The sequence below is a fragment of the Nilaparvata lugens genome, unplaced genomic scaffold, assembly GCF_014356525.2.
Source record: "Nilaparvata lugens isolate BPH unplaced genomic scaffold, ASM1435652v1 scaffold711_1_2, whole genome shotgun sequence".
Taxonomy (NCBI): domain Eukaryota; kingdom Metazoa; phylum Arthropoda; class Insecta; order Hemiptera; family Delphacidae; genus Nilaparvata; species Nilaparvata lugens.
The window spans coordinates 1-65,000 of record NW_024092868.1 but is presented as its reverse complement, the minus strand read 5'-3'; the positions used below and the strand labels follow the sequence as shown (position 1 = coordinate 65,000).

The window sequence follows — 65,000 nt, the reverse complement described above, 5'->3', positions numbered from 1 at the left end:
AAATCAGGGGCAATACCTGTAGTGGATCCCCCACGCAAATTACCGTTTAAATTATATTCAAAAGTGAAACAAGAATTAAGTAGAATGGAGAATGACAGAGTTATAGAGAAAGTGTCAGAACCATCAGAATGGGTTTCTTCAATGGTAATAACTAAAAAATGTCAGGCAACTTGAGGATTTGTTTAGATCCCAGAAATTTGAATAAAAATTTGATGCGCTCACACTATCAACTACCAACTTTTGAAGTGATCAGATCATGTCTATTTGGAGCCACTATTTTTAGTACTCTTGATGCAAGCTCTGGTTTTTGGATAATCCCTGTTGATAATGAAAGTTATAAACTACTGACATTTAATACTCCCTTTGGTCGTTACAAATTTTTTAGGCTCCCATTTGGTATAACTAGTGCACCTGAAATATTTCACAAAACAATGATTGATTGTTTTGGTGACATTGAAGGTGTCTGTATTTTCATTGATGATATTCTTGTCTATGGTCAGTCTAAAAATTATATTTATTATATTTATAATAAATATTATATTTATTATAATTATGATCTGTAATGACAATGGAATAATAATAAATAAATAAAAAAGAGCATGATCGCCGATTACATGCAGTCTTGCAAAGAACTCATGAGATAAACATAAAATTCAATGTCAAAATGTGTGTTTGGATCTAAAGAAATCAAATACATGGGTCATATCTTCTCTGAATCTTTTGTTCGACCAGATAATTCATGAATCAAAGCTATTGAATGTATGTCAGCCCCTACAGACAAGAAAGCTGTAGAGCGTTTCCTAGGCATCATTAATTATTCAGCCCATTTATACCCAATTTGTCAGGGGAAACAGCTTCTTTAAGAGAACTAGTAAAAAATAATGTTCAGTGGCAATGGAAATCGAATCATCAAACAGCATTTGAAAGGCCTAAAAATCTAAAAATAACTGCCCCAGCACTGGCACATTTTGATCCCAATGCACACATAACACTTTCTGTTGATGCCTCAAGAAATGCTGTTGGTGCAGCACTCCTCCAAAATGGAAAGCCAGTTGCCTATGCTTCTAAAACTTTAACTTCATGTCAACAAGGGTATGCTCAAATTGAGAAAGAGCTATATGCTGCAACTTTTGGATGTGTTCGATTTAGACAGTACATTTATGGTCAAACTATTATGATAGAAATGGACCACTCACCTTTAGTCACCATTTGCAAAAAGTCTTTTGCAGAAGTCCCTCCTAGGTTACAGCGTATGTTGTTGCAACTTCAACCATATGATTATAATGTGGTCTACAAGCCAGGTAAACATATTTTAATAGCTGATGCATTATCATTGCCAGGAACTGACGTGTTTCTTGATGATGATATTGAAATTCATATCAACTTGATCACCAGTAGTTTGACAATTGCCCCAAAGACAATGATGCAGGTGCAGGAAATTTCTTCAACTGATGGAACCATAATTGCTCTTAAAATGTATTGCTTGGATGGATGGTCCCAGGATAGGTCTAAAGTTATTGATTCGTGTAAGCCTTATTTCAGATTCAAGGAGGAACTGAGTGTCGTTGATAACCTTCTTTACAGAAATAGTAATCTAGTAGTTCCTACTACCTTACATAGAGAGATATTGCAGAGAAATATTTTCTTATTAGAAAGAAAATGTATTTATCTACTCCTATCATGACACAAATCATTCCACAGGATACAGAACCATTAGATGGATTCTGGGGTTTTGAGAATAATAATGATGGTGGTGTTCCTCAACCCCCTGAGATTGACAAAACTGTTACAGTGGCAAGAGAGGGTAAAAGAGTATCTAGGCCCCCCGTCGTTTTTCATTTTCTGATTTTCAATAATTTCTCAACCTGATGAAGCATATACAAGTTATTATATTATCTCCCATGTTTCAAATCTCATGTTTAAATAGTTTAGTGTGTAGTGTCTTATCATACTAGTGTATTATTCTATTCTATTTTATTTTAACCATGAAGTTATTTTTGCTTATGCCACTTGCCAACCATTTTTGAATTTTAGTCAATGTATGTCAGTCAGTCAATGTATAATGGTCTAATGACAATGTCAGTCATATACTTATAATTATATTCGTTTAATATCTTTCATATACTGTAAAAAAAGAGCATGTTGTATGTTGGTACTGATTCATTCATTCAGTTGGCAACAAGAGAAGGAAGCGCAGGCCAAGCCAGGGTGAATCGTTAGGAGGTTATGTATGACCTGAACTGTTCTGTCTTCTTGCCTATGTCTACATCTCTATTTGTCTAATTAATAAACAACTTGTTAAATTACTAATCGTCTACTTATTCAACAACACACAACACAAGCCAAGTTGATAATATACCAACATTTAAGACAAAATATATATTACGGCTGAGGCATAAAACTTATACATTGGGCTTGTTGAGTTGAAACTTTCTAAAATTCTCTCTGTAAAAGAAGCTTACCTTCCATTCTTACTAGTTGAATCTACATATCTAAACAGTTCAATATGAAACTTCAGTATATTCTAAAGATGAAAGCCATGCAAACATACAAATTGAGGAAGAGTAAGCATTTGTAAGAAGTAGAAAAATCATGAAAGTGTTTCACATTCTACTCTCGTAATCACAAGTTGAACAAGTAGGATAAAAATTGAATATTCAATTTATTGAAACTAAATGTACAGTCCATTGGAGATGGAAAATTCGTAAAGAATCATGAACCAAGTACAAAGTAGCCTACCGTATTAGATGAATTGAAAGATGATTCATCATATTCTATTAGTATTTGTTAAAACATCAATGCCTCAACTCCACTCATCTTGTCATTCATTACACAAGGGCCTCAATGAGAACTTTATAAATGGATGTAAAGCATGAGCAGAATCATACTGGAATTACAAGAGGCTATTCTTGGAGTGCAATTATTCTTGTGGTGCAAGGTAGAGCTACCAATTCAATGAACTTTGAATAATAATCTACTACAACCATGAACTTTTGGCCATTGAAGTCCAGTAAGTCAGCAGCAACTTTTTGCCATGGCAAATCTGGAATAGTATGTGGTTGCAGTGGCTCAGCTGTGTTAGCTGGACGATACTTGAGATAGATAGAACACTGTTCTACCATGTTTTTTATGTCTGCAGAGATACCTGGCCAAAATAGGACACCTCTTACTAAATTTTTAGTTCTTTCAATTCCCATATGCCCACTATGTATCCTCTGCAATATCTCTCTATGTAAGGTAGTAGGAACTACTAGACTACTATTTCTGTAAAGAAGGTTATCAACGACACTCAGTTCCTCCTTGAATCTGAAATAAGGCTTACACGAATCAATAACTTTAGACCTATCCTGGGGCCATCCATCCAAGCAATACATTTTAAGAGCAATTATGGTTACTAATGCAAATATTGCAAATGGTGACTAAAGGTGAGTGGTCCGTTTCTATCATAATAGTTTGACCATAAATGTACTGTCTAAATCGAACACATCCAAAAGTTGCAGCATATAGCTCTTTCTCAATTTGAGCATACCCTTGTTGACATAAAGTTAAAGTTTTAGAAGCATAGGCAACTGGCTTTCCATTTTGGAGGAGTGCTGCACCAACAGCATTTCTTGAGGCATCAATAGAAAGTGTTATGTGTGCATTGGGATCAAAAATATTGATCATATTAATACATTGGTAGTGAAATATTTTTACAATAATTCTATCAAGATGAATGCTCAGAAAACTCAAATGATTATATTTAAGAACCATAGAATAACTGTAAATGCTTTTAACTTGTTCAACATGGTATGTCATAAAACAGAATGCTTAAGAGAGAATAGAGTAGTAGTATGCAACTGTCAACGCCTTCCAGTTAATGATAGTATTATCTGGGTATAAACTTTGATTTACATATGAGATTCAAAACACAGATTGATATAATGACAAGAATAATGAAGGTGGCGCTTTACAAGTGTTCTAGAATTAGTCATTACTTTCCAGTGAATACCAAAAGAATTATATACTTCTCAATGATACAGAGTATTATTAATTATGGAATAACAGTGTACTCCCTAGCCCCTCAATACGTAAAATTGCCATTGGAGAAGACTATGAGAAGAATTGTTCAAACGTTGTTTAATGGAATTGAAAGAAATCTGCTGGGAATTTTATCATTATATAGAGTATTAAATGAAATTGTTTATGGGCTGCGACAAAGAAATTACAGAACGCAGAGATATAATAATGTTTATGGGAAAAACTTACCTAATAATAGAATACCCGATTTATTGAACTCTCTCCCCATAGAATTAAGAAATTTGGAAAGGAAAGGTGAAGCTAAAAGGAATTAAAGGCATATTTTATGAGAATTAATAGCAAATAGGAAAAATAGCTAGCATAACTTTAGATTATTCTGATTGAAATTATTAAATGACTTACCCGTTGTAAATGTTAATGAGGTTAGAATACTTGATTCAATGTTAATAAGTTGGCTATGGTTCAAAATGCATTTAAAGCTAGAAGTTTACTTCCAGATTATTATAAATAATTTTCATGCTACCAATTATATGAATAACTTCCATATTATTTATAAACACTGAATTGAGCCTGGTATAAGTGGATTTTTTTCTTGGAAAAAAACAAGTTTATTTTACACAAATATATGTGAGTGGATACATATATTCGTGATTAGATGATAATTGAATTTTTTTTCATGGTAGTTAAACATGCTCTCCAGTTTCATTCCCTTTTTCTGTTGAAAACTTTAAAATTTCATTCCAAAATTCAATCTTATCATCCGGAACGTACGTTAGACATTTTTTTATGTCTTTCATTTCTATAAAATTGATGGGTAGCTTGTCCTTGTGTTCCTTCGGAAGTTGTAGAATCAACTGGGTATTTCTTGAACGAAATTTATCAGCAGCCTGACTTAAAGTTCAGTTTTAATGATAGTTACTTGGTTCAGCGGCTAGAATGACATCATGAAAAATCATAACTCCAGAAGAAGAGATGATTAATACTTGAAACGAACGGGAATAGATGATGCATTTCATTCCAAAGAACTTTTGTTTGACACTTCTATCTAAAAATTGTCATTGAAAGTAGTTATCCAGAAAATATACTCTTGAAAAATGAAACGTTTTTGAAAAAAGTGCATTTTTGTCAGTTAAAATCAAGTTTTAGGTGGGAATGTGTAATGACAAGCTTTATAGGAAAGTTTATTGTGATTCGATTCGCGTTTACTAGAGGTCTGTATCATGAATGGTAACCATTCTATGACCGTTTTAACGAACGCTAGATCCACCATTTTGAATCAGCCATTATGCGGCTCAGTTGCAACCCCCAAATGCGCATCAAGTGGTTCGGATAAAACAGATCATCTGTCCAATATTTAAACATTATCTATGCTAGCGCCGCTAGCACTACCTACAGGAGAATTTTTCTATTTACAGCAGAAACATAACATGTCCAGGACATGTTCCCTGTCTGCAGTAAGTGATCAATATCACATGTTGCTATTAAGGCTTTATTGACTGTGTAGAAGTACCATTCCTACAGTAAACCATACATCTATCCATGTAAACTTCAAGGTCAACAAACAACAAGGTCTTAGCGGTGAGGATTTTAAAAGGGAAGTGTCTTGCCTTCTTCTAAGCCTTTGGCTGGAACCTTTTTCTGAGAATCTCTGTGTAATTAATTTGCATGAAAATTTGCCATTGGTAGAATGATTATGACATAGGCATGATGTCAGTGGCAAGCAGTAAAATATAATTGATTATATTTGATTACAGTAATAACTTAATTTGTATAATTTTTTAAATTGCTTAATTCTCTAGATACAGTTCCCCTATACAGTGTACATGCACTAGCACATATGATAAGGCAAGTTTGCTGGCTGATAATAGATTAACATATGATGCTTTCAAACGATCATCCCTTTTGGTGCTATTTCTATGACATATGATTGGCTTAGACTTGCCAAAGAGATTCATTCACCATGACTCAGTTGAATCAATAATTTATAATTTAATATTTCTACACAATTCTTATTATATTCGAAACTGTTATAATTAATTGTTACTGCTCTTATCAGTGATACAATATTCCTGCTATGACCTAGTTCATTATAATGTAATTTCGTGAATAATAAATAATTTTAACAATAATACATACATTTTATTTTTCTATTTGAAATTTCTTTATTCTTCCTTAATTTGTATGTTTGCATGGCTTTCATCTTTAGAATCTACTGAATTTTCATATTGGACTGTCTAAATAATGTAGATTCAACTATTAAGAACGGAAGATAAGCTACTTTACAGAGAGAATCATCGAAAGTTTCAACTCAACAAGCCCAATGTATAAATTTTTTTATGTCTCAGCCGTCATATATATTTGGCTCAACTGTAGGTATATTATCAACCTGGCTTGGAGAATATTAACTGTTGAAAACAACAAACACTGCACGCTATGATTTTTCAGGAAATTGCCACTGTTAACACTATTGTAATCGATGGAATTAAATAGAGAATGCATTTATTCAAATGCTAATTAATATATAATTATATATTATTATATTTTCGTTCAATAATAACTATTGTAATCTATGATTTATCTCAGTTTTTGACATTCATAACTTATGATAAATTTTAGCATAGAACTATGATCATACACACATATTTTAAATATGTATTATATTATGTAATAGTATGAATATTTTATCGGTTGCAAACAATATCTTTGTCTGTCATAGAATGCATGATTTAGCACATATATAACAACAAAATGATTTTAGAGAATTTAAATATGAAAAATTAGTTTCATCGCATGTCAAAACAATAGACAAAATTGATTGTTTCGAGCGCCATAGTGTAAATAAGATGCAACTTAAAAAGCAGTACCGGTAGGCCTACTATTTTACTGTTTACTATGGTGAATAGAGACAGCCACGCCGTACTGCGTCGAATGTTTCCCCTTCCACAGCATCAAATCAAATCGCAAATAAATAACAATATACATCAATGGATTCGCAATGAATGTGGCTACAATAATTATTTGTCACATTTCCTTGAAGATTATTTGCTTTGAAGTTAATCAGAGGAAACAAAAATCAAATCACAAACCCCCTAAATTTTTACATATACAGGGTGATTCATAATTATGGTAAAATAATTTAATACGTGATAGTAGAGGTAAAAATAAGAAAAAAAGTTCATATAAACATATATCCATAAACGCTTCATTAGCGAGCTATACAGGGTGAAAGATTTTGCCAGGAATTCAGTTCCTCTGGTGAAATACACCGATACTGAATTGTTTGGCGACTAGTTTTTGAAAAACTTATGCTGGATTCATATGGAAAAATATCTGAAAAATTGAATAAAACTAGTCTGGAACCTGTAGTGTGAGTAGTTTTTGAGAAAAAAGTTGAAATATGCCAAAAAATCTTAGTAGAAAAACACAGACTTCTACGTTTGATGCCCAATAACTTTCTTTAATGACCAGTACACAAATAATTTTTCGCAATAAAAATTGTAGAGAATTTAATTCTGAAAAGAATTATGTAAGCTGTGTGAACAAAATTTGAATAAAAGTTGAATAAAATGTATTCTTATGTAGTACATTACACCACAAAAATTTGCTGTTTTATGAGGTGAGAACTGATAACTCATAAGTTGTAGCTGATTGCAAATAAAATATTCGTTTTTTATGAAACATTTTTTTTTATATGAAAGTAGCATATCTAAATGACATTAAACTTATACCAAAAGACTAATAGATTATGCCATTAAGCCTGGGAGGAAGCTCGAACAGAGGAAAATGAATATAACTAATATTGTAGTCCATAATGTAACAAATCGAATGACACATAATAGAACTGTTTCCGATCAATGGGTACAGAGATAATTGATTTTCCGTGATTACCTGCATTTTTCAACTTTGAGGGGGGCTAGGGGAGAAAGCTCCAAGGGGATTTCTTGGAACTTTTGGGAATGACACTCTGGGAGGGTTCTATCGATTGTAAGAGATTCAGCTTTTATTTAATTTTCGGATCGAAACTGCTTTTTTGGACCTTCATTGACTGGGCTAAAAGGTTATTACAGAAACAAATCTCCTCCAAAACTGGCACTAATCCAACAACAAAAAATTCCCAAATCCCACAAACTCCAAAGCTCTGTACCACCTACTTCCCTGGAATTGAAAACCTCAAACCTGTCCTTAAAGATCAGTTCCATGTCGTCTCCTCCAATCCCTCTACCAAACACCTTTTCCAGCAACCACCCACCCTCATTTATAAGCAACCTCCCAACCTCAAGAAAATTCTCAGTTAAAACAAATCACTCACCTCTGATGAAATCCCAACTCCACCTGGTACCCTACCTTGCAAACGCCCCCGCTGTAAAACCTGTCCTATCACTGATTCTTCCATCTCCTTTACCAGTCCTATCACCAACTACACCCACATATCATAATAAATTTCACAGCTATGAAATATATATATATATATATATAAAATGTTCAATAAAAATGAAAAATAAATTTCATTCAAGTTCAATTCTACAATTCCTTTCTCCAATTCTAGTCTAATTCTTTTTTGATTTCTAATTTTAAATCTCCTATTTTTTATCAATTCATATGCTACACCTTTCCTTATTCATAACTCACTCAAATCTTAAATATCCCGTTTGTAACCGTCCCCTAAATACCCCATAATGTCCCCTGAATCTGTACCCTTTTTCTCTCCATCCGTCTGCACCGTGTAATCTGTGGTCTCTGCTGCTACAATTGAGTCTCCATGCGTACTCTGTGGTCACACGATGGATTCAAAACTGCAGTCTTCTCGGTTGAGAAAGGAGACTCAGTCTCCGAAAATTTCCCCCCATTTCTAATGTAAGTTTCTAAGTGTTTTCAATCTATGAGAGGTTATATCTAAAGTAAAGACCATTGGGAAATTTCTCACCGTGAGGTTGGCTAATGTGTGTCAGCTGAATCAAGTCTCCTAATATACACACTGCATTGTTGTCTGCCATTTGTCGTGTTGTTCTATCTTTATTTACGTTTCAGTTATAGCATTTAGAAATGAATGAGACAATTTATGTTGCCGCCGATTGTGAAATTCGTGGAGTGATATGTTTTTTAAACCATCAAAACGTTAAACCAGTCGAAATTCATAGGCATTTGGTTACTGTGTTTGGTGAAAATGTAATGAATGGAAGAAACGTTGGAAAATGGTGTGAAAGGTTTAGAAATAAGAGAGTTAACGTGCATGATGAAGAACGTTCCGGGAGGCCCTCAATAATCAATGAGGACTTGTTGAAAAAGGTCGATGGAGAAATCAAAAACAATCGTTGCGTGACAATATCTGAATTGACCCGTATTTTCCCTGGTGTTTCAAGAGCTGTTATTGGTCACATTGTGCATGACCATTTAGGCTTTTCTCTCCATCCGTCTGCACCGGGTAATCTGTGGTCTCTGCTGCTAAAATTGAGTCTCTGTGCATACTCTGTGGTCACATGACCCTTGTATTCAAAACTGCAGTCTTCTCGGTTGAGAAAGGAGACTCAGTCTCCAATTCCCCTCATTTCTAATGTAGTTTCTAAGTGTTTTCAATCTATTTATATCGTGTCTCCTGTTTTAATTTGTATATATGAATAAATATATAAATATATATATATATATATATATATAATATATATATATATAATATATATATATATATATATATATATATATATCTGTATGTGACCGGATCTCGAAAACGGCTTTAACGAATCTAACAAAATTCGGAACAAGTAGGTTTATGATATGAAGATTCGATTGTACTAGGTCTCAAACCTGGGATAACTCTCTAAAGGACTTTTAAAAGATTAATACGTCCTAGGAAAAACAGCTGAAAATTTTGTCATCTGTTGATACTGTAATGGAAGAGAGTGAACGAGTGCATGTGTGGGATCATCCAGCTGATCTCATGAGAAGAAAAATTCATTCAGAGAAGCTGGCCCCACCCAAAACTGCACAAATTAAATTGTATATCTAAACATTTAGCGCTCAATTTGTGCTGTTTTGTGCTATAAGAAGTTTATTTTGTGCTGTTGATTTAAAGAAGATATTGGACTTTGAAAGTGGGTAGGGCTGGCTTCACGCTAACACCACCCAGAACGGCAAAAACGAATTGACATATCTAGGGTTTTAGTGCTTAATTTGTGCTGTTTTGTGCTGCAAATATTGTAATTTGTGCTATGAATTTAAAGAAGATATTTAACTTTGAAAGTGGGCGGGCTGGCCCCACCCAAAACAGCAAAAACGAATTGACATATCTAGGGTTTTAGTGTTCAATTTGTGCTGTTCTGTGATGCAAAAAGTTTATTTTGTGCTATCAATTTAAAGAAGATATTGGACTTTGAAAGTGGGTAGGGCTGGCTTCACGCTTGCACCACCCAAAATGGCACAAATCAATACACAAAACAGCACAAATAAATCAACATATCTAGGGTTTACTAGGGTTTAAGTGCTCAATTTGTGCTGTTTTGTGATGTAAAGAGTTTATTTTGTGCTATCAATTTAAAGAAGATATTGGACTTTGAAAGTGGGTAGGGCTGGCTTCCCGCTTGCACCACCCAAAATGACACAAATCAATACACAAAACAACACAAATAAATCAACATATCTAGCGTTTTAGTGCTTAATTTGTGCTGTTTTGTGCTGCAAATATTGTAATTTGTGCTATGAATTTAAAGAAGATATTTAACTTTGAAAGTGGGCGGGCTGGCCCCACCCAAAACAGCAAAAACGAATTGACATATCTAGGGTTTTAGTGTTCAATTTGTGCTGTTCTGTGATGCAAAAAGTTTATTTTGTGCTATCAATTTAAAGAAGATATTGGACTTTGAAAGTGGGTAGGGCTGGCTTCACGCTTGCACCACCCAAAATGGCACAAATCAATACACAAAACAGCACAAATAAATCAACATATCTAGGGTTTACTAGGGTTTAAGTGCTCAATTTGTGCTGTTTTGTGATGTAAAGAGTTTATTTTGTGCTATCAATTTAAAGAAGATATTGGACTTTGAAAGTGGGTAGGGCTGGCTTCCCGCTTGCACCACCCAAAATGACACAAATCAATACACAAAACAACACAAATAAATCAACATATCTAGGGTTTTAGTGCTCATTTTGTGCTGTTTTTGTGCTGTAACAAGTTCATTTTGTGCTACAATTCAAAGAAGATATTGGACTTTGAAAGTGGGTAGGGCTGGCTTCACGCTTGCACCACCCGAATAGGCACAAATCAATGCACAAAACAGTACAAATAAATCAAGATATCTAGAGTTATAGTGCTGAATTTGTGCTGTAAAAAGTTTATTTTGTCAGAAGATATTGGACTTCGAAAGTGGGTAGTGCTGGCCTCTAGCTTGTACCACCCATTGGAGGAATGGTCCCCGGGAATTTTCCAATAATCCAATTGTCTTAAAGAGCATTCAATAGCCTTTTCGAATAATAATCATAAATTATAATAGTAGTAATAATATTCTTTTTGGAAAATAATACCAATAAATCATCAATTTGTTTTCTTATTAATATTTAAAATTTGATAATTATTTAATCATTCATTCATCAGAAACAAACAATGGAATTTGTAAAAGAATAAAACAAAATAAGTGACAAGTAAAAAAGGTGACCAACCAATATCATAGATCACCATAGATTATCACTAAGAAATAACAATACACCTTGATATTGTTTGCAAATATGGATTCAAATTTGATATGGTAAATAAAAAGAATTTTTTCCCAATGTTTTGAATGTAAAGTTTATTATAATATTTTCAAAATTTGAAAAACCATTAACTATCGTTTCTCATTAAGGCACTTATATATTGAAATAGTTTTGATTCTAAGCAAATTATGATGTGAGTATCAAAAAAACTCACATGTGTTTTTGATGTACAAAAGCATCAGAAATATCATTCATACCTAAACAATTAACAATACATATTCATCAGCTTATATTATGATTCTATTATCTTGACATTTTGAGGAAGACATTACAAAATCTTAATAATTACATTATCAATACAAAAAATCCTAATATTTAGAGGTAAGTTACCTCAATCAACGTGTGACCTGAATGTGGATTTACTGTATATTCCTATAAGGCCTACTTATTATGATATTGTGCATGTACATCTTATCTATGAGTATCTGAAAAGGACTGTAATAATAAATTTTTATGCCACTGACTTTATAATAATTTCAATAATAAATAATTAAGTGGTTAGTGCAATTAATATTGTGTTAGGGAATCCTAGCTCATTCATGATTACACACACATTTGATATTCATCAATGATTTATTACTTGAGAGATTTAAAATATGAGAGGCTTTAGTTCAACTGGCCCTTGAAATGGTCCGGGAACATTGAAACGGGCTTATTATTGATTGATTTATTCATTTATAGAATAAAAAAATTATAATATAGAATACTAATTAAATTATAATATAAATTAGAATATAAATTCCTATCGTTGAAATAATATTGAGAGAGGAAAAACAGGTGAACTTTTTAATATTCCTCTCAGAAATTCAGATTAATATCAGTTTGAAATAAGGTGAAGCCTTTTTTTTAACTTATCAATCCACATGAAAATTTTCTGTCCAAAAATATTTGTACTTGAAATTTACAATCAACAATAAAAATTCACCTCTAATAAACCACTATAGAATTGGAAAAATGGAATTGCTGTACGCCACGCTTTCGGAACCGTTCAACTCTTGACATTTCTCTAATTATTTCGATTTCGATGAATTCATTTGCTACCAAGTCGGATATGGATCTTCCCCAAGAAAAATGAATTTTTCTCAGAAATATGTTCCATTTTGGTATCTTGATAGTAACCAGGTCGAAATACTATGAAAATGTCATCAGTATATCACTTCCAATGCGAGGTGCACTCGTGCACAACCTTGAGAATTGAGCATTTTTTCTCAAGCACACTCAAAAACGAGCCCATCTCACTTTTTATATAAAAATCTTTTATTTCTTAAAAGATTCCCCTTTCACAGACTTTTCATACACTAACGTTTTATCCTATTGGAAACATATTTCAGGTTTTTTTAAAAATAAATAATTATTGCCTACATCAACTTACTAGAAGTTAGTTATTGCAGCTCAAGAAAACAGTAATAAAAGTACAATTTAAAATGATTGGAAATTGAAAAATCAAATATAACTCAATTTGTCTGGTGAGATCCAATGATTATTCATAATCTTTGGTAATATTATGATAACGCATTTATATGAATAGAAATCATGGCATTAAGTAGTTCTGGAATATTTTACCTGTTCCAAGGCCAATGGTGATGTAGAGGAGTGATATGCTGTTGGCGAATCTGCTAACCATCATACAAGTGCCGCCAAGTATTGCTCCTGCGATAGTAACTGGACGGCATCCATACTTATTCACTAATGCACTTGATATTGGACCTGTGATAACAATATATATCTGTGATCATATATATTAATGATTTATTACTATGATAGAATTTCAATGGATATGTTTCTGCATAGCTATTTTTTTATACTGGTCAAAATCCTCTGAATATTTACAAAAGGTAGTTCAGGACTCAGGACCTTGGGCTGCTGGAAATAAATGTTGGTGAAACAAAGTATATAAATTTTAGTACCAGACCTTCGATTTCGACTTCAATTTGATTTATCGTAACCGAGAAATAGAAAAAGTTCAGCAGTTCAAGTATCTTGGGTTAATCTTTAATGAGAAAATGAGATGGGATAACTAAATTAATAAATTGCATGATAAGATGACTATGTCAATCAGGAAATTTTATTACTTGCAAAACTTCTGTGATGAAAAAGTATTAAGAATTCTATACATATGAATTGGTACACTGAAATTTGCAATATGGCATAACATTCTGAGGTGGAACATTTGAAACGTTGGTAAAACCAATTAGAACTACGCAAAATCACTTTATAGGAATAGTTCTAAAGAAGCCAAGGCACGAAAGCTCTTTTCCACTTTATAAAATAATTAATCAATGTCTTTTCGGTTCAATATCTTTTTGTATTCAGGGTTCTGCGATTATTCTATGAAAAAGTGGAAATACGGGTACAGATATAACTTGATTTATAAAAGTAGACAAGCAGTTTAAATTTTTTTCAGATCTCAAAAATTTATTACGATGGTTTTCAAAAATTCTTTTTATTACTTGATGGGTACACAATATTTAAATAGTTTGTCAATAAATATAAGGGAATGTAATGATGAGTATAAATTTCTTTAGAACGTAAAAGCATGGCTAAGAATTAATCCGATTTGAAATTTTTTGTGTTATTGTGTATTTGGAGTCGAGATAATATGTTGATAAGAAATTCATGAATCTAGTTCTTTTTCAGTTCATGTATTGTTTTTTATGCTGTCTTCTTTTTTATTAATTGTATGTTTATAAATAATTACGCTGTACAGAGATCTCCTTATGTATGTTGTCTTGTCATATTTTATTTTTTAATCTTGCTGATTATGTTTCCTTATTGGGAATAGTGATTAAAGTTCACAGAATGCTGCCGTCGAGCAATAAATTATGTTTAAAGTGATGGAAAAATATAATCCCAAAAAAATCTATATGTATTAACAATTACTTAGTAATTACATTTAAATAAATTACTCACAATGACCGTGCAACTTGTTGAGGTGTTCATATAATTTTCAAACTGAAAATTAAACTTTCAATAGGAATCTAAGATATAATTGATTTTATATCAAAGTTTAATTTATCATGTGAAATCTCATCGATGAATACCTATCATTTATTACTGTATCTTGTTAGGATAACTCTAAACTATATACCTACAATGTTACAGAGTTATGTACAAATTTTAAAGAAATAATTCAAAATTTTCTTTTGTACAAATTGTACAGATTTTATAATATTATTCCTAAATTCCTGAAAAATAGCAAAAGTCCCACTCATGATATTGTGCAGGTACATCTTATTCATGAATGTCAAAAAAGTACTGCAATAATACATTATTATTCCACTGGGTTTATAATAATAAATATCATGTGGGGAAAATCTCATTGATGAATACCCATCATGTATTATCTTATTAGGAAACTCATTTTGTATCATGTATTGTATTTTGAATATCCATTCAAAATTACATTATTTGCATGGGCTACTTATAAAAGTTATCAAAACCATAATAAAGCACCCTTTATTTATTTTTTCCAGGAGTACATTCAAGCTCTAAAATAAAAAAATACTACTCAATAATCAGCCTTGTGGAGCACTTAATAGAAGAAAACCATGAATATATTGATATGAATGCTAATATGAAGATTTAAAACGTTGGAAGCAAAAGCAGTAAATTAAATTAATGTAAAAGAAGATTTCATATCTACACTACAGCAAAATAATAAAGTATAATAAACTAATAAATATTATTCAATTCGATTTAGATAATCTCTTTTTTTATGAAATTATGCAAACCAAGAAATTTAACATAATATGGAGGATAGTCTTATATGTACATAAATTAGTCAATACTTTTCTATTTATTCATTTTTCATTTGAATTTGAAAATGGCTAAAATAAGCTGGAACCGGTCGTTCATTTAAAATATTTCATGTAAATAAAGGGTGTTTTATGCTTTTAATAAATCATTTAGAATTGTATTTTGAGAAGTACACATATATCTTTGGCCAGAGGGGTGCAATTTTTTACTTTCCTTGCCCTATTACTATAGGTAAGGAAAGTATTGCTTTCCGAAAAAAATTAAGGTACCCCAATTTCTAAATTTCTATACGTTTCAAGGTCCCCTGAGTCCGAAAAAGTGGTTTTTGGGTATTGGTCTGTATGTGTGTGTGTGTGTGTGTGTGTGTGTGTGTGTGTGTGTGTGTATGAGTGTATGTGCGTCTGTGTACACGATATCTCATCTCCCAGTTAACGGAATGACTTGAAATTTGGAACGTAAGGTCCTCACACTATAAGGATCCGACACGAACAATTTCGATCAAATGCAATCCAACATGGCGGCGAAAATGTTGTCAAAAACAGGGTTTTTTGCGATTTTCTCGAAAACGGCTCCAACGATTTTGATCAAATTCATACCTGAAATAGTCATTGATAAGCTCTATCAACTGCAACAAGTCCTATATCTGTAAAAATTTCAGGAGCTTTGCCCCATCTATGCTAAGTTCGATTTTAGATTCTCAATTATCAGCCTTCATATAGAGTTTAAACAAAAAATTTCAAGTGGAGAAGATTGAGCATGAAAATCTCTGCAATTAATGTTCAGTAACATTTCCACCTAAAATTGAAAATAAGCTTGAAATCCGAGAAAATTTGATTATTAAATTGCAAACTGTTGGTTCTATTAAATCATTCACTACGAAGAGATAGCAGACTTCGTGTGTCTCCAGCGTTATTGACCTATCACCAGCTGTCTCACATCTTTGAATAGTAGACTTGAGATGCGCGAGTACACTAGCGTCAGGTGATCAATTTTCTTAACGGCAAGGAAAGTTGTGAGTGCGCCACACCAGATTTTTGGCATTAAATTTCTTAATCTTGTATACCTCAAATTATTTTGCAATAGCCTAGAGTTGATTAAATTGTTGAAGAGTAACAATATTATGCATTTTTTCAAGGCGTAGGTATCTATTATAACTTACATTTTGAATTTACAAGACCAACTCCAAAACTGTTTGGATTAAATAAAATAAATTATATGTTTTTTTCATGATACTATATTAAACAATTCTTCAGTATGAGCGTGTGCTTTGTAACAAATGAAATTAATTTATTTATGATTATTTTCGTCATACCAGTATGTAATCAATAACTTTCCAAGCTATCATGTACTTATTTGGATAAATCGAATTATTCTATCATTGGTCATTATTAATAGAATAATTATAATGGATTCTAATAGCAATCAGTGATATTCATGTCAATAACGTGTACTCTTGTGAGTATTAAGAATGCCACAAATAAATATGCTGACTGCTAACCTTCGGGTTTGGCATGACCCTCAATTGTTTGTATTGTGAATAAAAATTTTGATTTGATTTGACATGTACTTTATTTAAACCTAATGTATTTTATTTTTTAGGCCTGTGATTACCAATGTACTTTATTTTCTAAAGTTGTGTGGTATGTTTCTGAAGAATAAACCATTTATAACATTATCAGGAATTATATATATCTATGAACTATCTTCAGCACAGATTCATCAATAAAACCCTAGATATTTAAATTTATTTGTGCTGTTTCATGAATTAATTTGTGCCGTTCTGTGTGGTGCTAGCCTGATGCCAGCCCTGCGCACTTTCAAAGTCCAATATCTTCTTTAAATTGATAATACAAAATAAACTTTTTACAGCACAAATTGAACACTTAAACCCTAGATATGTTGATTTATTTGTGCTGTTTTGTGAATTGATTTGTGCCATTTTGGGTGGTGCAAGCGTGAAGCCAGCACTACCCACTTTCAAAGTCCAATATCATCTTTAAATTGACAGCACAAAATAAACTTTTTACAGCACAAAACAGCACTAATTCAGCACTAAAACCCTAGATATGTTGATTTATTTGTGCTGTTTTGTGAATTGATATGTACCATTTTGGATGGTGCAAGCATGAAGCCAGCCCTATCTACTTTCAAAGTACAATATCTTCTTTGAATTGATAACACAGAATAATCTTTTTAGAGCACAAAATAGCACAAATTGAGCACTAAAACCCTAGATATGTTTATAGATTTATTTGTGCTGTTTTGTGAATTGATTTGTGCCATTTTGGGTGGTGCAAGCGTAAAGCCAGCCAGAGACCTACCCACTTTCAAAGTCCAATATCTTCTTTAAATTGACAGCACAAAATAAACTTTTTACAGCACAAAACAGCACTAATTGAGCACTAAAACCCTAGATATGTTGATTTATTTGTGCTGTTTTATGAATTGATTTTAACCATTTTGGGTGGTGCAAGCATGAAGCCAGCCCTACCCACTTTCAAAGTTCAATATTATCGTCTTTGAATTGATACCACAAAATAAACTTCTTAGAGCACAAAATAGCACGAATTGAGCACTAAAACCCTAGATATGTTGATTTATTTGTGCTGTTTTGTGTATTGATTTGTGCCATTTTGGGTGGTGCAAGTGTGAAGCCAGCCCTACCCACTTTCAAAGTCCAATATTTTCTTCAAATTGACAGCACAAATTGAGCACTAAAATCCCAGATATGTTGATTTATTTGTGCTGTTTTGTGAATTGATTTGTGCCATTTTGGGTGGTGCAAGCGTGAAACCAGCCCTACCCACTTTCAAAGCCCAATATCTTCTTTAAATTTTAGCACAAATAAAAATTTCTGCAGCACAAAAATAGCACAAATCAAGCACTAAAACCCTAGATATGTCAATTCGTTTTTGCCGTTTCGGGTGGGGCCAGCCCGCCCACTTTCAAAGTTGAATATCTTCTTTAAATTGATAGCACAAATAAAAATTTTTGCAGCACAAATTGAGCACTAAAATCCTAGATGACAATTAATTTGTGCCGTTCTGGGTGGTGCTAGCGTGAAGCCAGCCCTACCCACTTTCAAAGTTCAATATCTTCTTTAAATCGACAGCAAAAAATAAACTTTTTACAGCACAAATTGACATATGGCCCCTATGACCCCACCTCCTCCCCTGGAGACAACACTGTTTGGAAATGAAGATTTTAGAATTCTACTAATAATATAGTAAGAAATAGTACGGTAGCTCACTATCAAGATGAACTAGTGGACATGAGGAATCTCCATTTCATTCATTTCCCCCAGCATTGAAGTATCAATATATATTATATTTTTTAATTGTTTTTCCATGGCATAATAGATCAGTTGAATTCAACTGAACAATAGAGTCGGTTATTTTAAAAACATATTTGTTTAAAATAAATTATCAAACTTTCGGGTTTTTAATAGTAGGCCTACCCACGTAACCCTTAAGCTGCGTTTACACCAAAGTTATTAACAGAATGTTAAAAACTTCATCTTTATAGATTCTATTAGATTGAACGGAACTTGAGAAACACATATGTTCATCATGTGTATGATGAGTTATGTTAGATCTAATAGAATCAATAAGGATTAAGTTATTAACATTTTGTTAATAACTTTAGTGTAAACGCAGCTTTAGTTTACTTTTTTTTATTTTGTGAATGTGTAAGTAAGAGCAAAAGTATTGTAATGACAGAGTAATACTGTACCTAATAAAAAGTATATTTTTTGAAATAGGTAGTTAAAGGGTAACCAATAAGGAAACTGGCTTCTCAGTAAGAATCACAAATATAGCATCTCAACACTCAATAATATTGTATGCCATTGTTGAGACCTAAATCATTATAGTCTAATCATTGTTAAGTTAGAAAGTGGAATGCTGTATTTGCTTTTGCTAAGCCATATCTCTCATTGATAACATTATTTTGCAGTTTAGCTTACAATAGTTGTCCAAAGTTATAAATATTCTCTAATGATCACTGTAGCCTACAGATTTTTCAAAAGTTAAAAAAAATCGAATACAAACAATAGGAAGTTTATTAGGTAGTGTATAAAATACAAATTGTTCAGTATCACAATCAAAATACTCTAAACTTTAGTACAGATCTATCAACATTGGAATCTAGGTATTTTACATTTTACAATAGCTATAACACACCCTAATAACTATTTGAACACTCTTCATTTTTATTTAAATTATTCAATTACGATAGCTAGTAATAAAGTAATATCCATTACCGTACATTGGAAGAAATATAACTATAAACATAATATTAAAAAAAAAGTACGAAAATACAAGAAAATGTCAATTATTCACTAGTACGTATTAATAATGAGTAGCTCTAATAGAAGTAGGTAGGAGTTAAGATCAGTCACTAGATGTTGATGTTAATGAAAAGACTAAACTTTAACAGAGCAATTTAATTGGTCAGATAAAAATTGTTTCACAATCAAGATTGACTTGAATACAATCAATTGACTTGCTATACAATTGTAAGTTTGGACTGAAATTAATACAAGTTATTCACGTTTGAAAGATGAGTAGACAAAAGTTACACACACATCAATGCTCCTTATCAAAAACATGGAAAAACCATAGCAAATTTTACAATAAAAAACAAAGTAGTTAGAAACAACTAAATATCATCTTATTGTGTATATTTTAATCAATCGATGAGAATATATAAAGGTTTCAACAAAGTATTTTTAACATATAGTAATTTTGTTTACCTTACACGAATTTAATTATGGAGTCTAATTATTTTTTTTCAATACATCAACATGCTGTTATGGAGCACATGATAGGATTAATATCAGTATCAGGAACACAATATAAGTTTTTATGAACGATGATGATTATAATTCTACCAACATTATATTCAATTAAATGTCACTGTATCAGAGCCTAATTTCTTTCAAATACGAATTAACATAAAATTTGGTATAACTCATCAAATTGTGTTCGACAAAAGATACCATGGTTACGCTTCCTACCTATCCTAGAAATTAATGAGACCATTTTCAAAACGAATTATTTTACTTATTAAAATTATATTGCAATAACTATTGCTTCAATAAATTAGACTAGTGAACACAATGCATCATGAACAAAGCATGTTAGCATATATTTATGAAAACTAATACTACCACATTATTCTTTGAGCATCTTTACTGTCGCTCCAATAAAAAGTTTTAGTCAAAAAAATGTATACTGTTATAAAGTTTATCACATTATAAAGTATAAATTCGCAAATCAATTGCCACCAACGAACATCTTTCAAGTGAAGTCTCAGAAATAAGTATGGTATTACAAAATATCGAACCTCAACAAGTTTTTGTGGAACTAAACAGAATGCCAGAAGAACATAAAAGCTGCACTTGTGAATAAAATTTAAATGAGCCAAATTGCAATTGATACAGTAGATACCAAATATATAAACAGGGCTTATAAGGTACCGGAATGGTATAGGATTTTCAAATAATTTTTTCCAAACGTAAAAAGTATAGTGTCTGTTGTCAGCCAGTAAGAATGGATGCACTAGTGTATTGAAATGAACAATGATAAGTATAGAAGCAACAAAGACAATAATTAATTTCCATTGTTTTTTGCATAAAAAGAGAAAAGGTTTTATTCTAGTGACACAAAAGGGCAGAGCAAAGCCAAGGTAAAAGAGAGAAAAATAGAAAATCTGAGGAATATGAACAGTAAAAGAATGATTTTCCTTATCACCAACAACAATCCCACCATTCAAAAACAGAAACACACAGAAACTAATCCCAACAAGCAAGTATCCTCCAAGTTGTTCAAATATCCCAAGAAAAACTAACCACTTATCTTTAATTTCAGGTATTGACATGAGAAAAATTTTTACATAATTTGAAGAGCTTTGTACTTTCTGTGTTAACTTAGTTTTCATTATATAAGGATTCAGGTACTGTATTAGACCATCGATAGCAATGAGAAAGATCCATACAATATTTGTTTGTCTAGTACCAACAGAAATAAATCCAGTTACTGCTGCAGTATTATACAATTTACCATAATGTAATGACATAGTCAGCAAAATAAGAAACACTGAAATAACATCAGTGTAGTACAAAAATGATAAAAAGTATAGAACAGGAAAACACGCCATGTTCAGACCACATAGTAATGCTTTTGAACTGTTCTTAACTGATTCAATATGGTTAATACTTTTGATCAATTTATAGAATAAATAGAAATTGATAAGGCATGCAACTAGATTAGTTAACCTCAATCCATAGACGCTACAAACGTTGTCCATAAAACTTGCCAAAGGTTTAAGAGCCCCAACAGAGATTAAATATACTCCAGGCAAAGTCGTAATTTTAGCATCCCATTCGTTGAAAGTTCCATTACAGAATTTTTGAGCTTGAGGTACATGGAATATTTCATCGATAAAAGGTTTTGGTTGTGCTTCATAAACGTAATTGAACACTATCACACTTGTAATCATGTACAAAGAAAAGCAAGTTCCTAATTTTAAACTGTGCACATAATAATTGTATCCGTAAAACATCATTATTGTAGCCAATGTTTAAAATAATATTTGATGAGAAATTTCAAGTTATACACAACATAAAATTTAAAAAAAAATCGGTGTTTTTACTTTTTACGGCGTTTTGGCGTGGGTGCCAACCAACAGACCCAATTTATTTTTCACCCAATCTACAATTTCACCCAATATTTTGGAATCCGTGAAACCACTTCACCAACATAAAACTAGGGCACTGTAAAAACCCGTCTTTACGTGAAACCACTTCAAAAGACGTGAAACCCAAAGACTTCACCCAAACGACACTTCATCCAAAAGCCTTTATACCCAGACACCAACTCACCCTATACGACCAATTAATCGACCAAACTGTGCTGTACTCTAGTAGCTCTAGTAGCTTACTTCATGGAGTAACAGACTGAAATCCATCACTTTGAAAGGGACCGCAGAATGGGCGATGTAAGTGTGACGTCACCCGTTGTCAAGGAGATAGTTTGGACTCTAAACAAACCGTTGCTAAGGAAAATGGTAGTCCATTTCTTATGGGTCTAAAACATCACCTTACATTTACAACTATATCAATAAAATAATTAATTTCTAAGAGTTGGGAATATTTTTTCCAAGCTCTAGACATCCAAAACAATAAATTTCAGCATTCCTTCAGATCTGTCATTCGAATTAAAGTTGACAGCCAAAGCCGGAAGTCTCGAAACTAGTGCGTGGATGCATAGTAGGCCTACCGTACCACAGGCCATATGCTACTGATGGTAGGCTATCTTGAAGAGTTTGGATTGTTTTTAAAAACTTAATCAGATTGTAGTTATTTTCAAATTTATATTCGGTTCTTTATTGTTTAGTGTGACTAGAAGTAGGTAGTAGTAAGTTAGAAGTAGGTACCGTATACGGTTTTTAGGTAGCCTAATATTAATTTATAGTTTTAAAAAAAGCTCAAATAGTATATAGGTTAGGTGTTTTGGTATAGTTACTCAATAATAAGTTAGGTGTTCAGTTTACTGGAGTCCGTAATGGTTTTTGAATTAGTTGAAATATCAACATATTTTAGGGATGAACCCAACAGTATAAAAAGGGGTGAAGATGCTGTGACCACCAATCATATTGTAAGCATCAAATATGATGGTGATTACAATCACTTGGAAGGGAAGGTACAAGCCAGTATGCGCAACAAAACATACAATGTGAAGGTATGTATATTATGTGCTACATTCACTATACAAATTATTTTATATTACCAATTCATGGGAATAAATTATAGTTCAATATGTACCGGTATATGCAATAGAAATTGTAAGTTGACCCTTTTTTGCAATGTTGCGTTCTAAAGTAAGAATAATAATAATAATAATTTCTCTGGATGTTGGACAACATCCAGAGGAGTTTATTCATAAATTCATACATACATTACATTATATTACATATTTTTTAATATAACAATATTCAGGGTTTAGAAAATGATACCTCACTATATATACTAATATATGTGTCGAGGTTATCATCAAATTAATACTAATTCATGCTACAACAGATAATACAAAAATTCCAAAAAATCTAAAACTATATCTATTACCCTAAGCATCACCTAGTACAAAGATACTAAACCGAGGTACTATTTTCTACCTATAAATTACCTTATTTAAAAAGAATACTACTTAAATCTAAATCCTACTTACTATTAGTTCCTCACTACTTTGTATCCCAATACTGAATAACCAGTGTCTAATTTTTCTTTTGAAGCTATTGAAATTTTCCTCTCCTTTTATTTCGAATGGTATTCTATTAGATATTGTAGGCCCTAAATATCCTATTGATATTTGCCCAAATGCTGTATTCATCCAAATTCAAAGGAATGAAACTTAACTTTTGAGTTTAAGCCACCAGCTGATTAAATTTAATTTAGCTGTGACTGTGCAAACGGCTCTAACATCTATGTTAAACCTGAAACTATAACCACCAGCTGCCACTGATGGGCAATATTCAAAATAATTGTTTAGTCATGGGAGTAACAATAATTATTATTAGTATCAGTTTTTATTATTATTACAATTTTCCTGGTGTGTATATGATGAATTTAATATCCTATGAATAAAATGCAAATTATGAATGCCATAATTTATTTTAGTCATACCATTCCAATAATTTTCTAGATTTATATAGTTTGAGATTAGAAAAGTTTTGATTCTCATAAGCTATGCAAATAACAAGTAAATTTATAAGTAAGCTATTTAGGCAGGGACAGAAAAAGTAGTAGTTAAGGACATATTGCTCTTTGCAGTAAGGGTTAAAAATAATATTTTGTTCTACTTTTCAGATTGATTGTGATGCTGAAAAGAGAGTGCAGAATGCAGAGTGCTCATGCCCTAGAGGCAAATTTAAATGCCACCACATCGCCGCATTAATGATTTATGCCAATAAAAACATTTCGGCAACAAGCGGGCATTGCCAGTGGATTAGGGTGAGGCCTACTGAGGGAGACAGGCCCATTAGAGTAGAGGAACTGTTCCCGCCAAAGGAATTCCAGCCATTTGACGAGCCACTCAGAGAAGAGGCAATACAAAGGGTAAATCTACAATAATTGCAAGACAACTTATTAATTATACAAAACATAATACAGTGACACTTGGTTATAACGTCATTTAAGGGACCGAGCATTAATTGACGCTATATCGGAGTGACACTAGGCTATAGAATAGGTTTCAAAATCATAATAATAATCTTAATTTCAAACCGAGGCAAAATAAAAATTTTTGGACGAGCGTCAGCAAGTTCTCACTTTTGACTTACTGAAGGCCAAAGTCGTTGTCCGTCTATTTGTATGTTCTAAAATATTACTATCATTTTTCAGAATAATATAAAAATAACATTGAAAGTGCATAAGAAAAAATTGTTATGATTGGTTTATCATTTAGTCAGCAGAAGAATTCATTGCATGCAATTACTACAGTTTTTCCATTCATTCATAACATAATCTGAGGCTATTTGGAAGCTATCACACGCGCTGACACATGATTTCAGCTGGTTAATAATAATACAACATAATTCACAACTTTTACATCAACAAAATGATACGGGTTTATATATATATCAAAATGTGCGGTTTTCGCCATTCATTTACTCTTAGAATTCTGTATCGAAATCATGTATTACATGACCACCTTTTCATTCAAAAAATGAATTTGGATTCATATGAGGGTCAAAGATGTTGAAGCGACAGAGTAATATTATTTGAAAAGATTTATTCATTTCAATCCTTCATTTTTTTCATTTCAAATAGGATCCCCAATGAAACCTGCTCTGTTAAATTATTCTTGTAAGAGAAATATTTAGCTATTCTCATATTTTTTATCAAAAGTTGCGGGTTTCAAAGATTGCAATACAACAGTTCTTGATCGAGTTCTTCAACCCAAGGCGTCACTAGTTAGAATACTTTATCAAAAACATAGTTTTTATATGGAAAACACACTTCCAATAAAGGTTATTCTGAAAGGTTTTATAATTTTCTGATGATAAGTCGGAGGTTTTTACAATCAATATTGTAAGCAAGTTGTGGAACGGCAGGAAAGCCTCCACCAAATATGTAAGCAACGATGTGCCTACACCAAATATGTAAGGGGAAAAAACTATGATAACAAGAAAAGAACAATGTAACTAGAACTTTAATTAATGATTCTTTAACATATATATACATTTGAACAAAACTAGATTAATTTGATTATAAAACAATATTTGATATGAATTAATGGGGAAAACACTCACTTGCTGCTAATGATGATTCAATGTTTGTGGCTATGAAAATTTAAGAACAATGATTCAGTAGTCACCCACCTTTTTGAAATAGCTTCCCACTTTGGCATCCACTGGTATTTCGCGACTTTAGTATTTTAAAAGAACAAATATTAACTGAACCAATGAATAGGCTCAGAACCCGTCTCCCTTAACAATACAATTATTTTTATACTGCCCGATCTGTGACAGAATAACTGTACTATTAAACGAACCGAAATCTAGCCTTTTTCACTGGATCAGCCGGACTTAACTTTCAGTCCTATCGAACGAGCTCACACACTGACCAAAAGTTAAATTTTGGGTATTAAATATAAACTCAGTCAATGCCAAACATAAAAGCCATTTCAAGTACATATTTTTATGTCGCACAAGCGGCACGTTTGTTATTAAAAACAAAAGAGAAGCTACATTAATTTTTGACAACAAATGAAATAAACAATCTTTCTGTCGATGACAAAAATTGTTCAAAGACAAAACACTGTTCATTAAACTTTTCCAATTTAAAACTCTAAAATCCTGATCAATATGAGACAAATATATGATTCATATATATGTCCCATATGACCAGGTGACAATATGTAACACAGTATAGTGATGTTGTAAGTATGAATTTGTTTTTCAGTTACAGGAGAAGCTGAACAAGAGTAACTTCAATGTCGGATTCACATGGCTACTATCCAAAGAACCGGAGCCTACTGCAGTCGCCGAAATACCGACTATTGAGTCGATCATATTCTCTAGGGAATTCGCGGCTGCAGTAGATAAAAAATCATTTTTGAAAGCTGCTTCAGCTATTGAGCAGGAGGTTATTAAAAACGTTGCCGAAATTACTGTCGGTCAAAGCAAAAATCCATTGTGGTTTGTTGCAAGGAAATATCGCTTGACTGCCAGTAATTTCGGCAAGGTTTTGTCTGCTTGCAGACGTGGGAGATTCCCTCCTTCACTTTTTAATAATCTGCATGGTGCATACGATTTGTCCAGCGTGAGAAGCCTGCAGTGGGGCAGGGACAATGAGGAAACTGCTGTACAAATCTTCGAAAAAGAGAAAGGTGTGAAGGTGAAGAAGACAGGAATTTGGCTCCATGAGTCAGGCCTTTTAGGGGCCAGTCCTGATGGCATGATTCCAGACGAAAATGCCATCGTGGAGGTGAAATGCCCATACACCTTCAGAAAAGCAAAGAACATCGAGGAGGCCATAAGGGCGAGTAAAAACTTTATCATCAAAATTGTAGAAGACAGTTGGGTGGTCGACACTGACCATGATTATTACCACCAAATTCAGGGTCAGCTGCACATCACAGGAGCAGAGATATGCCACTTGGTAGTGTGGATACCAGACAGCTGTCTGATTGTGCCATTCGAGCGTGATCGTGAATGGGCCTCAAATATAGAGGTACTTCAAAAATTCTATGTTAATCAATATCTGAGTTCCATAGATTTGGCATCAGAATAAACTATTAAGTTTTTTCTACATATTGTGCTATATTTTTTGCTACACCCCATAAACACCATTAGATTATCTTTTTCCAGTAGGACTACTCTTGAATAGAAATAAAAAATGAAAATCTAAGTACCCTTTTTGAAATTGTTTATTTATGACTTGTCTCAGCCATAATCCACTATCAAGTAAATGAAAAAATATTATTGATAATGGTATCATGGCCGAAACATGTTGTAAATAAACAATTTAAAAAAGGGTTCTTATATTATTATTTTTTACATCATTAGATACTTGGATTCAAGTTACAAACAAGAACACTAGTCTGTATAGTCTGTAAAGCAATATAATCAAAAATTTAATACATTTTACTTTTCAGCAAACAAAAGTTCAAGCAAAAACATAGCTTCTGTGAAATTTATACAATTATGTATTTACAACTATATTCTAGATATAATTTTCAAATTAAAAAAAAAAACACATTTTTAATAAATTACCTTTTACTTGAATACTACTTACTACTTAAATTTTTACTAAATTAAAAAAAACTACTTTACTATATATTAGTTAATAATTATATTTAAGGTATATTATTTAATAATTTATAAATTTATAGATACAATATCATATCATTTATAATATGATCCATAATATATGATTGGATCATTTGAAATTCTGTGGCCCATATTATCAATCATATTTAAAATGTCATTCAAGTCAAACATATCTATTGAGTTGTGAACGCACAGAGCTGTATATACTACTCATTGTGTAGACAACAATTTCGATAAAATTGAATTCTTCATGTATTGGCTTCTTAATTCCTTAAGACGTTACAGTTGAAATACTTATAAAATTTGATTGTTGATATGGATCATACGATACATTATGATAGTTGTTGCCAAAAGTTAGATGGTTTTCTAGCTGCAATCATGGATGATTTTTGTTCCTGATAAACAGCAGTGGCTGACAGTCAGTCATTGTTTTTCAGGCGCAACCAAAAATCAGCTTTGGTTGTGTCAACCAATACTTTTATAAATTCAAAACCTACAAAATGTATTACCTATCTACTTACAAGCTACTCAACATTTTCCCCACACTTATAAAAAACCTCCACTTCTTTAATCAGCGGGTACTGAAAGTTAGTAAGAGCCCCACATACTTGCCAGACCTTGGTGCTGAAAGGCATCAAAGTATGGGGAATATACTCCAAAATACTGTACCCCTTTATGCGCCCAATAGCTCGCTCTACATGAATTCTTGCCCTAGCAATGCTTCTAGTCCGAAGCGCCTGTTCAGAGGTGAACTGTGGCGTTTCCAAAAAGGGTGGGATATTCACGAGTACACCCTCTGGAACAATGTCACTTATTAAAAACCCCTTGTCAGCCAGTATAACATCGCCAGGCACTAAGTTTGACAATACCCCACAGTCCTGGGTTATTTTTTTATCGGAGGTGGACCCCCCATATAAGTCACTAATATAAGTCACAACTCCATTAGGAGCAACTCCCACAAGGCCCTTAAGGGTATACCTATGCTTGTAGTTGCTGTACATGCTCTGTTTTTTGGACATTTCAGCTGGAACTGCACAATACACTTCTGTGCAGTCTATTATTATGCGACAGGATGTAAAATTGCTAAAACAGTTTGGCAGACATGCCTTGTTTTTCATCAGTGAGGGGATTTTATTTTTCAACAACCCCACATAAATTGTCTGATGTAAGACATCAATCCATGTTGAAATAATATTTGATACAGAAGCCCTGCTTACTTGAAAGCGGAAAGCCAGTTCATTTTGAGGTACATTCTGCTTCAGTTTCATCAATGTCATTAATAGTTGATTACAATGATCAATTACTGTCACTGCCCAACCAGAGCAATATTTGAAATCTTGATCTGTGCAAATTTCCAAGACATATTCAAATACTTCTTTGTTGGGCAGCCCAGTGTGAAGTATGATTAAATCATCACTGTTTTTGATCATTTCAAAATTGAATCTTTGATTGACCGTTTTGTTTTTCTTCAACTCCTCAACTTCCCTCTTCAAAAAATAAATTTCAGCTTCTAGAATGACTTCATTGTTTGGCCTACTGGTTGATGGAGAATTTTCTTCAGCTTGCAGCGGTGGTGAGGGTGGTGGTGGTGCAGCATCCAATGCATCGACCTCTGCCTCTGTCCGTAACCTTCAATGAAACAACATTCAATAATTATTAAATAATAAATTAGTAAGAAAATAGGCAATTTATTAAAGCTATTATCTTGCACCTGTATAATCTTGTAAAGTGTTTTGGCATAAAAAAATGAATTGAAATAAAAAAAACATGATGGTGACCTATATGACTATTCACATAATGCTCTTAAAACAGTTTATCAGATAGTCTGAGTCTTACTGTATAGGTTTCCTGGGTTTTATCACAATTGGAGATACACATTTTTCATTGCTAACAGATATTTACATCTTTAGTAAGAGACTTGAGAAGCGGTTGGTCCCGAATGCCTAAAGAACAGTCGTCATCAGTCATCTCTCTGATTACAGGTCGAAGATTTCTTGGCACTCACTCGCTGGTCTCAACAACAGCTGATCATTGATAACAGTCATTCACCAAAAGCCAAAATTGTTGGCGCCAGTATCAATCAAATGTAGGCTACAGTAGGCACACTTACCGCTTCTTACGACTTGTTCCAGTTTCTGGAAAATCCATTACTTTCTTCTCATTTCTTGCAAAAATTGATGGACCATTCTCCTTCTTTCCATCTTTGAAATGGCAGCTGCAAACCACAGAATATAATGATGGCTCTCGATCTGCTCTCCTAAAACAAATAACATAATATCACATAAAACACAATAACATATATCTTTAGGGCTACTTGATTTATTATTTTCAACAAATACTATTATTTCTCCAAAAACCTGAAAATGGATTGAACATGTGAAAGAGTTAGGGGTTATTTTATTCAGGTTATATTTAATAATGTTTTATTAGGATAGGTTAGGTTTTTGCTTTAAAATTGCAATATGCTAGAAGGGGCTAGGGTCTAGGTAGAGTATGTTTTTTTGATGTTTCAAAGGTAAAGGATAGGTTAGGGGGTTAGGATTTTGCTTTGAACCAATGTTTGTGAATATGTTCATGAATGAACCACATGTTTGTGAATATGTTCATGTAATGAACCACATGTTTATGTTTTGTTCTGAAGATGATGAATGAATCTAAAGTATTAAATGTGAAAGGGTTTAAGGTTAGGTTTTATTTGGGTTATATTTAATAATGTGTTATTAGGATAGGTTAGGTTTTTGCTTTGAAATTGCAATATGCTAGAAGGGGCTAGGGTGCAGTTAGAGTTATGTTTTTTGATGTTTCACGTGTGAAGGATAGGTTAGGGGTTTAGGATTTCGCTTTGAAATCTAAATTATTAAATGAGAAGTGGTTAGAGGTTAGTGGTTAGGTTTTTTTTGGATAATTTATAATGCTCATAAGGTTAGGTTAGGTTTTTGCTTTAAAATTGCAATATGCTAGAAAGGGCTAGGTCCTGGTTGAGTTATGATTTGCTTTGAAATCTAAATTATTAAATGTGAAGGGGTTAGGGGTTAGTGGTTAGGTTTTTTTTGGATTATATTCAAAAATTTTCCATAAGGTTAGGTTAGGTTTTTGCTTTGAAATTGCAATATGCTGGAAAGGGCTAGGGTCCAGGTAGAATTATGCTTTTTGATATTTCAAAGGTGGAAAGATAGGTTGGGATTTTGCTTTGAAATTGCAATATGCTGGAAGGGATTAGAGGTTTTTCAAATAGTTATGTTCATTGATGTTTTAAATGTAAAAGGGGAGGTTGAGGGTTCGGTTTTGTTTTAAAATGACAATATGCTGACTTAGTTATAGTGTTTTTCAACATCAGTTAATAACAACTGTATATTTTATAATCATATTTTTTCAAAAGTACTCTTCCTTTTATTGAATAAAATGATAATATATTGATTATTATATTGAATTTAATGATAAATCATCATTGGATAATAATATCTTCATCAAATAGAATGACGATTGGCTCCAGTTACAGTGCTCGGTAACCATCATCACAAAGAACGTTACATTCAAAGATCTGACTGAATCACAGAGAAGAAGCAGAGCAGAGCAAGCCGATCATCTACTAGTAATATTGGATAATTGCCAAACGTGACTTGTTTTTATTTTGTTGAATGTGGATGTAGAATGACAATAGCGGAGCAAGGGGAGGAGGTGACAGAGTACTACAACTGTTGGTGGGGGATTTCTGAATTAGCGGGGAAGGCCTGTCGATGGTACTGATCTCTCGTAGCGAGTTGAAGAACTAACTGTTAGTCACCCACTTTACCCCCCTCCACACTGCTGGTCACCCATTTAGCGAAACATTAGATGAGTTCTCTGTCCTGTTCTCTGTGGACTGAATGGAACGGGAAAAACCCGTTGCTCACGCATGCGTGATACGGTGCTGTCTGAGACAGAGAGTGGTTTGTGGTAAAAACAATAAAACATTATAGGTTAGGAAAAATTCAATATTTTTCTATTTGATATTAAATCTCATAGATTTAAACTAAATTGTTTTTAGCTACCAACACTTATATTTTTTGTTTTTCATTGAAAAAAAATTAAGTTCGATATCTTCAAAAAAAGTTAAGATACAAATTACAAAATGTGCCGTAATTAGTAAACATTAGCTACAATGATATTATCCAAAGCTAATGCTACTTTTAAACACATTTTATTATAATATCAATGAATTTTCATTGAATAAATTCTTGAACAAAGTTTAATCATTGTTAAACTAACCAAGTCTGAACAAAGCTTACTGAGCCTATTGTTGTCATTTTAATTTTGTTTTAGGTTATAGTTATGACTCAAAAATCACAATGAATTATTTTTTCTTACCAAGTTGGTTACTATTTTTCAACTAGCTGCGCGCTTGTATTCTGTAAGTATTCTTTTAAATAAGCTTACCTCATGTTTTTGAAAATATAAATTATATTCTCTAATTTCATAATCATTTTTACAATACGGTAACGCAACTCTGCAATTACAAGGAAAGTTAGCATGTATCATTCTTTGTCATTTCATTCTTAATGAAGATATACCGTGTCAGCAAATGTGCAAATATCATGAAACATATGGAGAGCAAAATAATACCAGCCTACAAGTATCCTCTCTTTAACAAAGAGTGGAAGACTATATGAGCTAGACTTTCCCCCTCAAAGATGGCCCGCAAGACTTTCATCTGCATGCGCAGCTCTCGTCCAATATTCGCATCTCCACCCTAGAGAACCAGATCGGATACAGCAGGATGCACTAGGATAAAAGCGAAGTAGCATAAGTTAAGGAAGTGCATGGGAACACTACCTCTCAGTCTCAGTCTTCTCAATAGAAAGACTACCCTGCTCAGCCTACAGCCTCTCTATGACTGTTCCACGACAGCTTCCCGTCCAGGATCAGGCAAAACAGCCCATTTCTGAGGCCAAACACAATTGAACCAATTAGGTTAGAACTACATTTGTTAGATAGATTATTATTATTACAATTTAGTTGCGTAAAGCCACACATTTTGAGCAAGGCTCAAGTGGCATGCAACATGTCAAGTTGAGGATCGGGATCCTGAGAATGCGTTGCAGCACTCCTCTATTGTATAGGGACATATATCTACCAATGCCCTGGTTATCTTAGATAAAAACACTTTATAACCACCACACAACCTAATATCCTCTGGATTGCAATTATAAAACTTTAATCCTGAATAATACGGTCCTTTTTCAAGCAGAGAGTCTATGAATTGGGAGCTGGAACAAACATGCATTTCTACCTCGAGTTCTGTATCCATGATTAATTCGGTCGACATTGAAAATTTCTGAATTTATGAACACAAAAGAAACCACTTCCAAGAAATATATAGCTGGAACAGAAAGAAGCTGGAGTCTCCTGAGTATAGGTTACAGAAGAAGAAGGACTCAATCCCTCAAGAACCCGAAGTGCTTTTTTCTGCATTTTGAAGCATGTGTTCAAATAGTTCCTTCCTGACCCCAAAATAGAATACTAAACCTAATCAATGATACGAAATATCCATGATAGACCCTTAGAGCTGTCGTAATATTTGAATTTGCCTTTACAGTTCTCAGAGCGAAGAGAGCATGATATAGTCTTTTTTGGAGCTTTTCCATGTGGCTATCCCACTTCAAGTTCCCCTGCAGTTCCACCCCTAAAAATTTGTTTTTTTCAGAAGCAGGATAGTCCCATCCCACTACCAGTGGATCATTATCATTCCCTCTTGCAGAAAACTTCACAACATTGGTTTTACTCATATTTAACTTTGATGAATTATCTTTGAACCACCTGTTGATCTGTTGTACAGAAATCTTAGCTTTCTCCATGACTTCCTCATTATTGTCACCTTTAACCAAGATTGTTGTGTCATCAGCATATAATATCATTTACCATCCACATGTAGGGCAAGTCATTGATAAAGATATTAAACAAAGTAGGCCCAAGTATGGATCCCTGAGGCACTCCTCGCCCATTCTGCTGCCATGTAGAAAATACCTGAAAGCCCTCACAATCATTCTTTACAGCTTGATATCTCCTCTCAAGGTAGGATCTAAAAAATGTCTCTGCACAACCACCAAATCCATAAAACCTCAACTTATCCAAAAGGAGACCGTGGTCAACCATCTCGAAAGCCCTGGATAAGTCACAGAAGACTCCCACAGCCCTCTGCGATCCATCCAGAGCACTCAACAAATCGGTCACAACATCGAAGGCAGCAGACTTAGTCGACGCTCCTCTTCTAAAACCATATTGCCTATTATAGAAAATGTTTTCATCCACCAAGTAAGCGGACATCTGCTGGAATACTACTCTTTCAAAAATCTTGGAAAAAGTCGACAACAATGCAATGGGACGATAGTTTTTGACATTTTTCTACTTTCCTTTTTATGGATGGGTTTAATGACTGCAAATTTTAGCTTTTGTGGGAATACACCTTCCTTCAGACACAAATTGATGATGTAGGTGAAAGGTTGTAGTATAGTGGGACATACTCGCTTTACCACCTTGGAAGAAATCTCATCCCATCCACACGAGCCAGTATTTTTTAGACCTAAGACAGCCCTTTTTACCTCACTCTCACTAACAGCTTTAAATCTGAACAAGCCGTGTTGCCTACCAATTTTCTCGAGATATTGCTTCCCACTACTTGACCTAGTAGTGCTCAACCCTTCAGTACTACACTCCAAAAAGTAATCATTGAGAAAAGATGCTACTTTTACCGGATCGGAGATCACATCATCGCCATTGGACAATTCAATCTTTTGCTCATTGCAATTTGACAGGCCTAATTCTTTCCTGACGACAGTCCATGCTCCTCTGTTAAAGCTCCTTGGATAGAGCACTCCTTGAGGTTTTGTTTAACGACAATTTTCATTTGTTTCAGTTTAGAAATGCCCCCTCTCTTGACTGTGGAAGAACGAGCCAAAATAGCAGCTCGTTATAAGGTTTGGAAATCTGTGTTGCGAGTACAAAGGTGGTGTAGGCCTGAACGAGGGATCTATGCAATACTGGATGCAAAAACTGTTGAAAATTGCCATTCCAAATTACTAACAACAGGGAGTGTCGCAGATGCAAGATAATCAGGAAGACCATCAACGTCAAGGACAGCAGGGAGTGTTGACAGAGTTCGTGAAATGTTCATGAGGAGCCCTAAGAAATCATTGCGTCAAGGAACACGTGAAAGTGGTCTTTCACGTTACTCTGTTGCAACGATTCTTAAGAAAGATCTCAGTTTTAAACCATGGAAGCTATGAGATCCTTGATGCAGTGATTTCCTAGGGCTTCTCACGAACTTTGTCAACATTCCCTGCTGTCCTTGACGTTGATGGTCTTCCTGATCGTCTTGCATCTGCGACACTCCCTGTTGTTAGTAATTTGGAATGGCAATTTTCAACAGTTTTTGCATCCAGTGTTGCATGGATCCCTCGTTCAGCCCTCCATCAACTTTGTACTCGCACCACAGATCCCCAGACCTTATAACGAGCTGCTATTTTGGCTCGTTCTTCCACAGTCAAGAGAGGGCGCATTTCTAAACTGAAACAAATGAAATTGGTATTGAACAAAACCTCAAGGAGTGCTCTCTATCTAACAAATGTTGTTCTAACTTAATTGGTTCATTAATAAAGAAATAATAGCTGTATAAAAATGGGAATGACTTATCAGACGCCTTGTAGAGTATTTACTTTAAATTGTGTCTATTATTATATTTTAAGGTCAAGTCGGGCTGACATCATGTCCGTTCATTAATCCTCAAACTCTCTAAGGATTTATTTTTTCATTCACAATCAATTGTTGTTTATATTTGAATTGAAAAATACATTTTACAGGGAATAATACGGGCAAGGCGTGAAGATGGCTGAAAAATTGGACTTGGCAGTTGGTGACTCTGTTGATTTAAACTGTGATGACGAGCCCGTCGCAAGTTGTGAGCGGTAGGGTTGCGGGCTCGGAGCAATCAAAAAGCAAAAACATGAAACATATTGCGCTTTGGGGCGAAACGGAATCTACGGAACCGTAAGTTGACAAAGCTGTTTATTTAGTATAGTAATAGTTTACTATAGTGAGGTCCATGTTATAATGGCAGTGTTTGATTAGCAATGGTATTGCTATCCTTGTCTATCATTCAACAAAGCGGATAGCGCTATCTCTTTCTTGCTTCACTCTGTTGCCAGATCGTCTTTAACAATGTAGAATTGATTATTAATTGACAAAATTGTTTCATCACAATTATGAAAATGTATTATGAAATTATTGAAAATATAATTTCTTGCTTGATAAAATATATATATGATTATTTTACACGAGATTGAACAGTTGATATTACATCAATAAACCTGTATCAGCTACAGTCTATAGAAGGCATTGACAAAACAGAGGTTCGGCAACATTGTTCTCCTATCTTTTTCCATTGCCATTATAACGTGGACCTTACTATACTGTGTAAGTATTTAACATTTGTACTTCTCCACTACGAGGCTCCTCACAATCCAAGCCATACGCTAATAAAATTATAAATAATATTCACAAGGTGCAATGCCCGATCGAAATACTGTACTCCGATGGGCTGCAGCGTTTAGGAGTACCAGTTCTGTGATGAAAAAGATTCCACCTGGTCTTTCCAGTTCAGTTCGTACTCCTGAAAATGTAGACCGAGTCAGTGTCGTCGAGTCGATTGTCTAGGACTAGTAACAACTGCCGTTCTGACTCGGACTACACTTTCCCGGGGATTGGGAAGACCAGGTGGTTTTTTTTTCATCACAGAACTAGTACTCCTAAACGCTGCAACCCATCGGAGTACATTATTCCGATTGGGCATTGCACCACGACGCCCAACTCTAAAATATTGACGGAAAAGCGTTGCACTGTGACTACAGATTCATTGTTTCTAAAAAAAACTGCTTAACAGCGAACATACGATGTTGTACGTTCCAACGCTCATAGCAACTGAGATGGCATAGTATGGGTCGTCTGCCAACATTCGTTCCAGGGCACCCGTTGACGAGTACTGGCTTTTCGAAAAACATGCGTTTCCTCTGCTCAACCCTGTATACTAGTAGTTCTGTGAACAGTAGACCTCACGCAGTATTCTCATCCACAAGTACCTGATTGAACTATAGACCTTATGGAAATACAGCAATACTGGCTTCTCCACACATCTGTGTAATCACTTGTCAGCTGATTTATGATGAATAATTCTATAGTCTGATTTTTACTCTATTGGCGTATGAAGGAGGCTCCTTTTTCCTTTTATATTATCCTTGAAATGCAAAATTTCCAAAAACCTTGTATATACGTCGACGCGCAATTACAAAAGGAACATACCTGCAATTTTCATGAAATTCTATTACCGCGTTTCGCCGTAAATGCGCAACATATAAACATATAAACATTTGAACATTCAAACATTAAGAGAAATGCCAAACCGTCGACTTGAATCTTAGACCTCACTTCGCTCGGTCAATTACTTAGGGGCGTTTGCACAGTCAAAGCTCAAACTGAATTTAATCAGCTGGTGGCTCAAACTCAAAATATACTACATTATAACGAATGTAGTTTTATATGGATTCAATCCAGTTTAAAATGAAATAATTTAGTTTAACCTGGCACTCTGCAAACGGCACTTAACCTCAATCTCAAACAGATGGAAATTATTGAGAAAATGCATTTATTCAAGTAAGAAATTTAAAATTAAGAAATTTCTTTTTCGCCCCACTTGGATGTAATGAGCTGGTTTAAGTGCGTCATATGGAGGCCGAAAGTGATTGTTTTCTGGCCAGGCCGGTTAAATTTTTACTGCCCTAGGGCTGTAAAATAACCTTGAAGTCAGCTGATTCTGATTTGATGTGAACGTGTTTACAAAATAGTTTATGAAACGGAATAAGTTTATGCTTCTAGAATTGAATAAGTATTTGGGCATAAGATACTATCATTTTATTTGGATGAATGAATACAAATGAGATATTATAAACTATTCAAATTCAATTTTCAGAGTATAATAGCATCTAACCTCAAACCTCCTAGTACTGCGCGTTTATCACAGAACATGTGGATAACGAACATTTTATGCTTTTAGAATTCAATAAGTATTCTGCATAATATACTATCATTCTATTTGGATGAATAAAATCAGATAAGATATTATATTATTTAAACTATTCAATAATTCGATTTTCAGAGTAGGATAGAACTTCTAACCTAAACTTCCATTGACATTCAGATGGCCAATTTCAAGTGTGCTAAAACAGCTGATCAAAAACTTTTCATTATTTGTGTTTATCATTCAATAATTAAAACATTTATAATAATATAATCTTATTGTCATTTGGAAGAATAAAAAGTTTAAACTCAACCTCTTACATAATTGAACATAATCTTTTAGGTTATTTAGACAAATCAGAATAAAAAATAAAAATACTTGGACAATTTCCTGATATTCAGATTACCTCAGATTTGCTAGAGCTATGACCTTCCACTTTTGCTTTCGGAAGTGCTTATAATAGACAATAAATTATTTTCATATATATATTGTTTATTTTTCTGTGTGGCGAAAAATAACGTTCTCACCATGGGCAAAAATGTTTTTCCGGCTCTCAATCTTTTCTAGTCCTCGGCCTACGGCCTCGGACTTGAAAACCGATTTCGAGCCAGAAAAGTCTCATTTTCGGCCCTAGGTGCGAAATATACTATTTCCTACAGTTACGTTGAAAAGTGGCCATTGCTGCACTGATTACAGAACGCAAAGAATCACTTTTCCGCTCTAGTGCGGGAATAGTATATTTCGCACCTAGGGCCGAAAATGAGATATTTCCAGCTCGAAATCGGTTTTTAAGTCCGAGGCCGTAGGCCGAGGACTAGAAAAGATTGAGAGCCGGAAATACATTTTTGCCCATGGTGCGAACGCTATTTTTCGCCACTCCAAAAAAAAACTTCCCAATATATAAGAAATTAAAAAATAAATAAAATTCAAACAGCCTATTTTGATAGTTTGAATCTTGGTTATGACAACTTTCACTGTCAATTAATTTCAATATTACTAATTAATGATTTACAATAGTGACAATATTTTTATACTATTAATATTTCGAATAATTGTTTGAATTTTTATAGCTCGCGCTTTGCGCCTGGTGCAATATCTCATGGATAGATGATGAATAGAATTTTCATTACTATTGTGAAATAATGTGATTAAAAAATTAATATATTGCATATTTCACAGTTTTGTCTCAAAATATATCTAAAAAATTGATTGAAATTTAAATTACGGTAACTAATATAAAAAATAGCTAATAAAAGTCGAATTCATCGACAAAAAAATGTCACTGACCGAGGTTCGAACCTAGATCATGTTTGTAATTCACTGAGCTTAGTTAGAGCTTTTGAGTACACGCCTTTACACTCTCGGCCATTGCTCCTTTTGATCGAACTGGCCTGTAAGTCAGGTAACGTATGTAGGCTACTATATAGTGTAGCCTATAGCGGCAAACTTTAAGCCGGTTTGCCGGCATTTTCACAACAAAATATTGCTCTGAAAATAGTTAAATCATAGAGAAAACATTCGAAGATTCAATCTTGAGTGGGCCTAATGTTTTCTCTATATGGTTTGATATTGAAGAAAAATTATCTAAAAGTTTTAATAATGAATTACGGAAAAATTACTAGGAATTTTTTAGTCAAGGCTGAGTTTCACCAGTAGGTTACCTTAAACTTTAGATCTCTGCTGTATTTTCCTATTATTATTGTTGATTGTATTGCATTAAGAAGTGGAATTCGATAATAAAAAAGAAACAATTATTACTCTACCTCACTTTTAAATATCGATACAATTATTGTACTTTGATTTCAAATTCGATTCTTCACTTTTAAAGACTTGCGATACGTACCTTTCTGACAATGGACAATGTAGCCAACATTATATTGTTGAGGCTATGGATATATCATCGTATTCTATTGTTTGATATCAAAAACACAATAATAAATATTAAATTATGAAACAGTAATTTATAAAATATATTATTATAGACATAATACCGCTATTCACGATACATAATTATATAGATTATTACAGTCATTATGAGATTATCTCTCCATGATTTTTGTGAGATCGGACACGATCAGCTGTTATTCAAGGTCATTTTACAGCCCTAGGGCTGTAAAGTTTTACCGGCCTGGTCGGAAAACAATCACTTTCGGCCTCCATATGACGCACGTAAACCAGCTCATTACATCAAGTGTGGCGAAAAAATCTTTTCTGCACTCCAGATTTGCAACATGGCAACGCAAAATACTTAGTAGGTTATATGGAGCAACAGTGCAGCAAATCAAAATGAAGTTGGTAACAGTGACTGGGCTGCTATAGTGAGCAGAGGTGCAACGAAGCACAACGCGCTAATTATTATTCATTATATATTATAACCAAGGACAACGAGGACTTTAGGATTTTAGGATTAAGGTTTTTATCAATAATAAAATTACACAGAAAAACATTGATGGATTTCAGGCAATTTTACCCATAATTACCCACTTTTCATATTCAATGGTAACTGTAGGAAAAACTTAATGTGAAATACATGCGCAAAGTTCCTCTGCTGCACTCAAGAAACCATTCCGCCCTCGCCTACGGCTCGGGCGTAAACGTTTCTTTCGGTGCAGCAAACTGTCACTTTGCGCACTAGTTGCACAAATAACTATTCTGTTGTGTGTATAACGGTGTTGTATCTACCTACATTAGTTCTCAAGGATAATTTTAATGTTGTATCTTTTCTTGACAGGAAGGCTTTGAAGACAATGGATGTAGTTGCTTCTTTTCCTGAAGAAGTGACAGACATGGTTTTCTCCCATCTACAGTCAAATGATCTGGAAAATTGTTGCGGAGTTAGCCAGCTTTGGAGGAGGACAATCGAACGCTTTAAACAGAGACAACGTGCACGGCTGAAGTATAATTGGCAACATGGAAAATACTCTGTCAATTGTTCCCCAATCAGTATTGGGTTGAATATACAGATTGGCCTGAGGTTCAAGGAATACGAGTTTGAAGTAGTTCCTGTAAATGATCCTTGTGATCAGGTCTTCCCTGTAAATATGTATTTTAAGGACCCCGGGTGCTCAGGCGCAGAAGTTTTATCTATAATTAATATTGATTCAAACTCGAGAATTAAATTACATCAGTTACCTCGAACTTCTTCTGAGATGAGTGTTGTAATTGTCGTGGGGGACTCTATAGCTTGGTTGGAACCTTCAGCTGTGCTGAAACATTACAATGCCGAACTAGCATCAAATGGTTCAAAAGTGGAAACTTTTGGAAAACATGATGATTCTCGGACTGATGAGGATTTCGAAGGTGTAGAAAAATACAAGTCTGACAATGGATAGGAACCACATTGCGGTTGTTTCTAACGATAGGTTTGTAAAAGTTGGTGTAAAAAGTCACATAAAAAATAATTACGAGCGCTGTGTACAACCTAAGATTCTTATCTGATGGTTGTCTAATCATAGCATCTTATATAGGTGAACGATTAGAAAAGTCTGAAAAAATATATTGTACTGAGATTGAAATTCACAACTTGAAACATGATGCAAACAATACTCTTCAACATACTTTTAATCTAGATGGCATTGTTGAAAGTACACATTCAAAAGAGCGATTTCATATTTATTGTTTTTAGTTTGCACAACCATAAAATCCAAGTACGCGATAAAAAGAATTTTTCCATAATCTATTCTTACGATTATAATTTATCACTAAAAAATGTTTTTGATGATTATATAGTTGTTAAAGGTTTAACAAAAGGTGAACAGGTGTTTTCAGAAATTGGTATTCCTTATGGTTGGCGGCATGACTATTATTATAAAATATTGACTCTTGCTTCTGGTGAATGGTCAACAGAAATTCCTTCTCGCGACAAAAATTTGTTCACAGTGTTTGAGAATATTGCCGTTGTTCGTAGTGTGTCGGACAAAAGTCTTTATATTTTGGACTGGAAACGATTTACCAAACTGTATACTCTGAGAATCCCCGAGCACGTAAGTGATGACTTTGAGGTTATTAATGTGACTGAATGGAGAATTATAGTTTTCGATTCGGATTCTAATCAATTCATTATATTCAAGTTCGGGTAGACTCAAGTTTGATCTGATGTAAATTCTGGTGGACTGGTAAAAAGGGATCAAACCGTTTGCTGTGGCAATCCAGGAGCCAAAAAAGCGATTTTTCCATTAGTGTATAAATTTAAATTTATTTATTTATTTCAAATTTATTTTTTTTATTCAAGTAAGTCACAATACATTCCGGTCTATACACGAATCTACAATAAATTACAGTACACCAGCTAATTATGCAACAAATTTCACATATTATGAAAACTTATTAATTACAATCCACTTGAACTGCTTGACAGGCACCTTTAATAAAATTAGTAGAATTGATGGTGATGTTGTGAAATCTCTCCATGATAAGAAAACAAAGATATTGTCAAATTTCACTAAAAATTTATTATATCTTTGTTTTCTTATTATAATTACAATCCAGATTGAATGGAACATTAGAATATTGATAATATAGTATTGCAATGTAACTACATAAATCAGCGGTGTTCCAACAATGAATAAATGATAACTTCAATGAATAAATATACACCCCACTATAAATTATATGTGTTGGGGTATAAGTAATTAGTTGCTTATTGCGTGTTATAATTACTATTTACAAACTTCATTCACTGATATAGGATTAAAGTTTTTTATAATAAAATTAGTAAAAATTTATAATACAAACAAAATTATGAAATTAGTAGATAAATATTAATATTCTACTAAGGATAATAATAAGAAAGGTTATTTTAGAAATTTTTTTTAAATATATACTGTAGTTAGATTAGTGTCTAAGTAAATAGTTTTTTATTGTGTTTAGAATATTAGTTTTTTTAAAAGGTCTTTGAATAAATAATTCTTTGTTTATAAGTTTGGCTAGGTGAAAGCACTTGAGCCATCATGTAAAATTGATTATTTGATTTGACTTTGATTGTAGGATGCTTCGTGTATAAAATAGTAGAATTATATTGAAATACTAGACTTGTAAATAATTATCGATTGCATCATCTCTACTTTGAAAATAATATGAGCTTTCAATTATGTTTCAAATGAATATATATATATATTTATATTTCATTTGAAACATAATTGTAAGCTCATATTATTTTCAAAGATGATTATTTACAAAGTAGAGATGATGTATATATATATTCATTTGAAACATAATTGAAAGCTCATATTATTTTCAAAGTAGAGATGATGCATATATATATATATATATATATATATATATATATTACCACGTGCCTTAAATGATGAACTGTTTTATATTCTGATATGTTGATATAAGGAACTGATTTCTGTTCGTTATATATTCAGTGCCGGTCGCACAAAAGCCGGTTAAATTTTAATCGTGGTTGATTCCACGAGAATCAGAGAAGCCCTTTTTTCAAAAAAACCTCTGATTGGTCCTCGTGGAATTAACCACAATTAAAATTTAACCGACTTTGGTGCAACCGGGCCTTAGAGTTGAAGGTTCTACAAACAATATTTTTGTCAAATTATAACTAGAGATTGAATGGAAACGAATATCCTGACTCTTTGAAAGGCTAATGCAAAAACATATTTACGTATTTTTTTATTATAATATGCATTATAGTTATATACGGTATTTTCTAGTACCACTCAATATTTTTTTGGAATGTATAAACTAGTACCTTTCAAATTATCTCTCCAAAGACAAAAAATTCTCGGTTGCAATGACATTCTCAAGTTTCTAACTAAAGCTATATTCTAAAACAATAGTTTTCTATTATATATTTTCATATGCATAGTTTATTGATTAGTTTTTCATTGGAAGTACATTCCTTTTTTCATAGTCATTTAATAATTTTAAAAAATGTCATCATTACTCATCGTTTTTATTTACCAAGGCTTTTTATATAGGTTACAAAGACTGTTATTTACAATCGATAAATAAATGTTAAGATTACAGCAAAAGACAAAATAACTACATGAATAATTCATGTAGAGAAATTTGAATAATTCAAGAAAAAGTTATTCATGATTTAAGAAGAAGAAGAAGAGAAAAATCAGTGCTGCGTAAAAGGATATACTAGTAGTTCTGTGAACAGTAGACCTCACGCAGTATTCTCATCCACAAGTACCTGATTGAAACTGTAGACCTTATGGAAATACAGCAATAGACTGGCTTCTCCACACATCTGTGTAATCACTTGTCAGCTGATTTATGATGAATAATTCTATAGTCTGATTTTTACTCTAATATTGGCGTATGAAGGAGGCTCCTTTTCCCTTTCATATTATCCTTGAAATGCAAAATTTCCAAAAACCTTGTATATACGTCGACGCGAAATTAAAAAAGGTACATACCTGTCAAATTTCATGAAAATCTATTACCGCGTTTCGCCGTAAATGCGCAACATTTAAACATTAAGATAAATGCCAAACCGTCGACTTGAATCTTAGACCTCACTTCGCTCGGTCAATTACAAAATAATTTTGTCTTTTTTCTGATTTTTCTCTTCCTCTTCTTAAATCATGAATAACTTTTCTTTATTTGGATGTACGAGGGTAAGTCAATACTATTATCCATGTAGGTGCATTTCTGTTCATGTTGGTAGCACTGTTAATGATGCATTCTTTGCTTATTTGTGCTTATATCTAGGCTAGATTCAAACTGCTGTTTTTATTCCATCATCACTGACATGTAGTTGAATATGGCCGCTCCACTTGTCATTTTCACCAACGTTCAGTGAACCGTTTTCCGAGGTCGGAAGGTGTATCAGGGGAGGGAAATCCATCAAAACTTTCAGTGCTATACGGGAATAGTGTTTCACCATAACTGAGTGTTTATTACTATTAAATTGTTTTGTGTATAAAATGTTTGAGTGTTTATGAATGAAATTCAATAAATTTTGTCCACTCTCCTACCACGAAAACGGTTGATCCCACACTAATCGTTAAACTCTTATTTGGTGCAAATGAATAGTGTAGCTGCCATAATTAACAGCAAGCCAGTGATGAAGGAATTGAAGTAGCTGTTTGAAACTAGCCTAGATATAAGCACAAATGAACAAAGAATACATCATCAATGCAAATCAACAGTCCAAAGAACATAAAGAAAAATACACCTATATTGCGGTTAATAATTGACTTACCCTCGTATGTGTTTTAATTATTTGGCTCTATAATCACAATTAAATTTCTATTATTCTATAATGAAATGTATTATAGTATTTTATTAGATTCAGTCCTATATTGTTGTGTTCTAAACAATCCATAATCAACCATTCACTTCATAAATATAAAATCACTGTAATGCTAAAAATAATAAAATAAACTGACTTATCTGTAATATGCTTTGAATAGGCTTACTATTTTTTGTATAATCTTTGTTTTGTTGTGATACTGAGCAATCCATAATCTTACTCCATAATATAACATTACTGTAATGCTAAAAATAATGACAAACTGATTTATCTGTATATGTTTTGAATAGGTTCATTATTTTTTGTATCATCTTAGTTTTGTAACATGTACATTATTAGTGGTGCTAATTATTATATTATTACTGGTGATCATTATGGTGCTAATCCAAGTACTAGGCCTATGCCATGGTACTTTCCAGAAGTACGGTATTGTCTTATAAGCTATGAGTGTTATATTCTTATAGATTAAATTGAATTACATCATATTTTTTGTTTTTTCTTTTCTGAATATCTAGATTGCTCACCTTATCCTGTAAATTATATGAAACCTCTTACACTGGGTAGATACAGAGAGCAACCAGGCGATAGCAACGCAATGCAAACCAGGTTACACTTATCATTGAACACATCCAATGCTTTGAAAGAGCAACTCATATCTGCTATATTTATCACCATGACGCGATGGCAACTTAAGTTGCTCTCTCAATGAAAGAGCAAATCATGTTTGCTATATTTATCAGCACGATACAATGACAACTTAAGTTGCTATCACAATGAAAGAGCAACTCATGTTAGCTATATTTATCACCATGACGCAATGGCAACTTAAGCTGCTCTCACAATGAAAGAGCAACTCATGTTTGCTATATTTTTCACCATGATTGACGCAATGGAAACTTAAGTTGCTTTCTCAAAATACTATGCAAAGTTGTATAGTGTTGTTCATAGTGTGATCATAGTAACGCAACTATAGTGAGGTCCACGTTATAATGGCAGAGAAGAAAGATAGGAGAACAACGTTGCCGAACCTCTGTCTTGTAGCTGATTCAGGTTTATTGATGTAATATTAACTGTTCATTCTCGTTTAAATTAATAAATTATTTTTTATTAAGCAAGAAATTATATTTTGCAATAACTTCATAATAAATTTTCATAAGATGAAATAAATATTTTGTTGATTAGTTATATTATATTCTACTTTGTTCTGCTTCGATCTGGCAACAGAGCAAAGCGAGAAAGAGATAGCGCTATCCGCTTTGTTGAATGATAGACAATGATAGCAATACCATTGCTTAACAAACACTGCCATTATTGACCGAGCGAAGTGAGGTCTAAGATTCAAGTCGACGGTTTGGCATTTCTCTTAATGATTATATGTTGCGCATTTACGGAGAAACGCGGTAATAGATTTTCATTAAATTTGACAGGTATGCTAATTTTTTAATTGCACGTCGACGTATATACAAGGTTTTTGGAAATTTTGCATTTCAAGGATAATATAAAAGGAAAAAGGAGCCTCCTTCATACGCCAATATTAGAGTAAAAATCAGACTATAAATTATTATTCATCATAAATCAGCTGACAAGTGATTACACAGATGTGTGGAGAAGCCGCAGTCTATTGCTGTATTAGGTCTATAGTTTCAATCAGGTACTTGTGGATGAGAATACTGCTTAAGGTCTACTGTTCACAGAGCTACTAGTAACATGGACCTCACTTTAGCAGCATGTAGCAATATGGAATTACTTCTTATTTTTTGTTGCGTTGGCATCACCTGGTTGCTTTCTACTTGTAACCTGCTTGGAAAGCAGGCAGCAATGTCTCTCATGCAACATAATATTCTGAAGTCTATCATCAATGCATATTGAATAAATTTAAAAAACCAATTTCATTTAAACAAGAATTTATTGTATTATATAATTATATCTGTGCCATTTATTAAATGCAAGATAAGCACTGACTAAAATCATGGTGAAAAGATAGCATAAGAAGTTATCAGATGGTATAGGTCTCTAATGATCCAAATTTCAAGCCGATTACTGTTCACTATTGTCTATTATTACTGTGTTGGCTGGGCGAGAAAATAAGAATGGAACAGTATGAGAGACTAGCGTTACAAAAAAATATTTACTAGGACTATCGTCTTGAGTTAACAGTGAAATTTAGAAGATAAACGCCCTATATCATGGGATATCTTTTTCTTTCAGTCAGTGCTTGCCATTAATTGAATATATGGCACAAATAATTATAATAATACAATAATTTATTGTTTAAATCATATATATTTTTTAAATTACCCAATATCCGTTGCTATCTATTATCTACGAATGTACGCTAAAGCTTTTGTTCAGATCAATCAAAGCCAGTCAAGTTCTATAGTGTGGTCCACGTTATAATGGCAGTGTTTGTTTAGCAATGGTAGGCTATTGCTATCCTTGTCTATCATTCAACAAAGCTGATAGCGCTATCTCTTTCTCGCTTTGCTCTGTTGCCAGATTGCCTCTTAAACAATGTAGAATTAAAAATAATTAGGAAAATATTTCATCTTCATTATGAAATTATTGAAAAAATCATTTCTTGCTCAATAAAATATAATTGATTATTTTAAACAAGAATGAACAGTTAATATTACATCAATAAACCTGTATCAGCTACCGTCTATAGAAAGCATTGACAAGACAGAGGATGGGCAACGTTGTTCTCCTATAGTAAGGTCCACGTTATAATGACAGTGGATGAAGATAGAAGAATAGCGATGCCGATTCTCTGCATTAATTATTAATCATATTTCTACACTGTCAAAAACATAATTGGCACCGTTGTGGACCAAGAAAAGGATAGTACCACCGGCTTTGTCGAATGATAGACAAGGATAGCAAAACCAAAGTTGATCAAATACTGTCATTATAACGTGGACCTCACTATATCTTCTCCATTGTCATTGTAACGTAGAACTCACTGTGCTAGAAATCGTGTCAAGGTCACATTTTATCAGCTGTTCTAGTGAGACTCACTTTAAGCTGTCAGCATTGGTTAGATGGTAGGTATTGATACTTCTGTATGGTGTGTACTGACATAAATAAGTTTGATTCAAATCTCACAACACACTTTCTTACACTGAGTTAGACTCCAAACTTTAAACTTTTAGCGTTGGTTGGAATGGAGGTATTAAAAAAGTTATTTTCGCATATCATTAGGCCTACATTTTCAGTCAATCAACTCAATCTGTTAATATTAATTTGGAATTTCGTTTAATAATATTATTACAATTGTTGGTAACTTATTTAACCAGCTCTCATTAAATTTCATTTTTATTTCACCACCTACCAGCTCTCTTGCGTTTAAAGAGGTTATACATCAGTTTGAAAATGAAACCAAGGAAAATACTTTGCGTCGGACTTGTTTGCGTGGACATTGTTCAGGTGTGTGAATGTTTTCCGGATGAAGATTCTGACAGAAGGTACGTTCATTAACTAAAATATTGAAGTAAGGTCCATGTTACGATGGCAGTATTTGAATAACATTGGTGTTGCTATCCTTGTCTATCATTCGACAAAATAGATGACACTATCCTCTTTTAGGTCTCTTTTAGATCGTGTTTTTACAATTTAGAAATGTAATTGATTTACAAAATATTTCATCTACATTATGGAAATATTTACTAGTCGTTCTGTGAACAGTAGACCTCACGCAGTATTCTCATCTACAAGTACCTGATTGAAACTATAGACCTTATGGAAATACAGCAATAGACTGGCTTCTCCACATATCTGTGTAATCTCTTGTCAGCTGATTTATGACGAATAATTCTATAGTCTGATTTTTACTCTAATATTGGCGTATGAAGGATAGGCTCATTTTTCCTTTTATATTATCCATGAAATGCAAAGTTTCCAAAAATCTTGTATATACGACGACGCGCAACTAAAAAAGGAACATACCTGTCAAATTTCATGAAAACCTATTACCGCGTTTCGCCGTAAATGCGCAACATATAAACATTAAGAGAAATGCCAAACCGTCGACTTGAATCTTAAAACTCACTTCGCTCGGTCAATTATTCAATCATTAAAAATGTATTTGATTATTTTAAACAAGAATGTGGGCTACAGTTAATACTAGTAGTTCTGTGAACAGTAGACCTCACGCAGTATTCTCATCCACAAGTACCTGATTGAAACTGTAGACCTTATGGAAATACAGCAATAGACTGGCTTCTCCACATATCTGTGTAATCACTTGTCAGCTGATTTATGATGAATAAGTCTGATTTTTACTCTAATATTGGCGTATGAAGGAGGCTCCTTTTTCCTTTTATATTATCCTTGAAATGCAAAATTTCCAAAAACCTTGGAAATCAAAGCTCCTGAGATCAAGATACCAAAATTTCACAATTTCTTGATTTTTCAGATCTGTAGAGCATTGCATGCAAAGAGGAGGAAATGCATCAAATATGTGTACAGTATTATCACAGTTGGGAGCTGACTGTGAATTCCTTGGGAGTATGAGTAACGATCTATTCAGTGAGTGAGTATTAGAATATTAAAATAATTAAAAAATCTATAGTGAGGTGCACGTTATGAAGGCAGTGGAGAAAGATAGGAGAAAAACGATGCCGATCCTCTGTCTTGTCAATGCCTTCTATAGACGGTGGCTGGTACGGTACAGGTTTATTGATGTAATATTAACTGTTCATTATCGTTTGAAAGAATCACTTTTATTTTATTAACCTTCCGGTAGTCGCGCCCTACTCAGTCACACGAGCAGTCGCGTGTTGTATTTTTTACAACATCCAATTTTCCAAGTGTTATGTACTCTGTTTACTGTCAAAACATATTAATTAATTGTATAATTACTTTTTCCATCTTCTTGGATTATTTTATGCCTATGAACATTTCGATAATTACCATTTCATAGCCCAATAAGGTACATCAAGCAAAGCCATCAATTATGTGTTATTGGTTCGTTTACAGTCCCCGTATACAGTATTTCCCTATTGTATGCACTGTCGCGACTAAATGGCACTTAAAGACTGAACCATTGCTCGGTTGATACTGCAACTCAGTGGAGTGATGGGGGAAAAGCTTTGGAATGCATAGGTGACTCATTCACTGACACCACCCCATTCAATATGAAAGGTATACCATATCTCGAAGGCAATAGTGAGCTAGTTTTGTATGCTGATGACGCAAACCTAAAAATATCAGCCAAATCCCAGAATGTTATTGAGATAATAGAATCAAACCTCTCCACTTTGGCAGAACATCTGATGAACAATAAATTAATAATTACTATGAGTAAAACGAACCTATTGACATTTACTACACAGCAGGTAAAAACATTTTTTCCTTCAATAAATTTGGACAACAAAGTCATTTCTCAGTCCACCTCTACCAAGTTCTTGGGATTAACAGTACCGATCAAAACTTGAATTGGACAGAACATGTCACAAAAGGGTTTTGTCACGGGTATTGAGTGGATTATATGCTCTTAGAAAAATGACTCGTAAAATGGAAACGCGAAAAATGATTTATTTTGCCTACATACACTCTATAATATCCTTTGGTATAAGTCTTTATGTATCTACTTCAAATCAGAACATGGATTCAATTCTCAAAGCACAAAAACAAGCTTCAAGAATAATTTTACACCTAGACCCCATAGCAACAGTTAAAAAACATTTCGCTCACTTAAATATAATGACAGTTTACAGTCTTTAAATCTTTGAGACAATTATGTGTGTGAAAGAAAATCTTGGAAATATTTTGACGTTAGGACATTATCATAGGTACAGCACTAGAAACAGAGATAAACTTTTACATTTGCAAAGCCATAGACTTGAGTTCTACAAGAAGAAGCCCACATACATAGGAGCCAAGTTCTATAACAAGCTACCGACGCGAATCCAACAAGAGCTGAATCCCAATAAATTCAAATTGGAATTAAAGAGATATTTAACTGGAAGAGCTCTTTATAATATCGAAGAATATTTGAATGAATGAGATCAGCTCCTATGAGTTGAATTGTATTGTATGTTTCTGTTGTTGTATTCTGTAGATGTTTTATTTTTATGTATTTTATTTTTAATTGTATCTAATCAAAGATATATATTTTTGACTCTATTCATTGTATACACTGTACAAATTTATGAATAAAGAAATTATGAAATGAAATAGTTTTGTGCAGCAAAAAAACTGACACTCTTATGTACTTTTTACAACAGTGCGACTGCCGGAAGGTTAAGCAAGAAATTATATTTTTCAATAAATTTATAATTAATTTTCATTATTAAGATGAAATATTTTGTTAATTATTAATCCTACATTGTTAAAAGACGATCTGGCAACAGAGCAAAGCGATGAAGTGATAGCACTATCCGCTTTGTTGAATGATAGACAAGGATAGCAATAACATTGCTAATCAAACACTGCCATTATAACTTGGACCTCACTATAGACATAAATGTTTCTGTTATAAAGAAAATTTTGTAGCCTAGGTGCTAAATAATATTTATAATCTGGTTTCTGATGTACAGTGAATTGTATATCATCAACCAATCACCAACTTTTATTTAATTTACAGATTTGCAATGAAGGATTTCAGTGAGAATAATATCAGCACTGAGAATTGTATCTGCCATATTGGCCAAGATTTGCCTCTCTCTACAGTAATAATCAATAAACAGAATGGGTCCAGAACAATAATACACTCAAATAAATCATTTCCGGAACTCAAGATACACGAGTTCGAAAAAATTGATTTCTCAGCATATTCTTGGGTACACTTTGAGGTAGGCTATAGTTTTTATTTATTTATTGAATAACAATTTTAACATCGGAATAATAATAATAATATCGGGTCTACAGATGAAAATTACTAAGATATTGCAATTATTACAATTAGTTACTCATAATATTGTTAATTTTTATTATTGTACTGTATACTTCTAAAATTTTGTACTTTTGTTAACTTTTGTTATTATTTTGTGATTGTAGATTTATGTCTGTAAAATTATTTGGCGAATAAATTACAATACAATGCAATACTATTCAAAAGCTAATAAATTAATTATTGTTATTAAAAGAAAATCCAAATTAAATGCTGTAATTCACCCCCGAAGACTTCTGCTACTGCAACAGGGTAAACAGCTAGATGGAAATTCGATGAGCGCTACTATTCCAAAATATCCAGAGATTGTCAGTTAGGGTAAGCATTCCTGACCGGCAATTAGGAGGTACCGAGTTCAATTCCCGGGCTGACAAATAATTTCTGAATAGTAGCGCTCATCGAATTTCCATCTAGCTGTTTACCCTGTTATCAATATTTGCAGTAGCAGAAGTCTTCGGGGTGAATTACAGCATTTTAATTTGGATTTTCGTTTAATGATAATAAACTAGTAGTTCTGTGAACAGTAGACCTCACACAGTATTCTCATCCACAAGTACCTGATTGAAACTATAGACCTTATGGAAATACAGCAATAGACTGGCTTCTTCACACATCTGTGTAATCACTTGTCAGCTGATTTATGATGAATAATCCTATAGTCTGATTTTTACTCTAATATTGGCGTATGAAAGAGGCTCCTTTTTCCTTTTATATTATCCTAGAAATGCAAAATTTCCAAAAACCTTGTATATACGTCGACGCGCAATTAAAAAAGGAACATACCTGTCAAATTTCATGAAAATCTATTACCGCTATAAACATACCTATTAACATATAAACATTTAAACATTAAGAGAAATGCCAAACCGTCGACTGAATCTTGGACCTCACATTGCTCGGTCAATAATATCGGGTGATCTGGCTGGTTCAATTTGTATTAATTTGATTCCTCAACATATTATTGGGTATACTTGAGGTGGCTATACTTATTATTAGTTTATTTATAGTTATTATTTAATTATTGAATAACAATTTTGAAATTTAAATAATAATATCGGGTGACCTGGCTGACCCAAGTCTGGTGTCAAATTCAGAGTTTTCATTTTTAATATCGGCATGCTCTAGCCCAAAACTTCTTCTGTTCCAAAATTTTTAGAACATTGATTGTTTAAAGTTGGGTTACAAATTAGTGAATAATTTATTGACCGAGCGAAGTGAGGTCTAAGATTCAAGTCGACGGTTTGGCATTTCTCTTAATGTTTAAATGTTTATTTATGTTGCGCATTTACGACGAAACGCGGTAATAGATTTTCATGAAATTTGACAGGTACCTATGTTCCTTTTTAAATTGCGCATCGAAGTATATACAAAGTTTTTGGAAATTTTGCATTTCAAGGATAATATAAAAGGAAAAAGGAGCCTCCTTCATACGCCAATATTAGAGTAGAAATCAGACTATAGAATTATTCATCATAAATCAGCTGACAAGTGATTACACAGATGTGTGGAGAAGCCAGTCTATTGCTGTATTTCCATAAGGTCTATAGTTTCAATCAGGTACTTGTGGGTGAGAATACTGCGTGAGGTCTACTGTTCACAGAACTACTAGTTTTTTCAATCATGAGAAGATTGTTAACTTGCTAGCAAAGTGATGGCAAACGATGAAAATTGATAGGTATCCAAAATCTAAAAAAAGAAACAATTTGTCAGATTTCTTTCACCCGAAATAGTAAGTTCCATATTCTCATTATAAATGTAACAATCAGTTTTATTTAACCTTCCGTCAGTCGCGCTATTGTAAAAAGTAGGCTACAAGAGTGTCAGTTTTTTGCTGCACAAAACTATTGAATGGGGTGGTGTCGGTGAATGAGTCACCTATATGCATTCCAAAACTTTCCCCTCATCACTCCACTGAGTTGCAGTATCAACCGAGCAATGGTACAGTCTTTAGGAGCCATTTAGTCGCGTCAGTGCATAAGATAGGGAAAGACTGTATAAGGGGACTGTAAACGAACCAATAACGCAGAATTGATGTCTTTGCTTCATGTACCTTATTGGGCTATGAAATGGTAATCATCCAAATGTTCATAGGCGTAAAATAATCCAAGAAGATGGAGAAAATAATTATACAATTAATTAATATGTTTTGACAGTAAACAGAGTACATAACACTTGGAAAATTGGATGTTGTACAAAATGCAACACGCGACTGCTCGTGTGATTGAATAGGGCGCGACTACCGGAAGGTTAGTAAAGTAATTTTATTAAAAATCAATTATTATTGAAATCTTAGAAAAAACAATAATAATTATTAATCAAAAGCCAAGAGAATATTTTAAAAGATGTGAAAATCTTCATTTCCAGGGTCGGAATATTAAACAAACCACCGAAATGATGAAATTCTTACTAGAATGGAGAGAAAAGTCGACAATTATGTTGAAAATTTCAGTTGAAATCGAGAAACCACGATCTGAACAGGAGATACTCATAACACTAGCAGATGTAGTTCTGTTGGGCAAGGATTTTGCTATTTTCTCTGGTTGCAATTCTATGAGTGAAACAATACATAAGTTCAAGCACAAAACAAGAAACGGGTGAGTAATTTGGTAATCATTATTCTTGCCTGGTTTCCCTAAAGTATGTTGAATTTTAACAGAGATTACAGTTAATTACGGTTAAATGCCATGAGAACCAATCAGAGAAGCGGAAGACGTGTGATTAAAGTAGGGCTTAATCAAAGTTAAAATTCAACAGTTTTATTTTGTGTAACTGGGCCTAATTAAATTTATGTTATTTGTTCTAAAGTAAGATTTGCTATAATACTGTCATCACAGCTTGTATGGGAATAGTATATTTCGCACCTAGGGCCGAAAATGAGACTTTTCCAGCTCGAAATCGGTTTTCAAGTCCGAGGCCGTAGGCCGAGGACTAGAAAAGATTGAGAGCCGGAAAAACATTTTTGCCCATGGTGAGAATGTTATTTTTTGCCAAACAGAAAAATAAACAATACCGGTATAAATATGAGAATAATTGTTTATTAGGCACTTTCGAAAGCAAAACAGGAAGGTCATAGCTCTAGCAAATCTGAGGTAATCTGAATATTAGGAAATTGTACAAGTATTTTTATTTTTTATTCTGATTTGTCTAAATAACCTAAAATATTATGTAAGAGGTTGAGTTTATACTTTTTATTCTTCCAAATGACAATAAGATGATATATTATAAATGTTTGATTAGACACTTCACCCGACAGCTGAGACTGTGACTTTCCGTTTTGTGGAATCCTGGAAGGTAATTCCCTGCCAGGGGATTGAATGGGGATTGGGATGTGATCAGTTGGCGATGCCTTATCCAGATTAATTATATCTCTCTGAACTCCCACTTCTAAGCTCACTTTCGGTGGTGTCAACAATAAATCACGTGTGAATGTCGTTTCTTTAGCTGTGTAATGCGCACTAACAATTTGATCCACATGACGTTTCCAAATTACATCATTATTTAGTTTCACCAAATATGTTACTGGACCTAATTTGTCAACAATGTTTGCCTCAATCCATTTCCTTTGTCCCCTGTAGTCTCTAACAATCACAGGTTGCCCTACAATAAAATCCCTAGTCTTACCTCCCCGATAATTTTCCACTTGTTTATCATAAACAACCCTTTGCAAATTTGGTTTAATTAAATCCAAACGTGACCTCAATGGTCTATTGAACATTAACATAGCAGGACTCTCATTTGTAGTAGCATGAATCGCATTTCGATATGCTAATAAAAATCTACACAAAGCCAATTCCACATTTTCATTTTCTAGAAGAGCACATTTTATTCGTTTTTTTGTTACTTTTACACTATTTTCGGCCTGTCCATTAGTCGCCGGTCTAAAAGGAGGTGAAAAGGTATGTCTAATACCATTAGCCTTGAGAAAATCATTAAATTCATTAGATGTAAAAGGTGGGCCATTATCTGAAATAAGGTACTGAGGGAGACCAAAACGAGCAAAAATAGGTCTCAATTTAGAAATGGTTTCTTTAGCAGCTGTAGAATTCACTTTCTCTACTTCTAACCACTTAGAATGTGCATCAATGATTATAAGATAAATTTGTGAATTGATTGGACCCAAGAAATCCAGATGAATTCTTTCGCACGGTTTCTTGGGAAATTCCCACACATGTAAAACACTCAGAAGGGAGTTGCCTTTGTTCTAAGCAAGCTCCACAACTATTAGCCAAACATTCTATATCAGCATCTATACCTGGCCACCAAAAATACGACCTTGCCATAGCTTTCATTTTTACAATGCCTAAATGTCCACAATGCAATTCTGACAGCAAAGCTTTGCGTAAACAGGAAGGAATAATAACCCTATGTCCCCACATCAGAATACCCTGCTCTGTAACTAATTCATGTTGTTTTTGGAAAAATGGTCTCATATCTTCCATGTCTGAATTAAGCTTACCCTCTGGCCAACCATACATAACATAACTGTAAAATATTATGTAAGAGGTTGAGTTTATACTTTTTATTCTTCCAAATGACAATAAGATGATATTATTATAAATGTTTTGATTCTTGAATAATAAACACAAATAATGAAGTTTTTGATCAGCTGTTTTAGCACACTTGAAATTTGGCCAATCTGAATGTCAACGTCAATGCTTGTTGTCATTGACCTCGGAAGTTTAGGTTAGAAGTTGTATCCTACTCTGAAAATCGAATTTGAATAGTTTATAATATATATCTTATCTGTATTTTATTCATTCAAATAAAATGATAGTATCTTATTGCAGAATACTTATTCAATTGTAGAAGCATAAACTGATTCCGTTTCATGAACCATTTTGTAAACACGTTCACATCAAATCAGAATCAGCTGACTTCAAGGTTATTTTTCGCCCCACTTGGATGTAATGAGCTGGTTTTCGTGCGTCATATGGAGGCCGAAAATGACTGTTTTCTGACCAGGCCGGTAAAAGTTTTACGGCCCTAGGGCTGTAAAATAACCTTGAAGTCAGCTGATTCTGATTTGATGTGAACGTGTTTACAAAATGGTTTATGAAACGGAATCAGTTTATGCTTCTAGAGTTGAATAAGTATTCTGCAATAAGATAATATCATTTTATTTGGATGAATAGATTTATATATTATAAATTATTCAAATTCGATTTTCAGAGTAGGATAGAACTTCTAACCTAAACTTCCGAAGTCAACGACAACAAGCATTGTTGACGTTGACATTCAGATTGGCCAAATTTCAGTGCTAAAACAGCTGATAAAAAAATTTTTCATTATTTGTGTTTATTATTCAAGAATCAAAACATTATAATAAAATCATCTTATTGTCAATTGGAAGAATAAAAAGTATAAACTCAACCTCTTACATAATTGAACATAATCTTTTAGGTTATTTAGACAAATCAGAATAAAAAATAAAAATACTTGGACAATTCCTGATATTCAGATTACCTCAGATTTGCTAGAGCTATGACCTTCCTTTGCTTTCGGAAGTGCCTAATAAACAATAAATTATTCTCATATTTATTGTTTATTTTTCTGTGTGGCGAAAAATAACGTTCTCACCATGGGCAAAAATGTGTTTCTGGCTCTCAATCTTTTCTAGTCCTCGGCCTACGGCCTCGGACTTGAAAACCGATTTCGAGCCAGAAAAGTCTCATTTTCGGCCCTAGGTGCGAAATATACTATTACGGCCCTAGGGCTGTAAAATAACCTTGAAGTCAGCTGATTCTGATTTGATGTGAACGTGTTTACAAAATGGTTTATGAAACGGAATCAGTTTATGCTTCTAGAGTTGAATAAGTATTCTGCAATAAGATAATATCATTTTATTTGGATGAATAGATTTATATATTATAAATTATTCAAATTCGATTTTCAGAGTAGGATAGAACTTCTAACCTAAACTTCCGAAGTCAACGACAACAAGCATTGTTGACGTTGACATTCAGATTGGCCAAATTTCAGTGCTAAAACAGCTGATAAAAAAATTTTTCATTATTTGTGTTTATTATTCAAGAATCAAAACATTATAATAAAATCATCTTATTGTCAATTGGAAGAATAAAAAGTATAAACTCAACCTCTTACATAATTGAACATAATCTTTTAGGTTATTTAGACAAATCAGAATAAAAAATAAAAATACTTGGACAATTTCCTGATATTCAGATTACCTCAGATTTGCTAGAGCTATGACCTTCCTTTGCTTTCGGAAGTGCCTAATAAACAATAAATTATTCTCATATTTATATTGTTTATTTTTCTGTGTGGCGAAAAATAACGTTCTCACCATGGGCAAAAATGTGTTTCTGGCTCTCAATCTTTTCTAGTCCTCGGCCTACGGCCTCGGACTTGAAAACCGATTTCGAGCCAGAAAAGTCTCATTTTCGGCCCTAGGTGCGAAATGTACTATTACAGCCCTAGGGCCGTAAAACTTTTACCGGCCTGGTCAGAAAACAATCATTTTCGGCCTCCATATGACGCACGAAAACCAGCTCATTACATCCAAGTGGGGCAAAAAAGTTAGTTTATTCATTGGAAATGCTGGCATTTTTTCAATAAATGAAGATTCAGATTCCAACTTTGAATAATATGATATGTTAGTACTGATTGAATGGGGAACGCTAGTCTTAATAATAAGGAATGCAGACAGTTTGAATGTATAAGTTAATCTCACTGTATTTACCATAAAATATTGATTTTATTGTCAAAACAAATTAGATAACTGTGTTTTTCCTTTTTTCCAAATAAACAGAAGAAATTATATATTCAAGTTGATATTTACATTAATCTATGAAGACGACTGTCGAAAAAGATACAAAATAATCACATAATTTATTCAGCCACAAAGTAATTGACATATTGTAATTATGGGCAGCCAAAATTCTATGACATTCTCTATGTTTTAGTAGAGGTAATATTGAGGTAGATATATCCTTATTGAAAAAAAAACTAACCACTTAATGAAACAGTTTTGAGATAAACAATGAATCATTTTTCAATTTCTGGCTGAGACAATAATTTCAAAAAGCGTTCGAAAGCTCTTCACAAATATGAGTATAAGCATAGCCACCTCTAAGGCCCCGGCCTACGATATTGCAACGTCGCAGTGTAGGCCTAGAATCTGATACATGATTGGTGAAAAAGATCAGCTGGTATTTAACCAATCATGTTATAGTTTCTAGGCCTACACTGCGACGTTGCAATATCGTAGGACGGGGCCTTGTATTAGAGGTGGTTATGGTATAAGTCAAAAGCTTATTATCTATTGATTCATACAATAAGTAAATCATCAAAATGATAGGGGGAGAAAGAATATAAGGTGACCTTGTGCTATTCCTCTCCCAAATTTAGATAAGGTTACACATAGTCCAAAATAGGTTAAGACTTGTTGTTGTTCACTTCACAACATTTTCAGTCCTTAATTATTTTCACAAAGTAAATTTTTAAATGTATGCTTCAAAACCATAGGTCCACCAATATATTCCTCGGTTTCCGTTTTTAGACTCTCTCTCTCTCCAATGGCGCTACAGCCCAAATCGGGCTCTGGCCTCAACCAAAATACGCCTCCATCCATCTCTATCTAACGCCGCTCTCTTCCATCCCCTTAATTTATTGTAACATTTCATTAGCATCCTTCTGCACTCTATCCTCCCAACGCTCCCTTGGTCTCCCTACAGGTCGTCTTCCTCCAGGCTGACCAACCAACACTTTCCTTGGCAGTTGGCACTCGTGTTTCAGGCATTCTTTGCACATGCCCTGCCCATCGGAGGCGCATCAATTTTATGTGGGCCGATAATTGGGGCTCTGCATAAAGCTCTTTCAATTCAGCATTCGTACGTATGCGCCATTGTCCATCCTCGCAAACCGGTCCATAGATTCTTCTCAGAATTTTTCTCTCAAACACATCCAAGATACCCGCTGTTCTGGCTGTGATAGTCCAAGCTTCACTACCGTAGCAAACCACCGTTCTTATTATACTCTTATAGAGCTCTATTTTACATATACGGTGTACATTTTTATTCTTGAGTATGCTCAGTAATGAGAAAGATGTGCGATTGGCGGCAAGGATACGTTTTTGAATTTCTTTTTGCTCCTCATTACAATGGTCACACAACTTCCTAAGTACGTGAAATTGTTAACTACTTGGTAATTCTTCCCACCACATTCCAGAAATGGTCCAAGCTGATTCCTGTTATGTCCGTTTTTAGACTGCTAGATAGTTACTGAATTATTGGAAAAGTGAATAATTCGAAGTCGTTCTATTCAATATTCTATTGAATAATAGTGAACATTTGTTTTGTAGAGCCACATTGATAAGTGTCTGGGGAACGGAGGGTGCGACAGGATACACTGACAATATTGGCTTGAAGCATTCACCAGCCTTCTTACAGCAAAAAACAGTTGATACTCTGGGAGCCGGAGATACGTTTGCGGCTGCCCTTATACATAGTCTTAATGAAGGTAAATTCATACAGATTTATGGCCGGGACACACTTAACCGCACCGAGCCCACGCCTCGGTACTGCCGAGTGTCGGACGTACTACGGCGAGTGAGAAAACAAATGCTTTCAAACGTGTAGGGACACATACTACCGCACCACGTCAGCACCGTCACCGACTATAGTGACGTCCACGTTATAATGACAGTATTTGATCAACTTTGGTTTTGCTATCCTTGTCTATCATTCAACAAAGCCGGTTGTACTATCCTTTTCTAGGTCCACAACGGTGCCAATTATGTTTTTGACAGTGTAGAATTATGATTAATTAATGCAGAGAATCGTCATCCCTATTCTTCTATCTTCATCCACTGTCATTATAACGTGGACCTCACTATAGTTCAGTTTACTTTTTGATTGATTGATTGAGTACTTTATTTATGTAGATTACAATATATACTGGTTTATACACTTATATACAATAGCTTACAATACAGCAAAATTATAGATTAATTTACATAATATAGACTAAGAAAATAATTATTGAAAGTATATGATATGAAAAAGTAATTTGTAATATAATAACTATAGATAATTATATTGTTATGCATCTACATAAATTGGCGGAGCTTTGGACATATCAATGTCCATTCTTCGGAAAGAATATTAAAAATAAGAAATTTGACGGAGACGGTGCGGCCTCGTTCAACATAGAGAGTGAAAAACTTATTGAAGAGATACGGAATTTCCAGTTTTGTACGATCAAAGTGATGAGAAATATGGTTGAACGGAAAAATAAGTTAAACCAAAAGTAAAAGTAGAACCAAATATGTTAAGCCAAAGGTATGATAGACTGAGGCCCGGTTGCACAAAAGCCGGTTAAATTTTAACCGTGATTAATTTTACGAGAACCAATCAGAGAAGGCCTTTCTGATAAGAACCTCTGATAGGTTCTCGTGGAAGTAATCACGGTTAAAATTTAACCGGCTTTTGTGCAACCGGCACATAATATAATAAATGATAAAATAAGCAAAAAAGTATGAAAGAAGGAACCAGTGACTGTGTCTTATATTTAAAACTAATTACGTTTAGATTCATAAGGCAGTAGATAACAATTTTATTGCTGATATATATTTCCGATACTTGACTGATTGTGGTATTGTTATGCTCCGAAATATAAAATACCAGCACTATGATTCTCATCTTTTGTGTCTACATGTAATTAGTTTAAAATTGAGAAATATAAATCTAAATCGGATGTAACAAGCTTTAATAGTGTTATATTATTAACAATAATAATTTTTTTTTCAATATTATTGAAACTTTCGGATTGTTTAGTGTTATTTCCGGCACTTATCAACCCTTCGAAATTCAAAATTCATCAGTCATATCTCGAATACCTATTCTCTGAGTGTTAATCTTTGGTGAAAACAGAAATTTTAAACTTAACCTCACTTTGGACTATTTATGTGCCAAAATCAAGGAATTGAAGAAGTTTTGGGCAATTGTCTGTTTCTCTTTCCAAATATCGTGTTTGTGACTGTTCTAATAAATGAATAAATAAATAATAATAATATCGAGTGACCTGGCTGGCTCAGGTCTGGTGTCGGAGTTTTCAGGTTGCAACTGATCAATTTCAGGGCCTCTGACATGACCTAACGACTGCTTTTTAGGCAGCCGGGACCGACGGCTTAACGTGTCCATCCGAAACACGGTAGTGGCTCGAGATAAATATCTTGCCCGGGCCGGGATTTGAACCCGGACCTCTGAATCATGAAGCCAGCATCTGATCCACTCGACTACGGCCACTCCATATTATTAACAATAGTTTAACACATTCATAAATCAGACCACAGTAGCACTACAGAACTGAGACACTGCTGCCGCTCGGCTGTCGCACGGATATGTGTCTTCTCCTACCATCACCGTGTCGTGGGCTTAGCTCGTCTGTACGTCAGGCTCGGCGCGGTTATATGTGCCCCTGCCTTTACTTAGATTTCTTCATCAATTATTATTAATATGCGAAAATATGCGGATCTATAAAATAGTTTATTATTCATTTTCAGGACATGAATTGGACAAAAGTGTAGAATTTGCTTGTAAGGTGGCTGGAGCAAAGACTGGAATCAAAGGTTTCTCACAACTGAAGACTGTATGTCAGGGTATACTAAATTAATTATTAATAATTAATATTAATTATATTAATAATAATATAATAAAAATACTATTAATACTCTATAATTGTAAAAAAATATGCATTAAATTTAAAAATCAAACAAAAACTAGAAAACTTTCCGTAAATTCATCGAAAATATTTTTTATAGACTGATTAATGCAATAATTATGAACATAAACTAAAACCTTATATTCATTCTTTATATCGATGTACTTTGATTTTGTATACCTGGACATTGTTTTTTGGCAATAAAGAGTTTTTTTTTTGTGTAGTTGATATTGTGGTATTTTTACTTTCCTTGGAGTGATCCGTGGTCTAGTGGATAGAGTGCTTGCGTAGCAGCATAGAGATCCCGGGTTCAAACCCAATCATTACCAAAAGCTTTTTAACCAGATCACTCCCGTGTTATCGGATGGGCACGTTAAATTGTCGGTCCCGGCTGAAGTATGACAGTCGTAAGGCCCATTGACGGCTTTAATTATATATTCAGGCGGTGGGACCTTCCCGCAAGGGACTCCCCACCAACAAAAGCCATACGAATTTACTTTACTTTTTAATTTCCTTGCCCTATTACCATAGGTGAGGAAAGTATTTGCTTTCCGAAAAAAATTAAGGTACCCCAATTTCTATACGTTTCAAGGTCCCCTGAGACCAAAAAAGTGGTTTTTGGGTATTGTATACACACTCTGTATGTGTGTGTGTGTGTGTGTATGAGTGAATGTGTACACGATATCTCATCTCCCAATCAACGGAATGACTTGAAATTTGGAACTTGAGGTCCTTACAATATAAGAATCCGACACGAACGATTTCGATCAAATGCAATTCAAGATGGCGGCTGAAATGACGATAATTTTGTCAAAAAGAGGTTTTTTGCGATTTTCTCGAAAACGGCTCCAACGATTTTGATCAAATTTATACCTAAAATAGTAACTGATAAGCTCTATCAACTGTCACAAGTCCTATATCTGTAAAAATTTCAGGAGCTCCACCCAATCTATGCAAAGTTTGATTTTAGATTCCCAATTATCAGGCTTCAGATACAATTTAAACAAAACCTTTCAAGTGGAAAAAATTGAGCATAAAAATCTCAACAATTAATGTTTAGTAAAATTTTCACCTAAAATTGAAAATAAGCTCGAAATTCGAGAAAATGTGATAATTCAATTGCAAACTGTTGATTCTATTAAATCATTCACTATGAAGAGATAGCAGACCTCGTGTGTCTCCAGCGTTATTGTCCTGTCACCAGCTGACTCAGATCTTAGAATAGTATACTTGAGATGCGCGTGAACACTAGCGTCAGGTGATCAATTTTTATAACGCCAAGGAAAGTTGTGTGAGTGCGCCACACCAGATTTTTTTATTTAATAAAGAATTGATTACTATAAATTATCATTATTTATCCAATCCTCATGAACACTGTTAGTTGAATCACCGTTAATTCAGAACCCAACTATAGTGAGGTCCACGTTATAATGGCAGTGGATAGAAATAGAAGAACAGCGTTGCCTATCATCTGCCTTAATTAATTATATTTCTACATCGACAAAAACAGATTTGGCATCGTTGTGGAGCTAGAAAAGGATAGTACTACCTGCTTTGTCGAATGATAGACAAGGATAGCAACATCAAAGTTAATCAAATACTGTCATTATAACGTGGACCTCACTATAGAATTTTTCTTGTGGGCAGTAACCTCAGCAAAAATTACGAAGCTCAAATACTTTTTCAAATATGTGATCTGACAGTCGTCAGGCAAACACGTAAAAAGCGCCCCAGACAGAAAATTAGTAGAGGCCTACTACAGCAACTTCATTAGAATTCGATACTACTAGAATTAGATAAGCAGGACTACCTACTTTATTAGTATAAGATGGGTAATTCCAATCTGAATACGGTATTATTGTTACACTAAAAATTCTCCTATAGAGAATTAGTCTTAAGACTTTTTAGTGTATTATCATAGAGAAAATATAGCTTAAGTAGATATCCCATTGTATAGGTCGTTTATGTTTCAAACTCTAAGGCCCGGTTTCACAAAAGCCGGTTGAATTTTAACCGTAATTAACTTCACGATAAACAATCAGAGAAGGCGTTTCTAAAAAGACAGCTTCTATGATTGGTTCTCGTGGAATTGATCACGGTTAAAATTTAACTGGCTTTTTGCAACCGGCACTAAGCAGAGTTTTTGTTAACTCAAGCCGATTACTGTCGACTACTGTCTATTATTACTGCTTTGTAGGGATGAGAGTGTAAGAACGGCACAGTATGAGGGACTACCAGCGTCACATAGATTCACTACAAAAGAACTACTATAATGAGGTCCACGTTATAATGACAGTATTTGATCAACTTTGGTT

At 33.6% G+C, this 65,000-nt stretch overlaps 5 protein-coding genes across 8 annotated transcripts; 3 read left to right on the top strand and 2 right to left on the bottom strand.

Annotated features, from left to right (window-relative positions):
* Positions 1–20,539: 20,539 nt before the first annotated feature.
* On the bottom strand, positions 20,540–22,478 carry LOC111059688 (putative Dol-P-Glc:Glc(2)Man(9)GlcNAc(2)-PP-Dol alpha-1,2-glucosyltransferase). Its single transcript, XM_022347328.2, has one exon. The coding sequence runs from the start codon at positions 22,081–22,083 to the stop codon at positions 20,683–20,685; it is 1,401 nt and encodes a 466-aa protein (XP_022203020.2). The 5' UTR covers positions 22,084–22,478; the 3' UTR covers positions 20,540–20,682.
* A 35-nt stretch (positions 22,479–22,513) lies between these two features.
* On the top strand, positions 22,514–27,328 carry LOC111057119. Of its 2 annotated transcripts, none has more exons than XM_039445511.1 (3): positions 22,514–23,258; positions 24,383–24,631; positions 26,480–27,328. In XM_039445511.1, exons 1-3 carry the CDS (start codon positions 23,082–23,084, stop codon positions 27,308–27,310), a joined length of 1,257 nt encoding a protein of 418 aa, XP_039301445.1. In that variant the 5' UTR covers positions 22,514–23,081; the 3' UTR covers positions 27,311–27,328. The 2 variants fall into 2 exon arrangements, with proteins under 2 accessions (XP_039301445.1, XP_039301446.1); XM_039445512.1 differs by having other exon boundaries at positions 22,799–22,823.
* Positions 27,329–27,463: 135 nt separating this feature from the next.
* LOC120356562 lies at positions 27,464–30,209 on the bottom strand. The gene is made up of 2 exons (XM_039445513.1): positions 29,960–30,209; positions 27,464–29,478 (listed from the first exon to the last, which is right to left on the bottom strand). The coding sequence occupies exons 1-2, from the start codon at positions 29,995–29,997 to the stop codon at positions 28,374–28,376; spliced, it is 1,143 nt and encodes a 380-aa protein (XP_039301447.1). The 5' UTR covers positions 29,998–30,209; the 3' UTR covers positions 27,464–28,373.
* Positions 30,210–35,824: 5,615 nt separating this feature from the next.
* Positions 35,825–41,226, top strand: LOC120356564. Its single transcript, XM_039445515.1, has 2 exons — positions 35,825–35,871; positions 40,626–41,226. The coding sequence occupies exons 1-2, from the start codon at positions 35,828–35,830 to the stop codon at positions 41,224–41,226; spliced, it is 645 nt and encodes a 214-aa protein (XP_039301449.1). The 5' UTR covers positions 35,825–35,827.
* Positions 41,227–48,001: 6,775 nt separating this feature from the next.
* On the top strand, positions 48,002–62,890 carry LOC111053451 (ketohexokinase). Of its 3 annotated transcripts, none has more exons than XM_039445517.1 (6): positions 48,002–48,157; positions 49,528–49,644; positions 51,700–51,907; positions 54,370–54,599; positions 60,326–60,483; positions 62,528–62,890. In XM_039445517.1, exons 2-6 carry the CDS (start codon positions 49,544–49,546, stop codon positions 62,635–62,637), a joined length of 807 nt encoding a protein of 268 aa, XP_039301451.1. In that variant the 5' UTR covers positions 48,002–48,157; positions 49,528–49,543; the 3' UTR covers positions 62,638–62,890. The 3 variants fall into 3 exon arrangements, with proteins under 3 accessions (XP_039301451.1, XP_039301450.1, XP_039301452.1); XM_039445516.1 differs by lacking the exon at positions 48,002–48,157 and adding an exon at positions 48,227–48,577 and having other exon boundaries at positions 62,528–62,880; XM_039445518.1 differs by lacking the exons at positions 48,002–48,157; positions 49,528–49,644 and adding an exon at positions 48,237–48,577.
* Positions 62,891–65,000: the final 2,110 nt, after the last annotated feature.

Excerpts from the sequence above, each read along its gene's own strand:
- LOC111053451 (XM_039445516.1), top strand. The coding sequence starts at position 48,486 with ATGAAACCAAGGAAAATACTTTGCGTCGGACTTGTTTGCGTGGACATT. Across the intron at positions 48,578-49,527 it reads GATGAAGATTCTGACAGAAG|ATCTGTAGAGCATTGCATGC; the intron begins GTACGTTCATTA and ends TTGATTTTTCAG. Across the intron at positions 60,484-62,527 it reads TATACATAGTCTTAATGAAG|GACATGAATTGGACAAAAGT; the intron begins GTAAATTCATAC and ends ATTCATTTTCAG.
- LOC111059688 (XM_022347328.2), bottom strand. The coding sequence starts at position 22,083 with ATGATGTTTTACGGATACAATTATTATGTGCACAGTTTAAAATTAGGA.
- LOC120356562 (XM_039445513.1), bottom strand. The coding sequence starts at position 29,997 with ATGGATTTTCCAGAAACTGGAACAAGTCGTAAGAAGCG. Across the intron at positions 29,479-29,959 it reads GGAACAAGTCGTAAGAAGCG|GTTACGGACAGAGGCAGAGG; the intron begins GTAAGTGTGCCT and ends GTTTCATTGAAG.
- LOC111057119 (XM_039445511.1), top strand. The coding sequence starts at position 23,082 with ATGGTTTTTGAATTAGTTGAAATATCAACATATTTTAGGGATGAACCC. Across the intron at positions 23,259-24,382 it reads ACAAAACATACAATGTGAAG|ATTGATTGTGATGCTGAAAA; the intron begins GTATGTATATTA and ends TCTACTTTTCAG. Across the intron at positions 24,632-26,479 it reads GAGAAGAGGCAATACAAAGG|TTACAGGAGAAGCTGAACAA; the intron begins GTAAATCTACAA and ends TTTGTTTTTCAG.
- LOC120356564 (XM_039445515.1), top strand. The coding sequence starts at position 35,828 with ATGAAACATATTGCGCTTTGGGGCGAAACGGAATCTACGGAACC. Across the intron at positions 35,872-40,625 it reads GAAACGGAATCTACGGAACC|GAAGGCTTTGAAGACAATGG; the intron begins GTAAGTTGACAA and ends TTTTCTTGACAG.